A 71,927-nucleotide genomic window follows, 5' to 3' on the forward strand; every position below is an offset into this window, starting at 1 on the left:
TGGATTAAAGTCCTGTGCAGTCATGCCTGATTCATGTACTTCATTCTTTTATTTGAAGAATTAGTGGTTTATTTAAACCATTTACAAACTAATGGTGTTAAATATGAAAACTGCTTATTTTTTTCTTTGGTCCACCGTTGTCTCCATAAATTAATTCTAGTCTTATTCATGAAAATCTGTTTCTTGTTAACTTAAAAATGAATCTTTAGCTGGGTGTAGTGTCTCACACCTTATAATTCCAGCACTTGGGAAGCTATGGCAGGAAGATTGCCATGAGTCTGAGGATAGCCTAGGCTCCATGATGGGCCAATTTAAGATGAAAACAAACACATTTTAACATGCAGTTTCTGTTCTTTAAAAAGTGGAAAATAACATTCTATAACTATCTAGGTATAGGTTTTGTTCACTACGAGTAGAAATATTTGGATTATTTGCATTTAAAATGATGTTTCCAGTGATATGATGAATGAGGTCACTGGACTGACTGTCCTTAATTCTTTTTAGGGAGTGTGTGTGTGTGTGTGTGTGTGTGTGTGTGTGTGTGTGTGTGTGTGTGTTTGGGCTCAGGCATGTGTTACAGCACATATGGAGTAAAAGGACCAGACCCAAGAGTTGGTGCTGTCCTCCTAACTTTATGTAGAGTCCAGTGACTGAAAGTGGGTGACCAGGCTTGTTCAGCAAGGGTTTTAACTGCTCAGCCATATCTCACCAGGCCCCAGGGACTTTGGTGGAAGCTGGAAATGTCCCCTTTTAGACACTCTTCATGAGCAAAAGCTTACAATGTAACCTGTCTGTCTTAACATACTTGTTGAAGCATGTAGAATGTGATATGATGTCTAAGGCCAGCTGCTGGGACTTGAGAAGTGTACCTGCTGCTTACCCCCTCAAAGGCATGTGGAAGGGGACTGTGACAAAGAGTAGCAAGTGAGGCTTCTTGCTGGCGTTGGCATTATGGGCTGTGAAACTTTAGGCAAATCTCAGTACTCTCTCAGGGCTTCCAGTTCTTGGTCTGAAAATAAGGAAGACCAACCAGACACTTCCCAGGCTCTTGGTGCCACAGGGCTATTTTCATACACCAGGTACAGTGATAGAAAAGCTGCACAGGCTGCCTGACTTAGATGTTTTAGGCATACCAACAGCCTGTTGAGATCTCTACTATGTTAAAGCATCCCATAATTTCTTTTTATATAATCAATTTTTATTTTGTGTTCATTGGTATTTCGCCTACATGTATATCTGTGCAAAGGTGTCAGAAACCCTGGAACTAGAGTTACGGACAAGTGTGATATGCTGTGTGGTTGTAGGGAATTGAACCTGGGTCCTCTGGAAGAGCCAGTGCTCTTAAATCACTGAGCCATCTTTCCAGCCTTCTATAGTTTCTTTTGCTGCAATATACCCTTGCCCAAACCATCCCTTAGAAAGTAGAGTGTTGTAAGTCCCATTTCACTTGAAGGTAATCATTTTCATTATTCAGGTATTACACTCGGAAGAAGTTGAAATGAGTCCATTAAAATTAACAAATGATGTTTAGCAAAACACTTTGCTAAGTGACAATTCTATTGGGTCTTGTGAATCTTTCACAGAAGTCATTTAAAAGAATTTCAGTGCTATTTAGTAACCTGCAGAGGAACTAGAGAGTTGACCAGGGTGGGGTGGGGTGGGGGCCTGGATGGCAGAGGATCCAGTGTGATATGCAAACCTTGGAAGCTGTCACCATCTTCTAGTGGCATCCCAAGGCTTGGCCAGTTGCTTGCATTCTGTCAATTTTGGAACTCTGCAAAAGAGCCACTCAAAGATTATTTCCAGAGAGAATATTTATTCTATTCAAATATCTCAAAAAATTAATAAAATGTAAGTGTATTGTTTTTTAAACAATTTTTAAAAATATGTGTACGTGCTTTGTCTGAATGTGTATATATGTGCATTACACATTCATGCCTGGTGCCCTTGGAGGTCAGAAGAGGGCACCAGATGCCCTGGAATTGGAATTGTGGATGGTTGTAAGTCACCATGTAGACTCTAGGAACCCTCACCCCTTCCTCTGCAGAGCAACAAGTGCTGTCAATCACTCAGCCATCTCTCCAGCCCCAAGGCCTTCCTATTGAAGTGAACACATGTTTCCATTACCTACAAATTAAAGTTAGCTTTCATTGCAACCAGGTGTGACGGTGGTGCCCCTGCAGTCCCAGCTACTAGGGAGGCTGAGGTACAGGACTGCACCAGCACAGGAGTTCAAAGCCAGACTGAACAGCATAGTCAGACCTTGTCTCAAGAAGTCAAATGGAGGCTGGAGAGGCCATCCAGTCAAGCACTTGCCTTGCAAGCATGAGACTTAATACCTAGACCCTGTGTAAAAGTGCCAGGCAGGACCATAGAGCAGTAGCTCAGCCATGCAAGCATGAAGACCAGAGTTCAGTTACCCAACACCCACATCAAAAATAAAAGGCCAGGTATGGCCATAAGCATGCCATGTTCTGTCAGGGAAGGCTGTCCTGGGACACACACACACACACACACACAGTTACTTATAATAAAGTAAGATTGAAATCGTTCTCACTAGGCCTTTAAATTCCAATAGGTCAAAAAAGGAAACTGATTCACAGTTCCTGCTGAGAGATGAAGTGTCATCCCATGATTCCTGTACTTAGCTGGGCATCTACTCAAGACCATCAACTCCTCAGGCAACTGAGCAAGAGCCCCACATGGCAGGAATCTAAGAAGCAAGATGAGAACACAGATGGCGCATACTGTTCTAAGTACTTCCTCTGTGTTCTTATCTCACAAGCAGTGCACACAGACTAGAAGTGTGTCTTCAGGGCCAGGATAGAGCTCAGGGGTTGAGGACTTAGCTGGTGTACCACGAGGTGAGGGAGGCCAATGTTATTCTGGGGCTGGAGAGGTGGCTCAGCTGGAGAGATGGTTGCTTCAGTGATTAAGAGCACTGGCTGCTTGCTGTTCCAGAGGTCCTAAGTTCAATTCCCAGCAACCACATGGTGGCTCACAAGCATCTATGGTAGGATCTGATGCCCTCTTCTGACAGAAAGTCAAGCATGCAGCTAGAGCGCTCACACATAAAATAAATCTTTTTTTAAAGAGTGATATTCTGACAGTGCTTGGGAACTACCAATCGAGACATGGAGAGAGAGCTGTTTATAATTTTACTACATCATAAATTCTGGTAGAGAATGGCCTTTCCCTGGAGAGCATGGGAGCATTTAAAAGTTGAGTAAAAGCCCAGGAGGGGTAGCACTCAGGAGGCTGGAGAATTGACACAAGTTCAAGGCCTTCAAGGGCTACACAGTGAAGGGGCTGGGAAGATGGTTCATATGTGACAGTTTGTACTTCTGTAGAGGACCAAAGCTCAGTTCTCAGCACCCAGTCAGGCATGGCTGCCCAAAAATCCAGTTCCAGGGGATCCTAAGCCCTCATCTGGTGCCCACACACCTGCACTCACGCACAGATACACATAGACACAGACACATAATTTTTCTAAAGTCTTAAAAAGGAGTGTAAGTTTGATAAAGAACATGCATTTTTTTCACTTAAAATAATAGCTAGAGACAGCTGGAACTAATAATAAATACTTTACACTAACATAAAGGATGCCCTTTAGTAAACAAATATTCTACAGTAACACTGGTAAGTACTAAAATTGGCATCTACTCACTCCTCATTCTTTTTAAGGGTACCAAAGTTGGCTCTAAAGAAACAAAACAAAACCAAAATCAAAAATAAATAAAAAAATAAAACCCTTCAGAAAGACTTGTCATTTTAAAATATGAACCTCAGTACAAGTAACATTGAGTTTAGTTTTTTATTGTTGTTGATGTTGGCTGCTTTTGGTGGTTGATTTTTGTTTGTTTGTTTGGTTTGGTTTGGTTTGGTTGGTTTGGTTTATTGAGACAGGGTTTCTCAGTGTAAGCCTAGCTGTCCTGGAACTCACTCTGTAGAGCAGACTGGCCTCAAATTTACAGAGATCCTCCTGCCTCTGCCTCCCAAGGGCTGAGATTAAAGATGTGTACCACCACCACCCAGATTTTTGTTTGTTTGTTTTCTTGTTTTGTGTGTGGTTTTTTTTTGTTTTTTTGTTTTTGTTTTTTGTTTTTTGAGACAGAGTCTCACTACATAACCTTTGCTGGCCTGGAACCTGCTATGTAGACCAGGCTATGCTTGAACTCACAGAGATCCACCTGACTGTCTCCTGAGTGCCAGGATTAAAGGTGTGCTCCATCATGGCTGCCACCACTAAGTTTAGAAATTGTAAGCTAATGCTACAGGTAATTTGTTAATGAATTTAAAATGTACAGGAAGTGGATTTTTTCTGAAGGCAAAATTAATTTGAGAAACTTTAATGCCAGCACTCTGGATGATCTCTGTGTGTTTGAGGCCAGTCTGGTGTACAGAGAGAGCTCCAGGACAGCCAGACCTGTTACACAGAGAAACCCTGTCTCAGAAAACAAAAACAAAAAACCCCTACACATGTCAAGAGCTATTAATGGAGTGGGGTCTATTCAGATTTTCCTGCCATCTCCCTCAGGAAAAGACATTACTCCAAAACTCCTGAAAGAGACTTTCTTACATGAAAAAATTCAGAGAATTTAACCTCTCAGGCTTACTAACATATGCCAAAATATTGCAAACATTGGTCCATCTAAGATATGAATAAGTAAATCTAAAATAAAATAATAGGATATAGAGTTTTCTTGAATATTAAACGTAAGTCATCAAGAAGACACCTCCACAGGGATCACCAGCTAAAACTCAAACATATTCAGGGGAAAAAATGCTCTATTAAGTGTAGTGCTCAGTGATGGCATAGAAAACAAAGGGTAGCACAGGTCTGTGCCAGCCAAGACCAGAAGCTCCTTCACCTGGTAAAAATGGACATCTGGTGAAATTAAAGACAGGTGTGCACTGGCAATGCTAGTGCGCACCTGGGATCCCAGCACTCAGAGCGTAAAAAGCAGGATCAGAAGTTCAGAGCTAGCCTCAACTACATAGTGAGTTGAGACAAGTGACCACGTCTCAAAAAGGGAAAACACGATAACGCGTTCACAGCACTTGTGTTGAAGTCAGAAACTAGTAGCTGTAACCATGCCACCTTGTCTACTCGACAACAACAACGACGACAAAAGCATGAGAAAGAAGTAACAGGAAGCTGGATGTTGTGGTTCACGGCTGTGGTTCCAGCTCAACAGTTCAGAGCACCGGACGCCCTTCTGGCCTCCTTGGGCATTAGGCGTACTCAAACATACATACAGGTAAATCATACACACACACACACACACACACACACACACACAGAGAGAGAGAGAGAGAGAGAGAGAGAGAGAGAGAGAGAGAGAGAGAGAGAGAGCGCTTAAAAAATGAAGGGGAAAAGACTGAGGCAGGAGAATCACAAGCTCCAGGCAAATCTGAGCTCAAAGGCTGACATGGTATCAAGCAAATAGCAGGAAGACTTAGGAAGGAAACAATCTATGTTTAATAGCAGGTAAGTTGAGTGATGGCCACACAGCAAACCCAAAGTGATCGCCCGCTAGCTCTGCTCAGGAATCCCTAACAGACTGCTGGATACAAGATTAGTATACAATAAGAGCAGCTAGGCTGGGTGTGAAAGTGTTTGCCAGGCAATGTAAAGCCCTGGGTGGCCTCCGCAGCACTGCCCAAAACAAACCAACAGTACACACTCCACAATACTGATGGTAGCCAACCAGGAAAATTTAAAGCTATTTAGAAAAACAACAAATTGTAGACCACTTCTCAAGCATCTAGAAATAAAGCCAACAATAAAGTAAGTGCAATCCCTTCTAGGTCAAGGTCTAAAGTGCAAGGAGTGGTTATCAGAGAATTTCTGTGTCATCAGAGAACAATTGTGCTTGCTGTGGAGAGTGACACGGTGAGGAGCTGATTTCAGCTCAAATACAAATTTGATGTGTTTCCATTTGAAAGTGTAATTTGGATTTTTGTGGAACTGACATGCTGTGTTCAAATTTCATACTGAAGAAATAAAAGGTCAGAAATAATAAACAAATTTGGAGAACAAGGCTGGGAGTCCTATGCCAGATATCAGGTGTCGTCATCCCTGGGTATCCACTGGGGATGGGTTCCAGGACCCAGGCGCCTTACTGAAGTCCATGATACTCAATGTGTGCCATGTTGCCTTCACACACATTCTGTTCATGTGCCTTGAACCATCTCTGGATGACTTCTAGTACCCAACCTATATCAATGCTGTGTAAACAGTCATCACCATAATGTGTGATTTGGGAAATCATGACAAAGATGTCTGTGTATTATAGACATAGTTTATAAACTATTTCCTATCCATGAGTCTAGAAGGCCAACTATGCTGTCTCAAGAATGAAAACTTGGATACAAGAAGTTAGTGGGAAAATCTTTCCATTTTCCATGACTAAAGAGTTCACTAGATCAGCCCATTTATCACTAGATCATATTTGTGACAAGTTCAGCCCATCAGGTCCCTTGGAGTATGTCCCAAATCAAGAGCAGCAAAAATTACTTCTTGAACCACCCTTCCATCTTTCAAACCCAGGCAGACATTACTAATTGAACATGAAACGATATGTCTTATAGGACCCTTAAAGCTCCACTCAGTGACATTCCAGACCATCACATACACTTCATGCAAAATTGAATTTCCTAACCCCACCCCAGATTATATTACCTCTGACTAACAAAATCGGTTAAGATACTATTGTAAAAGGTAATAAGGAATGCTACACATTAAATCTTTTGGCACTGATACCACTCTGGGGTCTTAGCAGAGTTTGCATTTCCTAAGGCTTAATGGTTAAGAACACTGTTGCTCTTCCAGAGGACCAGGGTTCAACTCCCAGCACATGGTGGCTCACAACTATCTGTAACTCCAGTCCCAGGGGATCTGACACCTCTTCTGACCTTCAAGGGTACCAATCACACACTTGATGTGTATGCGTGCATACAGAATACTCAGACACATAATAAACAAACATTTTGAAAAACGTGAGGACTTGCAGTCAGCTGCCTTTCAGGTCCCCTGCTGTCACCCTGCAGATGTCAGTTTGCTCCAGACTCAGATGCCAGCCAGCCACCTTACTTCTCCTTCCCTGTGTGACCTCCATGAACTCTGAAATTTTCATTTATTTATTTACATTTACTGTGAATTTTTTTTTTTAAAGATAGGATCTCCCCATATATCCCAGGGTGATCTGGAACTTTTAATCTCCTTTAGTCTCTAGAGTGCTGGGTTACATGAGTGTGCTACCACACCCAGCTTGAGGGTTTTAAATACCTTCTGCTTGGTGGCAACTCCCAGATGGGACCTCAGACTTGGACACTCGCCCATCTCAGGCATTTCAAACTTCATGTGTCCCAAATAGAACCCACGATTTCCCTGGTCTCCCTTACTTGTCCCTCCGCCAATGGCCCACCTTGGTGGAGAGCATGTTTGTTTCTCTAGTTGGAGGTATGAACTCCATTCTCCTCCCTGGTCCTCTCCAGTTCCCAGCATGTCTCATGAGTGTGATCAGGCGAGCTCAGCTGTCCCACCACCTGTCCTGTAGGGAGTGGCCTCTATAGATGGCAGCAGGGGTCCTCATTAGAGGCCCTCTAAGGTTCTGTGCTCCCCTCTAGGACATTGAGGACAAGCTGGGGGGGGGGCTCACGGTAGTGTTCTAGGCAAATTGTCACTCTGTTCAACTCCTCAGAGGTGTTCATGTTTCCGTAAGTGAGAACCGGGTGCCTGTCCCCCTGCTACAGCCTGGCCCCTACTGGCTTGCTGTACCCTCTTGCTTAGGGCCTGGAAGTGTACTCTGTCACTGCTGGGGTGCTCTGCCCTGCAGCTGAGGCCCTCTGTCTGATTTCCACAATGTTCTTGCTTTACTGTCTTGCCCCTCTGGCTACATGGGCCCCTGTGCCCGCCCTCTGTTTCTGGCTGTTGCTTGTGGCTTCAGCCTCTGAGTATGAGAAGAAGGTAGAACTTTGTTTCCTCCCTCTGCCCTCATTGAAGACTCATCGTCTGGGGAACCGAGGCCTGCCCTGAGACGACCTCTTTGACCTCACTGACATGAGTCTTGTCAACACTTCAGGGAAGGCTTCTTCTCACACTTGCTCTCTCCACTGCTGTTGGGGCAGAGGCTCCTGGTACCCTCATTCTCCTTGTTCCTATTGACTTTATGCTCTGACTTCCTACATCCATGGCTTCCATAGCTTAGAAACCCCTCCAGTGGGGCCCAGACCTTGTCTGTGACTGAGCTGACTCCTCCTTTAATTGTGTGTTTATTAAGCAAGCCCTCTTTTCCCCATGTCCCACTTACCATGCCTGTGGCCTTTTAACCCCTTGATTAGACGCCCTGTCCCTACCTTCCTGCTAGACTGGTCATTTGAGGACTATGGGTAGCCTCCTTCTGCTGAGATCAAAGGCTCTTTGCTTCATCCATGCTGAGCTCTCTGAAAAATGTTGACATACCACTCATCAAAACCCTCTGCTCTGCTGGCCCCCAGCACTTTGCTGACTTCTGAATCAGCAGCGGTGTTCCCCAGTGTCCCTTTACCCTCAAGCCCCTCCCAGGTCCCTGTGCCACCTGCTAGCCCCATTTTGACACTAGACACTGCAGGAGATGCCTGACCACTTTTAAGCTACTACATTCTCAGCTACTCAGCAGGAGGAGAATTATGAGTCTGAGGTCAGCCTGAGCTGCAGAGTAGAGCCTTTAAAATCAAAACAAAATAAACTTTTTATTGATTCCTTGTGAATTTCACATTTTACATCCCGATCCCACTCAGCAACCTGTTCCCTTGCTTCTGCCCTTTGCCCTTGCAGCCTGCCCCCCACCAAAATTTAAGAGTAAAACCAAAACCAAGCAAACAAATCAAATGGAAAGACCTCGTCGTCATGGAAGCTGTAGTGTGGCCCAGCGAGTCACACATACCCTTTGGTTCACTCATCTCTACTTGTGTTCGTTGCAATGAGTCATTGGTCTGGTTCGAGGCTTCTGGCTTCTGCTACACTGTGTTGATGGTAGACTCTCACTGGGATTCCTCTTGGATGTCCTGCTGTCCGGTGTCATGGAGATCCTGAAGCTTTGGATCTGTAGGTTTGTCCCCTTCACATGCTCCAACAGTTCATAGATGGGTGAGTGTTGGGGTGGGCTACCTCATAGTCCTGGTTCTGGGCCTGGTGGTGGCTGTGTTGGTCAGCCTGCCATCTTTCCCTCATTGTCACCACCTGGGTGAGCTCTCCAGCCCTGCCTCAGCCAGCTCACCCAATGTAAGCAGAAAAGGAAGACACAAAGAAGAGAAAAGAGAGGAGAGGGGGAGAGAAGAAAAAGGAAAGAAGTTTGTGAAGTAACTTTTCTACAAGACTGAAGGGAAATAATGACAAGAAACAAAGTACAATGGAATGGAAAACAGTTTCTCAGAACACAGATTTCAAGGCCTTTCAAATCCACATGCAGTGACTTCTCTGGAGGCCCTCATCTGGCCTGCAACCCAGACAACACCCATCACTAGTCTGTCTTAGAACTTTGCCCCACCCATCCATCTCAAGTGCTACTGCCCCACCAGGTCTCAGGCCCTTCAATCAGCAACATTCTTTGCATGTCCTTGGTTGGCTCTGACACTGCCGTGTAGACACTGCAGTGGTTCTGGAGTGCCATAGTCTTCAGTCCATGTTGCTAGGAATGTTATGCAGCACAGGGCCACCCCTGGAAAACACTCAGTAATGCGGGTAGAGTACCTTCTCGTTAGAGCATATGGCTTTACAGAGTTAGGTGTCACTTAGCTTTCTCTTGCCTGTGGCCTCATTGCCTCCCAAATGTGACCTTTAACCCAGGCCACCACGGAGCCAAAGCCTTCATTTTCCTTCCAGACTCTATTCAGCATCCCAGCGAAACGGTTTTTCTTCTCTGAAGGCCCTGTGATCTCTGCAGGCCGGCCAAGCTTTGAGATTCACCCTTAATGCCTTCCCTGACTTGACTCAGACACACATCTTGTTCTGTGTGTCCTCAGAAGATAGTCCCTTTTGATTCCTTTCCTGTCTGTTTTGTCCCTTTGTCCTTTTGTGGGAGCCCCCTCGGATTGCCACTCTGCGTCCTTGCCAGCTGTCTGGGGCTCTTTCTTTCTTGAACACCACTTCTCACCTATTTTTCATCTCAGAGTAGCCCAGTTGCTCCTTCATTTGTACCCACTCTGGACGAAAGTCTGCAGCGGGCAGAGTGGGTCCACAGTCAGGCTCTCGACACAAACAGCTATGAAAGTTAACGGTTTCCTAACCACAGATCTGGTGCCATTGTACCAGATCACACTCATTTCTCCTTTGACTTTGCTCTCTTCTATCCAGAGGCAATATTCCAAACCCTGGAGTTAGGGTTTCTATTGCTGTGATGAAATACAATGACCAAAAGCAACTTGGTGAAGAAAGAGTAAGTCAGGACAGGAATCTGGAGGCAGGAGCGCTGATGCAGAGGCCATGGAGAGGTACTGCATGCTGGCTTGCTCCTCATGGCTTGCTAAGCCTGCTTTCTTATAGAACCTAGGACCACTAGCCCCGGGATGACACCATCCACAATGGGCTGGGCCCTCCCCCATTGATCACTAATTAAGAAAATGCCCCTGGACTTGACTATAACCCAATCTTATGGGGTGCATTTTCTCAATTAAGGCTCCCTCCTTTTAGTGATATAGCTTGTGTCAAGTTGACATAAAACTAGCCAGGATGCAAACAATACTCATATACATAAAATAAAAATTTTAAAAGATACCTTTTTAAATTCTCTTTCTTCTTTCTCTTGTTTCCCTTCCTGTGTTTCTTTTTGTCTTTCTCTACTTTGTTTCTAAACGTCAGACCCACCCCCTAGTCATCATCCTGGATGCAACAATTACAGGACATTGCAGGTGTGTACCGCCTCACCTCCATCAGACAGATCTTAAAAGATGTGCTGTGTCTTACACTGTGACCATGTCCAACAAACCCATGTTCAGGAGTGAGCCCCAGGCTGCCCCTACTGTAGTAAATAGCCACCATTTGATCTGACAGGAAAACCAACACATCCCAGAGGTCCCAGGGAAAACCATGTAACAGTTGGAAAGAGCTGCCAAGCAGCATGGGAGCGTCAGAAGACCTGGAAACCTAAAACCTGTTTGGTGCTCAATGGTATAAGGAAGGATAAGGGGCTGCTGTCGTTTGCAGCACATCGTAGCAGTAAACAATTTAGCGGTCATGGGGTCATGGCCCACACCTTTAATCCTGGTATTCAGGAGGCAGGCAGATCTCTGTGAGTTCAAGGCCACCCTGGTCTACAGAGCCAGTTCCAGGAAAGTCTTGAAAAAAAATTAGGTCACAGAATTTAAAAATTGATTCACTATGTTCATTCTTTTGTGGGTGTTGGTGGTGCATGCCTTTAATTCCAGCACTTTGGAGGCCTGACCGATTGCTATGAGTTCGAGGCTAGCCAGGTCTACAAGTGGAGTTCCAGGGCAGGCTCCAAAGCTACACAGAGAAACCCTGTCTCGAAAAACCATCCCACCCTAAAAAAATTGAGGTTCCTCAGGCTAGCCTCAGACTCTCCAAGTAGCCCAGGTTGGTATTCAACTCCTGAGATTTCTGCCTCCAGTACTTAGTTTTTCAATTAAGATGTACTGAGTAGATCAGGTGTCATTTCACAGATATAAATATCACATCCAAGCAATATGTAGCCCCACTGCCTACCATGTTGTAGATAAGTTCCACCTGTGTCCCACCTGTGCAAGAGCCTACTCTGAGAACTGCCACAGGCTGATTTTTGTCATAGTATGACTGCAGAGTTTATATACAAACTAAAGCAATGGTCTCATCACCAGGCAATGCAATCTTATAGGACCCTGTGTTTTGGCATTCTGTCAGTCACCACAATGTTGCTAAGCAGCATGTGACTGTTTGAACTGCTATTACAATGCCGGGTACAGTTTCCTGTCATTAAACTGTAAGCGCCTCCCAGAATCAAGCAGTTCCCATTATAAAGAGAATAAGCTTGGGCTTCCTTTGGAGTCCCACAGTTCCTTCGAGGGACCTGCCTGAGTTATTGTGAGAACCATCCAGCAAGTCCCCTCATACCGTCTCCCGCAACCTCCCAACACCCCATGAACACCTAGCACCCTTTTCCAGCAGGGTTCATTTGCCCCAGTGAACCTTGCCCTGCTGCAAGCTGCTCTGTGACCCCAGCTGTCTTGTCAAGTCAGCCCCACCCATCCCTTCAGAGGCTGCTGTCTAACTGATGTTAAAAAGTGCTGTGAATGTGACTGGAAAGATGGCTCAACAGTTAAGAGCACCAGCTGCTCTTCCAGAGGTCCAGAGTTCAATTCCCAGCACCCACATGGCAGCTCACAACCAGTTCTGGACCTGACACTCTCATGTAGACAAAACAGGCAAAAACACCAATGCTCATAAAATAAAACAATAATAATTTTTAAGTGGTATGAATAAGATGTCTCCAGAACCCCTTTGTGCCATCTGGAACCACCCGAAGGAGGTGGTGCAGGAGATGAAGGCCACTCCTGCTCTAGGGGCATCTATTTGGTTCTAGCCTAGATCTAGACAATTAGTCTTCCAAATAGATGGTCAGCCCTGTGGTTAAGTTTTGCATCACACATGCATTTTGCCAAACAAAACCAACTCCTCACAAGGAGTGCAGTATGGAGAGGTCAGCAGGGGTTGTCTGGGACATGCCTTGCCCTTGAGGATTGAAGTAGCTTGGAAATTGCTCTCTCTCTAGTACTGTCCCCTGTGGGAGACTGGCATAGGGACAACAGGTCTCATCTCGACCTTTGTTCATCCACACCTCTGAGGATGGTGGGCCTCCGTGACCTCAGCTCCCACAGTGGGTGTGCAGAGTGCATGGTTTGTCTTTTGTCTGCTCATCACAGATACAGTTAAAGTGCCAGAGGGAACAGACACTAGAGGAGACAGCTGGTTGTTTGGAAACTAGAACTTGAGAAAACAAACATGGTCATAAGCCATTTGCTTGTTTGTGCATCTTGATGTCATTTTGTTGTTTTGGTTTTTTTTTTGTTTGTTTTTCTTTTTCTTTTTTTGGATGGAGGCTTAGTTTGGGTTTTTCAACACAGAGTTTCTCTGTAGCTTTGGAAGCTGTCCTGGAACTTGCTCAGGAGACCAGGCTGGCCTCAAAATCACAGAGATTCACCTGTCTGTGCCTCCCGAGTACCAAGATCAAAGGTGTGTGCCACCGCCACCTGGCTATATCTTGATGTTTTAACACAAGGTCTCACTTTGGTCGTGGCTAGCCCAGACCTTACTATGTAGCCCAGGATGACCTCAAACTCATAGCAATCCTCCTATACCAACCTCCCAAGTGCTAGAATTAGAGGCAAGAGCCACTCTGCCCAGGTTGGTTTGTTTTTTTACTTTTGTTATTATAGTTGAGTTGTGTGCATGTTCATGTGTGTACAGTTGTGCTCGTGTGTATGTGGCCACACATACTTGTGTGTGTATGTGGCCCAATTTGATCTCTCGTGTGTGGAAGCCAAAAGGGTAACCTTGGTGTCATCCTTAGGAATGCTATCAATTAGCCAGGTGGTGATGGCACATGCCTTTAATGCCAGCATTTGGGAGGCAGAGGCTGATGGATTCCGGTAGTTCCAGGCCAGCCTGGTCTACACAGTGAGTTCTAGGACAGCCAGGGCTACACACAGAGAAACCCTGTATTGGGGGAAAAAAAGGAATGCTATCTACTTCCTTCGAGGCAAGGTTTCTCATTAGCTTGCAGCTCACCAGGTAGACTTGACTGGCTGGCTGGCCAATGAGCTCCAAGCATTCTCCTGTCTCTGCCTCTGCAGGACTGGGATTTTAAGCATGGGTGCCATTACACCTGCCATTTCCATGGGCTCTGGGGATTGAACTCAGGTCCTTGTGTTTGCAAGACAAGCCCTTTACTCTGAGCAGGAGCTTTCACCCCAGATCTTCTTTGTTTTGTGAGACAAAGTCTCACTGTGTAGATCGCCATTTAGAAATGCTGAATTGTGTGGTAATAAATGTGACTTATTGTATGGAAAATTCACAAGTGTCTGAAAAGTAAAAAAAAAAAAAAAAAAAAAAAAAAAGAAAAAGAAAAGAAAAACTACTCTATTATCAGAACTGTAAGTCCTTCAGTATTGGCCCTTCCCTTCTTGGTGAGCATATTTGAGTGTGTGTGGAGCAGCCGTATCAGACTGTTGTGCTATGTGAGACTTTTGTCATCTATTATTACAGACAGCATCAGTGTTTCTTTGTGTCATTAATACACTTAAAAATTATGTTTAATTAATAGTAGTATGCATTTCAGTAGTTAGAGATCATGTGAATTTTTTTCAGTAATTATGAATAAACCATAATTCTCCATTTATGCCGCCTTACTCTGTTAGGAATTGAAGATAATATGTCAGATAGGATTGGTTTTTTTCTAAAAATAAGAAAAAAGATATAACTTGAAGAAATAGTGGTTTTCCTCTGATTATAAAAACCCTGGAAGCAGCTTCACAATGTCACAGCATATGACACTATGATAGCAGATGGCCTTTGTACTTCCTTGACTCTCCTTCAGGCTCACTGACTCATGCTTGCAAGGTGGCTGCCCAGTTCCAAGCATCATATCTGTGCTCAACTTGGAACCTTCAGTATGTGGAATATTCTTTTCTTAGAAAGCCAGCCCTGGTTGGAGTGACACTCAACAGTTAAAACACATGCTGATCTTGGTAGGGTCAGAGTTCCCAGCACCCTCATTGAGCCAGTGGCTCATAACAGCCTATAGCTACACCTCTAGGGAATATGAATACCTTTGTCTGAACTCTCTAGACAACCATACATAACCACACAACACACACACACACACACACACACCCCACATACACACTTAAAACTAAAATAAATTGTTATTTTTTTTTAAAAAAGAAAAGAGAGCCCAATTTAAAGAAGTTCCCAGAATTCTCCATCTTCACACACAGATTTTAGTTCCCTCTGGCTTGTTGGGAGGGCAAAGAACAAGGGTGTAGGGTGTACCTCTCCAGCCTGTCAGAAGCAGACCAGAGACATGAGAGTAGACACTGGGTTGACCAGATCACCGTGTCAGCTGCAGCAGCCACCAAGCTCCTTTCATTCGTTTACCTGCCGTCTATTAGTAGGCATATGTTTCCAGCTGTCCCTCTCATCAGCACCATACAGCATTCATCCTGAGGATCCCAGAGGACTTCTCTGGCAGTCAAAGGTGTGCCATGGTGTCTGATACGTTACTGAATTCCTTCCCATCAGGAGTCACTTCTGCATACACAGTGCTTGAGATCTGGCCTCTCTCCACGACTTGGTGAACTGTGGCCACTGCCAGCACACACTACACTTGGTGACACACCATTATTCTCCCATAGTGTGTTGCACAGGATCATGTACTCATCTGTTGGGAGTACCTGGAGCTGTTGGCTCTTCTGGAGAGGACCCAGCCAGCACAGAGTGACAGACAGTGCAGCCAGCTCCCCCACTCCACCCTGCCAATAAGCCTTTCCTCCACTGACTTCCCAGTGGAAAATAGTTATTGGGCTATTCATGTTCCTCAACAGGTGCATATGACAAGCATCTGGGGTGGAGCAGTTCCTTACTATGAGGTCATCTCACACACAGGGGCCATGGCCTACAGGGAAAGGCCAGCAGCAGTATCCAGTCTATTCAAAGCAGAGAAATCCCTTCCTTCCCTCTGTGCCATTAGCTTGTGTAAGGAGACCCAAGGCCTATGGTGCTAACACATCTTGTCAATGTTTGCTAGCAAACAGAGGGTGATTCTGGGATATGAGCATCTGGAAGAGTTGTTAAACATGTATACTGGCCTCTCCTTAGCTATTTCTAGAACTGTTTGCCCCCAGTTCTACTGTAGATGTCTTAAGGGAGAGTGTGTGAGCCTGCTACACTCTCAGGAATGGGACTAAAGGGGACAGAGTCTTTAGTAGTCTGGTAGACTTGAGACTGGAAGCTGTGGTATCCTAGGACAGCAAGGAGCAAGGTGTGGGCCTGCCCAGGAGGGTAGGAGGCCAGGACAGGTCCACAGGCTGGGCCCTGGAGAAACTACACATAGAGGCCAGTCTGCAGTTGTAGGGGTTACAGGAATTTAGTGGGCCCTGGACTATGGCCAGGGAGCCCCACCACATACTACCATGGCTTTGTACAGTGCTACCTACATTCTTACTTGTATGTCACAATCTCAGGGAACCCCAGGAAGAGTGGCAGAAGGGTTGAGGCACAAGTCAGAACTGTGACACAGTTCCTCTTGTGACACAGACCTGACTCAAAGTGCTAATAAAGAGCTGGCATTGTTAAAGGCTCAGTGACAAACACTGGCATGAGTTCAGCTCTGTGGGCCCCCACTTTCTTTTCCCTGCCCTGTCCCTCTCTCCCTGCAATAGTTATGGTAGAGAACCTGTGTGTGTGTGGCGTGGGTGGGTGGGTGGGTGTGTGTGTGTTGCACCTATGCCAACAGTAAATAAGACTAAGGGAGAGACAGAGTAGCCCCACACTGTCTTTGATGACCATGCCTTCAGTGAACTAAGCACTTGAATTAGGCTCCACCCTTAAAGGTCCCATGGCTTTTTGGGAACCACACCTCTAACGCTTGAATCTTATTGAAACCATGGCAAAGCACATTCCTGATAACCTTGGGCAACTGATAGCCTCTCCTATCAGCTGAGGGATGAGTAGATTTAGGTCTAACTGGAAGAGAAGTAAATGGAGGCTAGAAAGGTGCCCTGATGTCTATCAGGAAGGAAAGTGGCTGCTTCATATATAGTCATTTAAGTCTTCCAAGTATAATGTTGTAACTTCTAAGAGCATGCAGAGCAAATGCATGCCACAACAAGGACCAGGAGAGTGGAGAATTTATAGAGTAAGACTTTATCCTTGGTCTTAGCCCAGTAAGCAAACGTTACAATCAGGTGTGGAGTTAACAATTAGCTGCTTCTTTGGACTGTTGTTAGTAAGTGGAATTTTATTTAATTCCAAGCTGATTCAGAAGGATTAGAACTGAGGCTGTAAGACGGTTTGGCTACTAGGAGCACTTGTTCTTGCAGAGGACCTAGATTCTGTTCCCAGCATCCACATGATGGCTCACAACCATCTGTAACTCCAGTTCCAGAGCATTTGCTGTCCTTTCCTGATCTCTGAAGGCACCATGTATGCATGTGGTGCACAGACATGCAGGCAAAACTTTGATACATATATAATAAAATTAACCTTAGAAAATATTTTTTAAAAGATGGTTCTGAGGGTAAAGAGACTTGCTGCCAAGCTGGACTACCTGAGTTTGATCCTGCAGCCTAGAGGCTGGAAAGAGAAAACAGATTCCTGTGAATTCTTTTCTGACTTCCATGCAAATAAATAAATTTTTAAAGTTTTAGATTTATTCATTTTATTTTTTTTTATGTGCATGAGTGTTTTGTCTGCATGCATGTCTGTGTACAAAGGGACTGTAGTTACAGATGGGTTTGTGTTGCCGAGTACATGCTTGGAATCAAACTTGCATCCTTAACCACTGGGCAAACTCCCCAATCCAAATATATTTTTAATTGAATAAATTAGTATTTTATATGCATATACATGTACATGGGAGGGAGGCTAAAGTCCTTAGATGTCTTCCACTGTTACTGTCCACATGTTTTCAAACTGGGTCTCTTACTGAACCCCAGCTTACCAACACAGCACTGGAAACATGCTGTGTGTTCACTAATGCTATTGAGTGATTAGTTGCTACAGACCTTACTCTGTTGGATGGAGCCTTGGTCTTAACGAGGAACCCACGGACAGCCATCTCTGGGTACTTCTTGAGCAACCAGCAGTGCTCTGACCCCGGTGAGCCCCTGGCCATGGCTGTCCAGTGTTGCCTAAGTATCCAGTTTGGTCTTCTGAGAGGACCACATAGATTTTATACATGATAGGTGAGGTGATTTTAGATTGTCTGTTAATTATTGAAATGGTGAGAAAATTTATCCTTTCTCAGTTGTTTCTTCTTCATGGTGGCCTTGGACGTCCCAGTTTAATACTGCAGTCAGTCCCAACTCCTAACTGACTGAGGCAACCAGAGGGATTTTTCCTTGTTTTTTTTCCCCCTAAACAATGCAGTGACAATAGGATGATAACTAGTATTTATCTCCTGGTTTCAGAAGGTCCAGTCCATCATGATAGGGGGGGCATGAAAGAGCAAAGTGGCTCACACTAAAACCCGTGTTCCAGTGCCTTCTCACTTACACTTTTTTCGCTCTCTCCAGACCCCAACCCATTGGATGTTGTTGTCCACACCCAGTGGGTCTTACCCACACAGTTCATCTTCTCTGGAATACCCTCAGATATACCCAGAAATGGGTCTCACCCAACTCCTAGGTGATTCTATATCTGGACAAGTTGACAGTGAAGATTAACCACCACAGCCACTATTTGTGTAGCATTATATGGTATCAAGTGTGATTTGCTGGCCAGAGATGCCTTGGAGTGTACGGAGGGTGTCATGGGTTCTATGCAAAGCCCACACTGTTGAGCATCCAGTGATTTTTAACACTGGTGAAGAAGCTGGGAGCCATCACCTTTGCTGAGAATGTATCTTTTCCTGTGCTTATTTGTATTTATTTTATGTTTTTAAAAAAGGCCCCACATATCTCAAGCTGACCACAAATGTTGTATGTAGCCAAGGATGATCTGGAACTTCTGACCCTCTCTCTGCATCTATCAAGTGCTAAGGTTAAGGTGTTTGCCAACACATCCCACCCCATTCTAAGCCTCTTGGTTTTCTTTTGAACAAAGAATGTTTAGTGAGAGCTTTTGGCCAACAATGTCATTAGGTAGAATGATAATCAGTATTTTTGTTTGTTTGTTTGTTTGTTTGTTTGTTTTGAGACAGGTGTTGACATGAGCCTTAGCTGGCTGGAACTGGTTAGGTAGACCAGGTGATTCTGAACTTCCTTAGCCTTCTGAGTAGTGTCACTGTACTTTTTCTTAAAGCTACCATCTATCTGGTATGAGAAAGTCTTCTATTTAAGATTCAGCATTACAAAGAACGTTGGTAAGGAGAATGATAATGTGATCCACAAGGCAGAAGTTTGGATGGCTGCCATGGCTACAGAAAGGCAGAGGTCCCCCACTTGGAGTTGAGCTAGGTCCCCCAGTTCGATGCAGAGGCATTCTTGAGAGAAGGGGACACAGAATTAGAGGCAGAGGACTCATTTCTCTTTCCGTTTGCCCCGACTTCCACATCCCTGAAATGAGGGATCAGGAGGTCTTTAAGTTACTTATGCCAGCCATTGCCTACTGTGAAGCCTGCTGAGTAGTAGCCATAATTGTTACTCGGTGTCCATGGGGATTGGCTCCCAGACTCCATAGAGTCCAAAATTCACCAATGTTCAGTTCCCTTCTATAAAATGAATCCCTCTGCATACTGTAATCATCTCTGGATGATTGATGATAACTAACACAATGTAAACACTATGGAAATTGTTGCCATACTGTGTTGTTTAGGGGATAATGACAACAAAATGCAAATATAGAAAAATTACAACCACCAAATACGTTCAAATTATTTATTACTATTATTGTGTGTGCATATGTATGATGTGTGTGAATGCAGGTGCACATGTACCATGGCCAGTGGGTAGGGGTCAGAGGACAACTTTCAGAAGTTGTTTCTTCTAAGTGAATTGCCAGGATCCAACTCAAATTATTAGCATGGTTTTACCACTGAGCAATAACAACAACAGCAATAATAATACAAGGTCTTTCTGTGTAGCTCAGGCTCCCTGGTTCTGGGATTACAGGCATGTGGCTTCACCCGAGGTTCCCACTTGCTTCGTTAGTGGGACCTACAGCTACTGAGGGCGGACAGCAACGCTGCCCTGATGCTGCTGCGCTGTCTTGCTCTCCCCAGTAATAACAGCCATATTCCCCTTGCAGGTTAGCTGTTGGGAGCGATGGGCGACTGGAGCTTCCTGGGGCGGCTGCTGGAGAATGCACAGGAGCATTCCACAGTCATTGGCAAGGTGTGGCTGACAGTGCTGTTCATCTTCCGCATCCTAGTGCTGGGGGCGGCAGCTGAGGAGGTGTGGGGCGACGAGCAGTCGGACTTCACCTGCAACACACAGCAGCCTGGCTGCGAGAACGTTTGCTACGACCGTGCCTTCCCCATCTCACACATCCGCTTCTGGGCGCTGCAGATCATCTTCGTATCCACGCCCACCCTCATCTATCTGGGCCACGTGCTGCACATCGTGCGCATGGAGGAGAAGAAGAGAGAGCGGGAGGAGGAGCTGCTGAGAAGAGACAACCCTCAGCATGGCCATGGTCGCGAGCCAATGCGTACAGCGAGTCCAAGGGACCCGCCACTCCGTGATGACCGTGGTAAGGTGCGCATTGCAGGTGCGCTGCTGCGGACCTATGTCTTCAACATCATCTTCAAGACGCTCTTTGAGGTGGGCTTCATAGCAGGCCAGTACTTTCTGTATGGCTTCCAGCTGCAGCCACTTTACCGCTGTGACCGCTGGCCCTGCCCCAACACAGTAGACTGCTTCATCTCTAGGCCAACAGAGAAGACCATCTTCGTCATCTTCATGCTGGCTGTGGCCTGTGCGTCACTGGTGCTCAACATGCTGGAGATTTACCACCTGGGCTGGAAGAAGCTCAAGCAGGGGGTTACCAACCATTTCAGCCCAGATGCCTCAGAAACCAGACACAAGCCCTTGGACCCCCTCCCCCAGGCCTCCAGCTCTTGCCCGCCCAGCGCCTCCATTGGGTTCCCATCTTTCTACATGCACCCTGCCTGTCCCCCAGCACAGGTAAGGGCCACAGGGTTCCCTGAGGCCCCACCACCAGCAGCAGACTTCACAGTGGTAACCCTGAGCGATGCACAAGACAGAGGCCACCCTGTCAAGCACTGCAATGGCCACCATCTAATCACAGAGCAGAACTGGGCCAGCAGAATAGCTGAGCAGCAGACTCCAGCCAGCAAGGCCTCTTCAGCAGCATCCAGCCCTGAGGGTCGCAAGGGGCTCACAGACAGCAGTGGCAGCAGCTTGGAGGAGAGTGCCTTGGTGGTGACCCCAGAGGAGGGAGAGCAGGCCTTGCCCACCACAGTGGAGATGCACTCCCCACCTTTAGTCCTCCTGGACCCAGGAAGGTCCAGCAAGGCCAGCAGCGGGCGGGCCAGACCTGGTGACTTGGCTATCTAGCCACTGTCTCCCCAGATAGCTTTGTAAACCTTCCCTTTCCCCCTTAGTAACCAAAACCAAAATGCATTTCAAATCAACAGGGAGGGAGAGAGAGAGAGAGAGAGAGAGAGAGAGAGAGAGAGAGAGAGAGAGAGAGAGAGATGGACAGCTCTGGAGACTGGCAAATATGGAGCAAGCTTAGTCAGGTGTCTGCTTTAATGCTTGCTGGTCTTACCGCTGTGGGATATAGTGGGGATGACTCCAGCATATGTGAGATTGAGAGCGGGCAGGGTTGTTCGTTTTTTCAAGATGCTCTCAGACTCCTCCATCCGCAGTTACTATTCTCCCATGATAAAGCAACAGGTATTTGCAGCCTTCCAGTGGGAGACAATTGGGTTCCCATCCCTAAGGTCTCTCCAAACAACCCGGAGTCACAGAGGCACTTAGCTCTATCTCGGTTTGATACTTTTAACTTAGAGTTGAATTTCATTTGGGATATTTGCCAAACTGTACTAAAAAAAGATTTAGAGGGACTCTATCTGGTGTCATTTGAGTTTCTGGAATTGCATTCAAAGTTCAGGCTATCCAACTACAGGCTGCACGACAAAGAGACAAATAGCAACTGCCCTCCAGAGGGTGATTATATGGGACAGGGCCACAAACGTTACTGGTAGAGGCAGGTAGAGGAGATGCAGAAACCCTGGAGAGCCCTTTAGCAGATGAGGAAAATAACGACAGTGTGGCAGGTATGCCGTAGGTATTTATTCTTTGATGACATTTTGTGCTTAATCTGAATGGTTAAAAAATATTTGCACCACACACACACACACACACACACACACACACACACACACACACACAATCTTTCATTAAAAACCAGCACTGTTAAAATGACTACTGACCAGGAAGATGTTTCATTAGTTGAGATTTTGAACTTTCCTTTAAAACAAATTCACCTTCCATGTCAGCTGACTAATCACTGTGAGGGTGTCTAGATAATAAGCTAATCACTGTGAGAATGTACGCTAGATAAAACTCGGGGGATTTGCGTGCATTTTAAATACTTGAAGTTTTAAAGTTTCTGAATGGGAGGTTCACTACTATAACCAGGAAAAAAATATTTAATATTTATACAGGTGAGTCACTGATGACCTACACTTAAAAGTACAAAATAAAACGCTTCAAGTTCCCTAACCATTTTTATTTTGTGCCTGTTTGCTTTCTAAAGTGTAAATAAAATTGTCTTGATTTTACTGCCTGTGTAAGAGCATGTGTCTGATTGTGGGGTGTCCACACCTCTGTTTTCCACCCACTTAAGTGCTGTTCTACAGGGAGGCTATTTATGTACATGGGCTGGGCAGGGAAAGGGCAGAATTCTCTGTACAGTACTGACTGCATTAGACCCTCTGTCACTATCATCATTTACCATAAGCTAGTGAATAATGGTCAGGCTGAGCCTGCTGCCGCCCCAACCCCACCCCCACCCCAGTGGCTTCCACTCTTGAGTTCATCCTTATTTAGCAAATATTATCTATTTTCCCATTTTATTTATTTTTACAAGTTAATATAATGATTAATTTAGGACCACACCCCACGTGCTTTCTATCTCCTGTGTTAAAGGGGTGGAGACTAGCCTTCTGTGTACATACATATATAGTTCATTAATGCATTCTTCTTGCTGTAGAATGTGATGGGCAATCATTGACATTTAAAATACACTGACTTTCCATGCAGAGCCTGGACCAGAGTTAAGGCCTTTGGAAAATTCTAAATACATAAGTACTAACACAGCACATTCTGTCTGTGGCTTAGGGAACAGGACTTAACTCTTTAGAGAAAGGTGCTGTGAGAATCCTGATGCTAGAAAATTCTGGTAAAACAAACAAGTGAGTTGGCTCTCTTAGAAAACACACTAGCAGTCACCAAAGAGTTACCATTCAGACACAGATGGATGCACATGCTTCCTGAGTTCTGCAAGTTGGACTGAAATAAATGTTATCATATGTGAGTCCTGGGCTTACCCATAGTTGATTTTTGATGGAGTATTTAGTTTTCACATTTGAAGACTGGGATTGGCAAGACAACTTTAGGACCTGAGCTGGTGCCCAGGACCTATGTTTTTTAAAAGATGGAGTTTCAGGACAGCAAGGACTATTTTACCACAGAGAATTTTGTCTTGGAAAAAAAAAAAAGAAAGAAAGAAAGAAAGAAAAGAAAAACAGACAAAAACATTGGGTTTTGTTGTTGTTTTGTTGGGTTTTTTGTTTTGTTTTGTTTTGTTGTTCTTTTGAGACAGGGTTTCTCTATGTAGTCCTGGCCATTTTGGAACTTGCTATGTAGACCAGGAGCTTCAAACTCACAGAGATCTATAGCCTCCTGGGTTCTGGGATTAAAAGCATGTGCCACCAGGATGTAAAATGGAGTTCTTAGTTGGTCTAAATAGTAAAAACCTGGAATCAGATAGAGAGGAAACTGCTGAGAGATCAGAGAGAGGAACAAGCCGAAGCCACCTTTACCTCATTAGCATCTCAGTGGCAAAGAGAGTTGAATTCCTGTTTCTTCCCACTTATATCCTCTCTCAGCCATATCCCTTCCTGTCTGTCTGTTCAGACCTCCTGACCTCTATGGTTAGCTAGTGGCAAGCTCTATCCTCTGATCTTCAGAAAAGCTTTATTTGTACAAGCAAGGTATCACTACACCAGGACCAGTCTTTAAAGATTGTTTTTTTTTTTTTTTTTGTTTGTTTGTTTTTTTTTCCTTGAGAGAGAGTTTTATGGAGTCTAGACTGGTTTTGAACTCCCTATGTATACAAGCATAACCTTGAACTTCTGACTTTCTGAGAACTATGGATATTGTAACTATAAGTATGAGCCAGAAAGTCTTGAAATACACTTATTCATTCTCTTTCTTATTTATTTTGGTTCTGGTTTCTTGAAACAGGATTTCTCTGTGTCTTAGCTGTCCCAGAATTTGCTCTGTAGACCAAGTAGGCCTCAAACTCACCAAGATCTACCTGTCTCTGCCTCCTGAGTGCTGGCATTAAAAGCATATGCCACCACTGCCCAGCTACTTATATCTCTTTATTTAGAATCCCAGACATCATTTGACCCTGAACCTAAGCTAAGGGGTGATAAAATGTGAATAGTAACAGCCACAGAACAAAACCCATTCTTAAATTCTAGACATTCCTTATATTACTACCTGATACACTTTATTTTACTGAGCTGAATCCAAAAAAAGAAAAGAAGGAGGTCATGTAGGAATGCATCTCTGACATATTGTGGCTCTGTATAAGTATGTGGATGGAACATGTTGAAGGGAGGTATGTGCACATGTATTCTCACATGTGGTTTTGGGACAAGATCTCAATTTGCAGCTCAGGCTGGTCTGAATATCGTGGAAATTCTCCTGTCTCAATCCGCCAGTGCTAGGATTACAGGCATGACCTACCACACCTGGCTCAAAGTATTGGTTCTTGGGGTCTGTTGTTTTAGATAGTCTCTAGCCCAGGCTAAACTCCCTATGACAGCAATTCTAACCTGTGGGTCAAAACCCTGTTGGGGGTTGAATGACCCTTTAATAGCGATTACATATGCTATATCCTGCACATCAGATTTATACTTATGATTCATAACAGTAGCAAAATTACAGTTATAAAGTACAATGAAAATAATTTTATGAGTGGGGGGGGTCACCACTACAAGAGGAATTTTTTATAGGGTCACAGCATTAGGGAGGGTAAGAACCACTGTTCTACATCGCTAAACATGACCATGACCTTCTGATCCTGCTGATTCTACCTCCCAAACGCTGGGATTATGGGTGTGACCATCCTGATTGAGCAGTGTAGTGAATCAAATCCAGAGCCTCCTTGCATGCTATGAAAGCACACTACAAACTGAGATACGTCCCCAACCCTTAGAGAATAGAATTTTTATGTAAAGGTACCTAGAGCCAAGCATGCTAACACATACACATAATTCCAGCTATTGGGAGGCTGCTGGGTCAGGAGGATGACTATGAGTTCTGGGGCAGTCTGAACTATAGTGTGAGACATTGTCTCAGAAGAACACAATGGGAGCCAGGCATGGTGGCACACATGGCTTTAGTGGCTTTAGTCCCAGCACTCAGGAGGCAGAGACTGGAGGATGTCTGAGTCCAAGGTCTATAATAAGTTCCAGCACAGCCAGGGCTATGTAGAGAGATACATCTCTCTCTCTCTCTCTCTCTCTCTCTCTCTCTCTCTCTCTCTCTCTCTCTCTCTCTCTCTCTCTAGCCTGGGCTGCCCTAGAACTCACTCTATAGAGCAGGATGGCCTTGAGTTCATAGAGATCCTACTGCCTCTGCCTCCCAAGTGCTGGGATAAAAGGCATGTGCCACCACTGCTTGGCTTGAGAGCCTATCTCAAAAAAACAAACAAATAAAACCAAAATGAAGCTGGGTGATGATGGCACACTCGGGAGGCAGAGGCAGACAAATCTCTGTGAGTTCAAAGCCAGCTTGGTCTGTCTACACAGTAAGTTCCAGGACAAGCTCCAAAGCTACACAAAGAAATCCTGACTTGAAAAACCAAAAATAAAACAAAACAAAACAACAACAACAAAAAACAATAACAACAACAACAAAAAGTGGAGAGAAGCTAGCAAGAGAAAACAGAAAGTACCTAGAATTAGAAGATGATAGCCCAAACATTGCCTTATTAAAAGCTGACCTAATTGGACTGAGGTATTTTTTGAAGTTAAGCTCATGGGTATCAGTATTAACTTTTTGTTGTTTTGTTTTGTGTGGGTTTTGGGTTGTTTTGTTTTTTGTTCTTTTGTTTTTTTTTGTTTTTTGTTTTTTGTTTTTTGTTTTTTTGAGACAGGGTTTCTCTGTGGCTTTGGAGCCTGTCCTGGAACTGGCTCTTGTGGACCAGGCTAGTCTCGAATTCACAGAGATCTGCCTGCCTCTGTTTCCGAGTGCTGGGATTAAAGGTGTGTGCCACCACGCCTGGCCTAACATTTTTTTTTTAATACCTAGAGAATTCCTGAATAAAATCCTTGAAATTTTGTCTTTCTTCTATCTTTGTCATTTATACATGGATCTCCACCATGAAAAATACTGGTAGTTTATGGCATGACTTAAGAGTGCAGATGTATTGTTAAAGAACAATAAGTTAGCCAAGCAATGATGGCACATGCCTTTAATCCAAGCACTTGGGAGGCTGAGGCAGGCAGATCTGAGTTAAAGGCCAGGCTAGTCTACAGAGCCAGTTCCAGGACAGTCATGGCTACACAGAGAACCCCTGCCCCCCCAAAAAAAACCCACAAAAAGGAGAACAAGTTTCTGCCACAAGTCTAACATCCTCTCAATATCATGTGCAGGGATCATGCATTTCCAGTCAGGTAGGAGGGGTGGGAGTGTGGCTTGGTGGTTAACTCTGGCCTGGCATGCACAAGCCCAAATACTCCCCCTGGCACCAAAGGAAAAGGCGTGGGTGACATCTCTCTTCCTGTGTCCCCAGGTCCATTCAGACTTCTTACTACCTAAAAGGCTTTTTTTTCCCCTCTCTCCCTTACAACATAGTATTAATACTCTTGGGACAGTTAAGAATTTCATGACACTAAAAAGATTGAATTGCTTTTAGAAAGTACCATTAAGCAAATATTAGACAATGTTCATATGTAAATCTCAACTTTGCTGCTATCAACTCTTAATTTTTTAATTTTTTTTACATATCTATGTCAAACCACATCTTACCTGGATTACACTGTAACTGAAAACTAAGCATTTTCTAAAAATTAGTAATAACAAGTGACCTTATGTTTAAATTGCTAGTGGGTAAAGTGTTTGAATGGATTCCCTGAGCAGGTTTCCTGGACAGCAGCTTCTTCCTGTAGAAGCTCCAGGTTGTTGCTGTGACCTCTTCTGCCATTTCTCAGGCTCTTCTCACCTGGACACTAGAGTGTTCCCAGGACTCTGGATGCCACTCACTTTTGAGTGACTCAGCCTATGCCCAGCAACTTGTATTTTAAAATAAGTATTTGAACTGTGCCTGGTGGTACAGGACTCTAACTAGCTTCCTGGGAGGCCGAGACTATAAATACGGTACACAAACACATGCCCACATGCACATACACACATCTGTACATGCAAAACATTCCTGTAATATAAGCACATCTTTTTAAAAAGAAAGAAATTTTACCCATAAAATTCTAGCTAGATTCTAGCTAGAAGTCTTGCTACTGACAGCTTTTATACTTCATTCAAATCCTTGAGTTTCAGAGTGACTTGCTGAGTGAGGAGATGGAGCAGACAAAATAACAGCACTGGATTGTGTCCATATCCTCTTTCCTGGGACCCATGAATGCTACCTACGCCCAAAGAGACTTCCTAGATATGCCTAAATTAAGGCTCCTGAATGGGCATGTGACTTGGGTTATAAAGGTGAAAGACATATGATCTCAAGGGCCCTCATAAGGGAAGAGAAGGCCATGTGACTGGAGAAACAGAATTAGAGTGCTAAATGTGTGTGTGTGTGTGTGTGTCTGTGTGTGTGTGGGCACACACACACACAGACACACACACACACACAAAGAAGAAAGAAATTGAAATGATGTACTTGGATGATGGAGGACAGGCTGAGAGCCAAGGAGGGCAAGTAGCCACTGGGACACAGCTAAAAGAATGATCTGATACTTAGGATTTTTTTTAAAGCTTTGTATTCTATGACACATCCTGGAGGACCACAAAACAAGGGAATCAATAAATAGTAATATTCTGTGTTTGCTGTTAATTTTGTCAGGTGTTAACACAATCTGAGTGTTGAGTTTCTGTTTGAGCCAAAGTGCGTTTACTTGTTAAGCCCGGCTGTCACCAGTGTGCATCGGGTAATGTCTACTTCTAACCACTGATAAGTGTAAACTGTAAGCAAGCAAAATTGTAGCAGGTCTGAACACTTTGAAGATCCGGATTCTGCTAAAAAGTAAACACTCAGGGCTGTTCTGGTTCCACTGTGTGTCTAGGATTTGCTTAGTACTCCTCTTAAAAAGTCCTGTAGCTGGCCCCCATGGTGGCGAACACCTTTGATCCCAGCACTCTGGAGGAGGAGGCAGATAGATGGATCTCAGTGAGTTCCAGCCAGCTTGGTCTACAGAGTGAGTTCTAAGACAGCCAAGACTGTTAAACAGAGAAGCCCTGTCAAAAAAAAAAAAAAAAAAAAAAAAAAAAAAAAAAAAAAAAAGAAAGAAAGAAAGAAAAAGAAAGAAAAGAAAAGAAAAAGGAAAACCATACAGCAGTGTATGTTGATAGTCTGCTACAAAAAGGCATGCCACGTCCTGAGGACGGCCACAGCACTCTTCAGCAGTCCTGATCTTAATGTTCTTTCTGCCCCCATTCCACAAGTACCCTGAGCCTCGGAGACTGGGAATTCAACAAACACTAGTGTTCTTCAACATTTCATAAGACTTTAGGTAAACCCAGCCTAAAAGCCTCTCCTTCTAGAACTCCTAGTCTCTTAAATTTGGCCAAGAAAAAAAAAAAAGATTTTAACATTCTCTCCTTGGATGTCTACACACACACACAATGTCTACACACGCACAACACACACACACACACACACACACACACACACACACACACACACACCCCATGGGATGGATCAAACACTAAGGGCCTCCCTCCTTGTTGGATGACCAGACCAGACCAAACCACAAGATGGGTTAATCAGTGATGTCTTCACAGAAAATTGTTCTGAGACATGGAAGGAAAGAATGATCAAAATGGAGTGGTTTATGGCTCCTGAGAATAATTCCTCACACAGAACCCTGTAAATAACACACACACACACACACACACACACACACACACACACACACACACACTCACTATGTCACTGTATCATTAAAAATAAAGCTAGGTGTAGTGACTCATGCCTTTAATCTCAGCACTCAGGAAGCTGAGGCAAACAGATCTCTGTGAGTTCCAGGCCTTCCATGGCTGCAAGACTCTGACTCAATCATGATAATGATAATAATGAGGAGAAAAGAAACCTTCCCGTGATGAACATGGGCTTTAGAAATGCATGACTGCTGAGCCAGCTCTATAGAAGACACCTGAAGAGATTCTTTGGAATGAAGAGAAAAGTAAACCATCCACCTGGCCACAGGGAAGAATAAACCACTCTTGAATAAATTAAACAAGAGCCAGGCAGTGGTGGCACACACCTTTAGTCCCAGCACTTGGAAGACAGAGGCAGGCAGATCTCTAACTTTGAGTTCGAGGTCAACCTGGTCTACAGAGTGAATTCCAGACAGCCAGGACTACAGACAGAGAAACTTTGTCTTGAAAAACAAAACCAAAAGTTAAGCAAGAGAGGAATAGCAAAGCACCAAATACTATAAAATCAATAAAATGATAGGAAATAATACTCACTTCTTAATAACTCTAAATACTGATAGTCTTGATTTCTGTTCAAAGACACAGACTAGCAGAATGGATTAGGGGACAGGAACTATCCATTTGATGTCCCTACGAAATACCTCACCATGAAAGATAGATGATGCCTTAGATTGGAAGGATGAAAAAAAATGTATCCAAGCAAATGGAACTAGGACACAAGGAATCCTCACTGTTCAAGACCTGACAAAGCAGACAGCAGAGGAAAAACAGGCTCTTCATACTAATTAGTGAGCCACACATCAATAGTACATTGTAATACTAAACATAAACATGCCAAACATGAGTGTACTTAATTCCACAAATATTATTACTTTAGCATAGTAAGGGTGGGTGAATTGAACACCCTACTCACTTAATTGATGTTACATCATTCTACACAGCTACATCTCCACTCCAAAAACTTTTCATTGCACTCTGGAGAATTGAAGGCTCTGAAACACAAATGGTGAGTTCTACAACAGGAGGGCCAGGGAATGGGAACAGTGTTGAAATATTGTCCATCGAAGTAGATGTTCTTCTTGTGCTGTAGGAGACTCAATGCCAGGAATCTGATTCAAAGGCAGGTAGAGGGCCAGTCCCAAGTCACCCAGGAATGAACCCCAACAAGAATCACATCCCCTGTCCCTCTATCCTTATGGCCCCCAGTGAGGTGACAAGGATAAGGCAGGAGTTTCTTTGTAGATTTTTATTTCATTTCACATATCTCTTATTCCGTAGAGAAAAATGTATACACCCCTAACACTGCAAGATTCAAAAGTTTAGAGAAAACACAAGACTCTCCATTTGTCTTCACTGAGAGCATTGGTTATTATCAGAAGCTGACCACGGCTGATGAAGGATTGTGTCTCCCAGGGAAAAAGGCAAGAAATAGGTGTGCAATTGCCAATGGATACCTGGGGTTCCAAGGAACCCAAATGGGAACCAGGGAATCCTCCCTGAACATCATCAGTGATGGATACCCTTGAGGCTCTCCCCAAGGTAAAGACGTGCCATAATCCCAAGCCTAATACACAGGAGAAAGCAGTGCCATTGGCAATTGACGGTATATTGACATCAGGGGTTTACCAACCCAATCATAGAAAGGATCTGCAAGGAAAAGAAACAGAGAGATCAAAAGCTTGGCACACACACATTCACTAAATAACATTAATTGCCTATCCTGTGTGTCCTAGTCGACTATAAACATGTTCAAATTCCATTCCCGGGAGGTGACAGGGGAAGAGTGGCAGACATAGAGGACCGAATTTCCAACCAGAAAGGGGCTTCCATACAGTGTGTGATGTGCTCTATGCTCAACAATGACAGGCCACCTGATGTCACAACCAAGAGGGCTTCAGAAGACAAACTAGAAAGGACTAACCTGGGAAGTGGCTTTCCTGGGGCCTGGGGCCCAGGATAAGGAGAAAACAAGGGTTCTGTCCTGGGTCTCTCGCTACATAGTTTCCTGTGCAGATACTGCAGACTGACCAGCAGGTCGAAACAGCTTTGCCATGACTTCTTCAGGCCCCTGTGAAAGAGTCGCTGGCAAAGAGCCCTGGTCTTCTTGTGAATTTTTCTGCCTGGGTGGCCTATTTCCACTTCTACTACTTCCCACTCCTGCAGGAAGATCCTGATGTCAGGGTCAGTCCATCTGCTCCGAGAAGGCCCTGCAAGGACCTAATTCAACAATGGCTGTCAATGAACAGAAGTTCCGAGAATCCAGTAGTCGTTGTTCCCCGAGGAGGAATGTCTCAACTGCTCTTTAGTATTTGTCACATCTAAAAGAAGTAGACTCTAAGACAGTGTTTCTCGCCTGTCAAATCTGAAAATCTTTCATACGGTTCCTCCTGTTGTGTTGATTCTTAATCCTACACTTTTTCATTGCTGCTTCATAACTGTGTATTTACTACCATTGTGAAATATAAAGTATATAAGTGTATTTTGCCATATTTTAGAACATAATTGTCTTTTCACCTCATGAGGGGTTCCCAAACACTGGGTGTCAAACATCTCTCTAATGCCACCCAAGGGATGGATTTGCCATCCCGGGCCATACCTCGTAGGCAAAAGAGAGAAACTTTGGAGCAGTCACCTTGAGCAGCTGGAGTGCCTGAGCCGAGCAGTGGCTGCAGGGGAGTGGGGGTGCAGATTGGAAAATGCAGACCACCAAGGCACTGCTCTTTACTCCAGGTCGGATCCACTCCTGTACCAGGGGTCTAATCAGACCTGTGTCTGCCTCCCTCCTGAGTAGGACAGAGGCCCTGTCTAAACAGCCTTCCAGTAGCAGCTCCCCTACTCCAGGGGGCCAGACGGGAATTGCAGACCAGTGTTGTGTCCCTGGACATTGACACAGCTGCCAAGGCTATTGGTGCTGGGGCTGCCACAGTTGGTATGGCTGGCTCAGGGACGGGCATTTGAACAGTGTTTGCTAGCTTGATTACTGGCTATGCCAGGAAGCCATCTCTCAGGCAACAGCTCTTCTCCTATGCCGTTCTGAGCTTAGCCCTGTGAGGCCATGGGGCTCTTCTGTTTGATGGTAGCCTTCCTCATCCTCTTCGCCATGTGAGTTGAGGCTCCATGGGGTCAGCCAGCCATCCATGCTGCTTGGACTCCAGGCCAGGCCTGGTGCTGGAGTGTGCTAACTTTTACCATTAAACAATTTTTGTCAAAAAAAAAAAAAAAAAAAAAAAAAAAAAACAGAGGAAAGAGAGAGAGAGAGAGAGAGAGAGAGAGAGAGAGAGAGAGAGAGAGAGAGAGACTTTGTCCTTCAGGTCCATTCACACATTTCCATTATGAAATCTGGCCCAAGGTAGAGGTGTGACATATCCCCTCAATACACCTGGACTAAATGAGTGTCTCATACCTTGTTGTAGAAATGGCTTCTGTAGCAGGGAAGACACACCATGAGCAAGGCAACCCTTATGAGCAAGGAAATCCCTTAGTGGGGTGTCTCACTTAGTGGTCAATGGGTTTAGTCCATTGTCACCATGGTGACATACAAACCTGCATGTTGCTGGCTACAACTTGGTCAAAGACAACAGAGAACGAACTGTGACGTTCAGCTAAGCATAAGCACAACAGACTCCAAAGCCTGCCCCCACAGTGACACACTTCCTTCAACAAGACCACACCTCTCAATGGAGGCAGAGGCTAAGAGATTATGGGGAAAATTACATTCAACCTACCACAAACCTCAATCATCCTCATAAGAAGTGAAACTTCCCCCATCCAGAGGACAGACCCCCATCGAGGAGATGCCCAGCCATTTGGGGATTTTAACTACTGGTAGATGTAGTCAAGTACACCATAATTCCACCCCTTTTCAATTTGATACACAATTAGGTCACCTTATGACATGCTGAAGTCCAAAACATTAACCAGCTCATACCTACATGAAAAGAGTCATTGTATGAAATAACTCTAATGTGTTTATGTATAATGGCCATAGAACTATACGGCCAAGAATGACAACAACATTATATACTTAAGGAGATCATAGTTGGCCCTGACGTATTACAAATGTGACCCCTAAGATGCAAAAGCATTATTTGAGACCTAGATCAAAGGATCAGCAGCCTATAATTCACACCACCAGAGGAGATTCACATAAAGTCCCTCACAGAACGGGGGAAGGGACAAGTCCCCCAGAGCACAGGGGAAGTGGGGGGGGCAGCAAATGGAGAAAGAATTAGGAGAAAACAAGGGGTAGGAAAGGAAAACATGTGCGTCCAGGAAGATTGAACCCGGTTAGGAATAGAAGACAGGAGACAGAGAGAGAGAGAGAGAGAGAGAGAGAGAGAGAGAGAGAGAGAGAGAGAGAGAGAGAGATCATAAAAGAGGGAGCCAATAATGGTTGAAGATAAAATTGAACCCAAAGAAAAGTCTAGAGAAATACAAGACTGCTGCCAACTAACAATCTGAGTTTCCGTGGATAGGCTACCATAAATGCCCTTCCCGGAGAGTGAGATCAACAACTAACTTCTCCATGGAGCCCTCAACTATTGCCTGATGGAAACACGACCAAACACCCATACATAAACCCTGAGTGGAAGTAGAACCCAGATGCAGATGGAGAGGACAAGACCAGCTGGCAGAAACACAAAGAGACAGCTTACCTGAACAAGGAGGAGCTAACGGGCCACCAGACTGATAGCTGGGAAGCCAGCAGGGGACTGACTCAGGCCCCCCCTGAATATGGGTCTCAGCCAGAAGGACTGAACAGTCTAAGGGACCTCAGACAGTGGAGCCAGGAAGTATCCCTGGTGCACAAAAGGACCTTGAGAACACATCCCCCAAGGAGGGATAACTGCCTTAATCTAGAGTCAGGACAGAAGCCCTAGTCCCTACTTCACATGACCTGTCAGATCTACATGACCCCAACTGGATGGCATTCCCCTACATATGGAATTGGGGTGAGGGGATGGGAGGGGAGGGTGGTTAGAGTGCATGTGAGAGGGCAGAGAGGGTAATGGGGAGGGAGGAAGGGAGGGAGGGCCGGTGGGAGAGAGGGAGAGGGAACTGGGATCGACATGTAAAATAATAAATTAAATTAAAAAAATGCTTTGACTCCAAAATTTAAGTTCAAGGACAAGTTACTGGGGATAAGGACTTCTATTTTTGTTTCCACAGAAAATGAAAAGATGTGGATTCCTTCCAGACTAATGTGGTTTGATCAAGCCACACCACCTGAAACAGAGTACCTACCAGGTGATCCTACATTCAAAACAGCTGGACAACGCAGCCTTACAGACTACAGCCAGGATTTCTGGGTCTTCTTCAAATCCCCTTGACAGCGCCCCTTACCAGCAAGAAGTAGTTTGGAAAGAACGACGCCCAAATTCCCAAATATTGTCTATAAATGTTTGCTTTCATTTAAATCAACTTGGTTATATAAAAGAAATAAAAAAAAATGCAAAAGCATTTTCAATTCACACTGGATGACAATGTCGCTGGTGGACATTATTTTATATCTGATTCTTAACTGTGATAGCTTCCCCTTCATCTGAGTAAAACCACTTCTATACCCATATCCGTATCATCTCAGTCTGGTTTCCCTTGCACACTGGGCAACGGGAGGCTTGGAAACAAAGACTTTGAGTTCTACAGCTGAAGGGCTACAGAATGGAAACTCTGATGAGGTACTGTCCATCAGAGAGACATGCAGATGTGGTACAGGAGTCTGAGTACAAGAGTCCCATGCAGAAAGAGAGTACTAGAATCAACCTCCTCCAAGCCCCCATCCCCTGCTGCTCTATCCTCATGGCCCACACTGAAATGACAAGGATGAGGCGGGAGTGATTTTATTGACCTTTATTTGATTCCACCTTTGTCTGCATATAGGAGGCAGACAAAGATGCGTACACATACAACACATAGGGTCCTCGTGTTTCTAGAGAAAACACAGCAATCTCCACTGAATTCCCTGAGGGCCTTGGGTGTCATCAGGAGTCAAGCACTGTTGGTTGACACTGGAGTCTCTAGGACGGGAGCAGGAAGGGGTTGTGCAGCCGAAAAGAAGGCTGGATGGCCGGAATGCCCACAAGACATCATAGACCATTGGTAGCCTTGAAGCCTTGGAGAAGGTGCAGGTAAGCCATAATGGCAAGGCTGGTACGGGGCAGATGGTATCACCATTGGAAGTTGAGGGTCCATCGGATACAGGGGGTAACCAGCTCCATATTTGGGAGGCCCTGCCAAGAGAAGAAACTCAGTGAGATCATGAGCATGGCACCACAGTTGGCCCTATTCACCCTCAGCAACTGCCTGGCTCCCGTCTCTCGGTCTGCTATGAACAAGTCCCAATTCCATTGCCTGGGGTGAAAGACAAGGTCAGACACACAGGGCACAGACTTTCCCACCATGGGCCACGGAAGCTGTAGGAATGGGGCTTGCCTGCATCCTGTGCTATCCCCAGTGGGTGCCCACCACAGAGAGGCCAGCTGATTCCACACTCAAGGGCATTCCCTGGACCGTCCCCAAGAAACTTACCTGGGAAATAGCTTCCCTGGGGTCTATGGCCCAGGATCCTATACAGGGCCTCGGCATACGGAGAAAACAAGGGTTCTGTCCTGGGTCTCTCGCTACATAGTTTCCTGTGCAGATACTGCAGACTGACCAGCAGGTCGAAACAGCTTTGCCATGACTTCTTCAGGCCCCTGTGAAAGAGTCGCTGGCAAAGAGCCCTGGTCTTCTTGTGAATTTTTCTGCCTGGGTGGCCTATTTCCGCTTCTACCACTTCCCACTCCTGCAGGAAGATCCTGATGTCAGGGTCAGTCCATCTGCTCCGGGAAGGCCCTGCAAGGACAGGAAGGGGGTCACTATTGTGAACACAGCATGCAGGTGTACCGCTGAACTCTTCCTGGGAAATCTTCCTGCTCACTCACTAGCCACGAGTCCCCTAACTCACTCCAGGACTTGGCATCCACCCTGACCGCAGTGCCAAGCAATGTCCTCCCTCGGGATGAGTAGGTACCCTCGCCTTTGGAGATTAAACATCAGAACAGGAGGGGCAGTCGCGGGCCTAGCTGACTGGGGACGCTGTCCCTGTATACACTGACAGCCACCGTTCCACCTATCATTTTGGAGACTCTGTGCAGCTGGGGAGATGGCCAGCTACCTGGCACCACTGGCTGTCCCTCTCTGTCCATCACAGCTGTCCCCATCTTGACTCATGCATAGACCAGTAAGTCACTGAAAAAACACACCGTCTAGAAGGATTTGGATTTAGCACAGGTTTGCATACAAGTACCTGAGAGTGTTGGCCCTTGCTGCTGCACACTCTGCTCCATCCTAGCTTCTCCTCTGCTGTTTCTCAAACTTGTCAATTGGGGTTCTTTTCTCTGTTCACAAATGAATAAATAAATTATTAATCATTTTCATGCAACTTTCTAAGCTGTCCCTGCATCAAGGAACCAACCCCTCGCAACAGCATCCAATCAAAAGACTCCACATTCCTCACCTACAGGTGCTGGTACATACATTCTCACCTAATGGGAAGCTTGGTCATCAAATTGGACCAAGCAATGCCTCCAGTGAAGCCTGAGGTGCCCCCTGTGGAAGGGACAGATAAGAAACAGAAGGGCCTGTCCTTTGACAGGACCTCACCCATTCTCTCCTGCTCACATTCTACCCCCCAAATCTTCTGCATTATCCTGCTGCTAAAATACCTCTAGAGTCTCCTGATGAACCCCAGCTGGTTGTCCGGACATATACAGGTTATCAGAGGAAAGATGTCAACCCACAATTTTTCATCTGCTATCGCATGGCATGGGTGTTTGGCCGGTAGCTATAATCCTGGCTCTTTCACAAGAGGACAGGGAGATTCTACACTTCAGGGTAATCCTTGACTACACAGTAGGTTGTGGGCAAGCCTCGGACAAAGAAGAATCTGCCTTGAGGCAGAGGTGCTGCCCGCCTTTAATCCCAGCACTCGGGAGTCAGACCCTGGTTGACCTCTGTGAACTCAAGCACATCCATGTCCACAGAGCAAGTTCCAGGACAGCCAAGGCTGCGCCACAGAGAAAACATCCCACAAACCCCCTAACAAGAAAACACACACACACACACACATACACAATAAGTGGGATTGGAGATAGTTTAGCAGTTAAGTGCATTGGCAGTTATTTCACAGGGCCTGATTTCACTTCTCAGTAACCACATGGAGGCTTGCAGCCATTTATAATGGGATCTGATGCCCTCTTCTGGGAAGCAAAAAGTCTAAAAAACAAAACAAAACAAAAAAGAAAAACAAAAAACAACAACAACACAAAAAGGCCTGTCGGTGTCACATGCCTTTAATCCCAGCACTCAGGAGGCAGAGACTGGCAGATCTCTGTGAGTATGAGGACAGCATTGTCTACAGGACTAGTTCCAAGACAGCCTCCAAAGCTACAGAGAATCCCTGTCTTTTAAAAACGGAACAAAACAAACAAACAAACAAAAAAACAATCTGCCAAGACAAACATAAAAAAACAAATAATCCCAAGAAAACAAGGATCACTGGCTTTTGTAATTGCAGAAATGTGTTCCCGTTTAAGGCAGTTACCCACGTTTCCTTGCCTGTACAATGAACAGAGAACCAACACCTCCAATGGGGCATACTACTACTCCTGGTTCATTTCACCTCACTCCATGTGGAGTGGAGAAGCATGCCAGAGACACAGTTTAAGGCTATAAACCTCCTGGGATGGATTGAAAAACAAACATTCCAGCCATCCTCCAGAAAACACCAGACTGGATGACCTGGACCTTACGTACATTTTCCCTTCTGAGCTCTCTTGTGGTCCACAGAATCAGGAAACCAGTGTTCTGTAGGTGCTGCTGGGTGCCACAGAGTCTGGAGTGTGCAGTGTGGAGGGAGGGTTCTGTTCACTGCCCGAGCTCCAAGAGGTCTGGGAACCCGATGGAGATCTGACCCTTTATAAAGCTCTTGGTAGGCTCGAATCTGGCCACGCCTGACTAGATTCCAGGGTGTGTCAACAGAGTATAACAGCAGCTTTGCATCCCATCTCAGGAGGCTGAGACAGGAGGGATGCCCAAGTTTCTAGCATTCTTAGGTTAGACCTCCTTGAGAACCACACAGTCTCCATTAAAAGCTATCAAACAAGCGCAGGAAACATAGGCAAATAGTTTCAATGTCTTCTTTGAAGCAGCTTTTTGGTTTTTCATAGCACATTTATTAAATATCTTCACTTCATGTAAACTGTGATTGAAACCTGAGATGTACAGAAAGTTTGGAACTTCTCTATCAAAGGGCCAAAAAGAGAAATAGTGAAGGAGGCTAAGAGATCATCAGGAAGCATGGCCCGAGGAAGAGACAGGAATGGTGAACACTGGGGCCTTCTATATGGAGGCGACACTGGATGGGCCCAGTTTGTGCAAAACTGTCACAACTCAACACGTGTGTCAAGGACGCTTCTCTCGCCTACAGAAGCATGAGAGTTGCCTCAGCTAGCTCAGTGTTTGTCACCTAGTCGGACAAGAGCCCTCTCCAGAAAGAATGGCCCTGACACAGGCATGGCCTGTTATTTACTTTATGGATTATAAGATGATTTAACACAGTGGCAAAATACACCTAGAAAGGAGCAACTTATGTGAATTTAGGTTTGGGCTGGGAGGTCACCACACCCTGAAGAACTGTATTTATGGGTAGAGTCATCGGCGAGGGTGAGGACAACTGGTCTACCCCTTGAGATGTGCTCTTTCCACGCTGTGTTCACTTTAATGCAAGGGATCTCACAGGACCACGTGGACAATGCCATAACCAGTGAAAGGAAGCATCATTCTCAAGTCTAGGGAAAAGAGTCATTATTTTACTTGGTGGGTTTTCTTGTTGTGAGTGAGGATCTTGAGACAGTAACTCTCATATCCCAAGATACAGTGAAACCCTCTTTGTAGACAAGAATGAGCATGAATCCCTGCTCAATTTCCCTTGGTTTGCCTGTTGCTAGGATGATCTACTCACTCCTGTCATATCATAGTACAGGGCTCATGGAAAGAACAAAGTTGGCAAGAGACTTTAAGGTGGATTTTAATCACCAGGACAAGAGTAATTCACCAGGCCAGGCCTAGAATGAAGAGCTCCTACCTATGGAATTGCGATTCCCTGGATCCCTGAGCCTACAATTCCTCCAGTAGTACCCGATGACCTTGTACCCCTCTTATCCCTTTCCCCGGTGATCTGATCTCTGCCCACCCACAGACACAGCATCTGTGCAAAGTACCATGAAAAACAGTTATGATGTGAGCCCCCTATAAGAAGATCCTTGATAGGTAGCCAATATCCCAAGAAATCTCTCTTTTGGTTTTTGTTTTGTTTTGTTTTCAGATGTTGATTTCCGGAGGTTTCTAGCATGACTCACTGACAATGGCTATGTGTGGTGTGCTAGAGTTCCCTACAATAACTGAAATTTAGCATTATTCTTTCCCTATACGTGTGTGTGTATGTCTTTTAGTCAGGGTTTTCTACATTCACCAACATTAGGGGACATATACACATATGTGAGTGAGTGAGTGAGTGAGTGTGTGTCTTTCTGCGTGTCATTTTTTAGACAGGCTGCTGTCAAAATCATGTGATCCCTAGATGTGAATGGAAAGTAGGAGAATGTAGAGTTTACTTGGCCATTTGGGCCGGGTTGTCTCAGCTATTCATCTGTATATGCTGAAACTGGATAAGTAGGTCCAATATCACTGAAGGAATAGATGTACTGCCAGGTTCAGGCCAAACAGACATGAAAATAGGAATCGATCCTCATTTGATTGAGTTTATATTGGTTTCCAGCTGAAGCTGAGAGCCTGATTAAAGGTGTGCCTTTCCTTTTCAGGATTTGGATTAAAGGCGTGTCTTGTCCCACTTACAGGCCTTGATCTAAAGCCTGTGTCTTCCCAGCTCAGTATAGGGATCAAAGGGGAGTCCTTCAATTCTGAATTTGTAATTCATTTGGAATAAAGTCAAATTTACAACTACGAGGAGTCAACAGTGTGTGTGTGTGTGCGGGGGTGGGGGAGGGTTCGTATTCCTGTGTTTATGTGTGTTTGTCTATGTGCCTGTCTCTTGGTATAATGTGTATGTTTATGGATGTAGATATGTGTAAGTGTGTGTATGTGTATGTGTATATATCCGGTATGAAAAGAACCACATAAAGGCAGCTAATCCAACAATGGCTGCCTATGGACAGAAGGTCTGAGAATCCAGTAGTCGTTGTTCCCCGAGGAGGAATGTCTCAACTGCTCTTTAGTATTTGTCACATCTGAAAGAAGTAGACTCTAAGACAGTGTTTCTCACCTTTCAAATGTGAAAATCTTTCATGCGGCTCCTCATGTTATGTTGATTCTTAATCCTACACCTTTTCATTGCTGCTTCATAACTGTGTATTTGCTACCATTGTGAAATATAAAGTATATAAGTGTATTTTGCCATATTTTAGAACATAATTGTCTTTTCACCTCATGAGGGGTTCCCAAACACTGGGTGTCAAACATCTCTCTAATGCCACCCAAGGGATGGATTTGCCATCCCGGGCCATACCTCGTAGGCAAAAGAGAGAAACTTTGGGTCAGTCACCTTGAGCAGCTGGAGTGCCTGAGCCGAGCAAGGGCTGCAGGGGAGTGGGGGTGCAGATTGGAAAATGCAGACCACCAAGGCACTGCTCTTTACTCCAGGTCGGATCCACTCCTGTACCAGGGGTCGAATCAGACCTGTGTCTGTCTCCCTCCTGAGTAGGACAGAGGCCCTGTCTAAACAGCCTTCCAGTAGCAGCTCCCCTACTCCAGGGGGCCAGACGGGAATTGCAGACCAGTGTTGTGTCCCTGGACATTGACACAGCTGCCAAGGCTATTGGTGCTGGGGCTGCCACAGTTGGTATGACTGGCTCAGGGACGGGCATTTGAACAGTGTTTGCTAGCTTGATTACTGGCTATGCCAGGAAGCCATCTCTCAGGCAACAGCTCTTCTCCTATGCCGTTCTGAGCTTAGCCCTGTGAGGCCATGGGGCTCTTCTGTTTGATGGTAGCCTTCCTCATCCTCTTCGCCATGTGAGTTGAGGCTCCATGGGGTCAGCCAGCCATCCATGCTGCTTGGACTCCAGGCCAGGCCTGGTGCTGGAGTGTGCTAACTTTTACCATTAAACATTTTTTGTCAAAAAAACAAAACAGAGGTAAGAGTGAAGGGGGAGAGAGAGAGAGAGAGAGAGAGAGAGAGAGAGAGAGAGAGAGAGAGAGAGAGACATTGTCCTTCAGGTCCATTCACACATTTCCATTATGAAATCTGGCCCATGTGAGAGGTGTGACATTTCCCTTCAATACACCTGGACTAAATGAGTGTCTCATACCTTGTTGTAGAAATGGCTTCTGTAGCAGGGAAGACACACCATGAGCAAGGCAACCCTTATGAGCAAGGAAATCCCTTAGTGGGGTGTCTCACTTAGTGGTCAATGGGTTTAGTCCATTGTCACCATGGTGACATACAAACCTGCATGTTGCTGGCTACAACTTGGTCAAAGACAACAGAGAACGAACTGTGACGTTCAGCTAAGCATAAGCACAACAGACTCCAAAGCCTGCCCCCACAGTGACACACTTCCTTCAACAAGACCACACCTCTCAATGGAGGCAGAGGCTAAGAGATTATGGGGAAAATTACATTCAACCTACCACAAACCTCAATCATCCTCATAAGAAGTGAAACTTCCCCCATCCAGAGGACAGACCCCCATCGAGGAGATGCCCAGCCATTTGGGGATTTTAACTACTGGTAGATGTAGTCAAGTACACCATAATTCCACCCCTTTTCAATTTGATACACAATTAGGTCACCTTATGACATGCTGAAGTCCAAAACATTAACCAGCTCATACCTACATGAAAAGAGTCATTGTATGAAATAACTCTAATGTGTTTATGTATAATGGCCATAGAACTATACGGCCAAGAATGACAACAACATTATATACTTAAGGAGATCATAGTTGGCCCTGACGTATTACAAATGTGACCCCTAAGATGCAAAAGCATTATTTGAGACCTAGATCAAAGGATCAGCAGCCCATAATTCACACCACCAGAGGAGATTCACATAAAGTCCCTCACAGAACGGGGAAGGGACAAGTCCCCCAGAGCACAGGGGAAGTGGGGGGGGCAGCAAATGGAGAAAGAATTAGGAGAAAACAAGGGGTAGGAAAGGAAAACATGTGTGTCCAGGAAGATTGAACCCGGTTAGGAATAGAAGACAGGAGACAGAGAGAGAGAGAGAGAGAGAGAGAGAGAGAGAGATCATAAAAGAGGGAGCCAATAATGGTTGAAGATAAAATTGAACCCAAAGAAAGGTCTAGAGAAATACAAGACTGCTGCCAACTAACAATCTGAGTTTCTGTGGATAGGCTACCATAAATGCCCTTCCCGGAGAGTGAGATCAACAACTAACTTCTCCATGGAGCCCTCAACTAATGCCTGATGGAAACAGGAGCAAACACCCATACATAAACCCTGAGTGGAAGTAGAACCCAGATGCAGATGGAGAGGACAAGACCAGCTGGCAGAAACACAAAGAGACAGATTACCTGAACAAGGAGGAGCTAAAGGGCCACCAGACTGATAGCTGGGAAGCCAGCAGGGGACTGACTCAGGCCCCCCCTGAATATGGGTCTCAGCCAGAAGGACTGAACAGTCTAAGGGACCTCAGACAGTGGAGCCAGGAAGTATCCCTGGTGCACAAAAGGACCTTGAGAACACATCCCCCAAGGAGGGATAACTGCCTTAATCTAGAGGCAGGACAGAAGCCCTAGTCCCTACTTCACATGACCTGTCAGATCTACATGACCCCAACTGGATGGCATTCCCCTACATATGGAATTGGGGTGAGGGGATGGGAGGGGAGGGTGGTTAGAGTGCATGTGAGAGGGCAGAGAGGGTAATGGGGAGGGAGGAAGGGAGGGAGGGCCGGAGGGAGAGAGGGAGAGAGGGAGAGGGAACTGGGATCGACATGTAAAATAATAAATTAAATTTAAAAAATGCTTTGACTCCAAAATTTAAGTTCAAGGACAAGTTACTGGGGATAAGGACTTCTATTTTTGTTTCCACAGAAAATGAAAAGATGTGGATTCCTTCCAGACTAATGTGGTTTGATCAAGCCACACCACCTGAAACAGAGTACCTACCAGGTGATCCTACATTCAAAACAGCTGGACAACGCAGCCTTACAGACTACAGCCAGGATTTCTGGGTCTTCTTCAAATCCCCTTGACAGCGCCCCTTACCAGCAAGAAGTAGTTTGGAAAGAACGACGCCCAAATTCCCAAATATTGTCTATAAATGTTTGTTTTCATTTAAATCAACTTGGTTATATAAAAGAAATAAAAAAAAATGCAAAAGCATTTTCAATTCACACTGGATGACAATGTCGCTGGTGGACATTATTTTATATCTGATTCTTAACTGTGATAGCTTCCCCTTCATCTGAGTAAAACCACTTCTATACCCATATCCGTATCATCTCAGTCTGGTTTCCCTTGCACACTGGGCAACGGGAGGCTTGGAAACAAAGACTTTGAGTTCTACAGCTGAAGGGCTACAGAATGGAAACTCTGATGAGGTACTGTCCATCAGAGAGACATGCAGATGTGGTACAGGAGTCTGAGTACAAGAGTCCCATGCAGAAAGAGAGTACTAGAATCAACCTCCTCCAAGCCCCCATCCCCTGCTGCTCTATCCTCATGGCCCACACTGAAATGACAAGGATGAGGCGGGAGTGATTTTATTGACCTTTATTTGATTCCACCTTTGTCTGCATATAGGAGGCAGACAAAGATGCGTACACATACAACACATAGGGTCCTCGTGTTTCTAGAGAAAACACAGCAATCTCCACTGAATTCCCTGAGGGCCTTGGGTGTCATCAGGAGTCAAGCACTGTTGGTTGACACTGGAGTCTCTAGGACGGGAGCAGGAAGGGGTTGTGCAGCCGAAAAGAAGGCTGGATGGCCGGAATGCCCACAAGACATCATAGACCATTGGTAGCCTTGAAGCCTTGGAGAAGGTGCAGGTAAGCCATAATGGCAAGGCTGGTACGGGGCAGATGGTATCACCATTGGAAGTTGAGGGTCCATCGGATACAGGGGGTAACCAGCTCCATATTTGGGAGGCCCTGCCAAGAGAAGAAACTCAGTGAGATCATGAGCATGGCACCACAGTTGGCCCTATTCACCCTCAGCAACTGCCTGGCTCCCGTCTCTCGGTCTGCTATGAACAAGTCCCAATTCCATTGCCTGGGGTGAAAGACAAGGTCAGACACACAGGGCACAGACTTTCCCACCATGGGCCACGGAAGCTGTAGGAATGGGGCTTGCCTGCATCCTGTGCTATCCCCAGTGGGTGCCCACCACAGAGAGGCCAGCTGATTCCACACTCAAGGGCATTCCCTGGACCGTCCCCAAGAAACTTACCTGGGAAATAGCTTCCCTGGGGTCTATGGCCCAGGATCCTATACAGGGCCTCGGCATACGGAGAAAACAAGGGTTCTGTCCTGGGTCTCTCGCTACATAGTTTCCTGTGCAGATACTGCAGACTGACCAGCAGGTCGAAACAGCTTTGCCATGACTTCTTCAGGCCCCTGTGAAAGAGTCGCTGGCAAAGAGCCCTGGTCTTCTTGTGAATTTTTCTGCCTGGGTGGCCTATTTCCGCTTCTACCACTTCCCACTCCTGCAGGAAGATCCTGATGTCAGGGTCAGTCCATCTGCTCCGGGAAGGCCCTGCAAGGACAGGAAGGGGGTCACTATTGTGAACACAGCATGCAGGTGTACCGCTGAACTCTTCCTGGGAAATCTTCCTGCTCACTCACTAGCCACGAGTCCCCTAACTCACTCCAGGACTTGGCATCCACCCTGACCGCAGTGCCAAGCAATGTCCTCCCTCGGGATGAGTAGGTACCCTCGCCTTTGGAGATTAAACATCAGAACAGGAGGGGCAGTCGCGGGCCTAGCTGACTGGGGACGCTGTCCCTGTATACACTGACAGCCACCGTTCCACCTATCATTTTGGAGACTCTGTGCAGCTGGGGAGATGGCCAGCTACCTGGCACCACTGGCTGTCCCTCTCTGTCCATCACAGCTGTCCCCATCTTGACTCATGCATAGACCAGTAAGTCACTGAAAAAACACACCGTCTAGAAGGATTTGGATTTAGCACAGGTTTGCATACAAGTACCTGAGAGTGTTGGCCCTTGCTGCTGCACACTCTGCTCCATCCTAGCTTCTCCTCTGCTGTTTCTCAAACTTGTCAATTGGGGTTCTTTTCTCTGTTCACAAATGAATAAATAAATTATTAATCATTTTCATGCAACTTTCTAAGCTGTCCCTGCATCAAGGAACCAACCCCTCGCAACAGCATCCAATCAAAAGACTCCACATTCCTCACCTACAGGTGCTGGTACATACATTCTCACCTAATGGGAAGCTTGGTCATCAAATTGGACCAAGCAATGCCTCCAGTGAAGCCTGAGGTGCCCCCTGTGGAAGGGACAGATAAGAAACAGAAGGGCCTGTCCTTTGACAGGACCTCACCCATTCTCTCCTGCTCACATTCTACCCCCAAATCTTCTGCATTATCCTGCTGCTAAAATACCTCTAGAGTCTCCTGATGAACCCCAGCTGGTTGTCCGGACATATACAGGTTATCAGAGGAAAGATGTCAACCCACAATTTTTCATCTGCTATCGCATGGCATGGGTGTTTGGCCGGTAGCTATAATCCTGGCTCTTTCACAAGAGGACAGGGAGATTCTACACTTCAGGGTAATCCTTGACTACACAGTAGGTTGTGGGCAAGCCTCGGACAAAGAAGAATCTGCCTTGAGGCAGAGGTGCTGCCCGCCTTTAATCCCAGCACTCGGGAGTCAGACCCTGGTTGACCTCTGTGAACTCAAGCACATCCATGTCCACAGAGCAAGTTCCAGGACAGCCAAGGCTGCGCCACAGAGAAAACATCCCACAAACCCCCTAACAAGAAAACACACACACACACACACATACACAATAAGTGGGATTGGAGATAGTTTAGCAGTTAAGTGCATTGGCAGTTATTTCACAGGGCCTGATTTCACTTCTCAGTAACCACATGGAGGCTTGCAGCCATTTATAATGGGATCTGATGCCCTCTTCTGGGAAGCAAAAAGTCTAAAAAACAAAACAAAACAAAAAAGAAAAACAAAAAACAACAACAACACAAAAAGGCCTGTCGGTGTCACATGCCTTTAATCCCAGCACTCAGGAGGCAGAGACTGGCAGATCTCTGTGAGTATGAGGACAGCATTGTCTACAGGACTAGTTCCAAGACAGCCTCCAAAGCTACAGAGAATCCCTGTCTTTTAAAAACGGAACAAAACAAACAAACAAACAAAAAAACAATCTGCCAAGACAAACATAAAAAAACAAATAATCCCAAGAAAACAAGGATCACTGGCTTTTGTAATTGCAGAAATGTGTTCCCGTTTAAGGCAGTTACCCACGTTTCCTTGCCTGTACAATGAACAGAGAACCAACACCTCCAATGGGGCATACTACTACTCCTGGTTCATTTCACCTCACTCCATGTGGAGTGGAGAAGCATGCCAGAGACACAGTTTAAGGCTATAAACCTCCTGGGATGGATTGAAAAACAAACATTCCAGCCATCCTCCAGAAAACACCAGACTGGATGACCTGGACCTTACGTACATTTTCCCTTCTGAGCTCTCTTGTGGTCCACAGAATCAGGAAACCAGTGTTCTGTAGGTGCTGCTGGGTGCCACAGAGTCTGGAGTGTGCAGTGTGGAGGGAGGGTTCTGTTCACTGCCCGAGCTCCAAGAGGTCTGGGAACCCGATGGAGATCTGACCCTTTATAAAGCTCTTGGTAGGCTCGAATCTGGCCACGCCTGACTAGATTCCAGGGTGTGTCAACAGAGTATAACAGCAGCTTTGCATCCCATCTCAGGAGGCTGAGACAGGAGGGATGCCCAAGTTTCTAGCATTCTTAGGTTAGACCTCCTTGAGAACCACACAGTCTCCATTAAAAGCTATCAAACAAGCGCAGGAAACATAGGCAAATAGTTTCAATGTCTTCTTTGAAGCAGCTTTTTGGTTTTTCATAGCACATTTATTAAATATCTTCACTTCATGTAAACTGTGATTGAAACCTGAGATGTACAGAAAGTTTGGAACTTCTCTATCAAAGGGCCAAAAAGAGAAATAGTGAAGGAGGCTAAGAGATCATCAGGAAGCATGGCCCGAGGAAGAGACAGGAATGGTGAACACTGGGGCCTTCTATATGGAGGCGACACTGGATGGGCCCAGTTTGTGCAAAACTGTCACAACTCAACACGTGTGTCAAGGACGCTTCTCTCGCCTACAGAAGCATGAGAGTTGCCTCAGCTAGCTCAGTGTTTGTCACCTAGTCGGACAAGAGCCCTCTCCAGAAAGAATGGCCCTGACACAGGCATGGCCTGTTATTTACTTTATGGATTATAAGATGATTTAACACAGTGGCAAAATACACCTAGAAAGGAGCAACTTATGTGAATTTAGGTTTGGGCTGGGAGGTCACCACACCCTGAAGAACTGTATTTATGGGTAGAGTCATCGGCGAGGGTGAGGACAACTGGTCTACCCCTTGAGATGTGCTCTTTCCACGCTGTGTTCACTTTAATGCAAGGGATCTCACAGGACCACGTGGACAATGCCATAACCAGTGAAAGGAAGCATCATTCTCAAGTCTAGGGAAAAGAGTCATTATTTTACTTGGTGGGTTTTCTTGTTGTGAGTGAGGATCTTGAGACAGTAACTCTCATATCCCAAGATACAGTGAAACCCTCTTTGTAGACAAGAATGAGCATGAATCCCTGCTCAATTTCCCTTGGTTTGCCTGTTGCTAGGATGATCTACTCACTCCTGTCATATCATAGTACAGGGCTCATGGAAAGAACAAAGTTGGCAAGAGACTTTAAGGTGGATTTTAATCACCAGGACAAGAGTAATTCACCAGGCCAGGCCTAGAATGAAGAGCTCCTACCTATGGAATTGCGATTCCCTGGATCCCTGAGCCTACAATTCCTCCAGTAGTACCCGATGACCTTGTACCCCTCTTATCCCTTTCCCCGGTGATCTGATCTCTGCCCACCCACAGACACAGCATCTGTGCAAAGTACCATGAAAAACAGTTATGATGTGAGCCCCCTATAAGAAGATCCTTGATAGGTAGCCAATATCCCAAGAAATCTCTCTTTTGGTTTTTGTTTTGTTTTGTTTTCAGATGTTGATTTCCGGAGGTTTCTAGCATGACTTAATACACTTATCATCACTGACAATGGCTATGTGTGGTGTGCTAGAGTTCCCTACAATAACTGAAATTTAGCATTATTCTTTCCCTATACGTGTGTGTGTATGTCTTTTAGTCAGGGTTTTCTACATTCACCAACATTAGGGGACATATACACATATGTGAGTGAGTGAGTGAGTGAGTGTGTGTCTTTCTGCGTGTCATTTTTTAGACAGGCTGCTGTCAAAATCATGTGATCCCTAGATGTGAATGGAAAGTAGGAGAATGTAGAGTTTACTTGGCCATTTGGGCCGGGTTGTCTCAGCTATTCATCTGTATATGCTGAAACTGGATAAGTAGGTCCAATATCACTGAAGGAATAGATGTACTGCCAGGTTCAGGCCAAACAGACATGAAAATAGGAATCGATCCTCATTTGATTGAGTTTATATTGGTTTCCAGCTGAAGCTGAGAGCCTGATTAAAGGTGTGCCTTTCCTTTTCAGGATTTGGATTAAAGGCGTGTCTTGTCCCACTTACAGGCCTTGATCTAAAGCCTGTGTCTTCCCAGCTCAGTATAGGGATCAAAGGGGAGTCCTTCAATTCTGAATTTGTAATTCATTTGGAATAAAGTCAAATTTACAACTACGAGGAGTCAACAGTGTGTGTGTGTGTGCGGGGGTGGGGGAGGGTTCGTATTCCTGTGTTTATGTGTGTTTGTCTATGTGCCTGTCTCTTGGTATAATGTGTATGTTTATGGATGTAGATATGTGTAAGTGTGTGTATGTGTATATATCCGGTTTGACAAGAACCACATAAAGGCAGCTAATCCAACAATGGCTGCCTATGGACAGAAGGTCCGAGGATCCAGTAGTCGTTGTTCCCCGAGGAGGAATGTCTCAACTGCTCTTTAGTATTTGTCACATCTCAAAGAAGTAGACTCTAAGACAGTGTTTCTCACCTTTCAAATGTGAAAATCTTTCATGCGGCTCCTCATGTTATGTTGATTCTTAATCCTACACCTTTTCATTGCTGCTTCATAACTGTGTATTTGCTACCATTGTGAAATATAAAGTATATAAGTGTATTTTGCCATATTTTAGAACATAATTGTCTTTTCACCTCATGAGGGGTTCCCAAACACTGGGTGTCAAACATCTCTCTAATGCCACCCAAGGGATGGATTTGCCATCCCGGGCCATACCTCGTAGGCAAAAGAGAGAAACTTTGTGTCAGTCACCTTGAGCAGCTGGAGTGCCTGAGCCGAGCAGGGGCTGCAGGGGAGTGGGGGTGCAGATTGGAAAATGCAGACCACCAAGGCACTGCTCTTTACTCCAGGTCGGATCCGCTCCTGTACCAGGGGTCTAATCAGACCTGTGTCTGCCTCCCTCCTGAGTAGGACAGAGGCCCTGTCTAAACAGCCTTCCAGTAGCAGCTCCCCTACTCCAGGGGGCCAGACGGGAATTGCAGACCAGTGTTGTGTCCCTGGACATTGACACAGCTGCCAAGGCTATTGGTGCTGGGGCTGCCACAGTTGGTATGGCTGGCTCAGGGACGGGCATTTGAACAGTGTTTGCTAGCTTGATTACTGGCTATGCCAGGAAGCCATCTCTCAGGCAACAGCTCTTCTCCTATGCCGTTCTGAGCTTAGCCCTGTGAGGCCATGGGGCTCTTCTGTTTGATGGTAGCCTTCCTCATCCTCTTCGCCATGTGAGTTGAGGCTCCATGGGGTCAGCCAGCCATCCATGCTGCTTGGACTCCAGGCCAGGCCTGGTGCTGGAGTGTGCTAACTTTTACCATTAAACAATTTTTGTCAAAAAAACAAAACAGAGGTAAGAGTGAAGGGGAGAGAGAGAGAGAGAGAGAGAGAGAGAGAGAGAGAGAGAGAGAGAGACATTGTCCTTCAGGTCCATTCACACATTTCCATTATGAAATCTGGCCCATGTGAGAGGTGTGACATTTCCCTTCAATACACCTGGACTAAATGAGTGTCTCATACCTTGTTGTAGAAATGGCTTCTGTAGCAGGGAAGACACACCATGAGCAAGGCAACCCTTATGAGCAAGGAAATCCCTTAGTGGGGTGTCTCACTTAGTGGTCAATGGGTTTAGTCCATTGTCACCATGGTGACATACAAACCTGCATGTTGCTGGCTACAACTTGGTCAAAGACAACAGAGAACGAACTGTGACGTTCAGCTAAGCATAAGCACAACAGACTCCAAAGCCTGCCCCCACAGTGACACACTTCCTTCAACAAGACCACACCTCTCAATGGAGGCAGAGGCTAAGAGATTATGGGGAAAATTACATTCAACCTACCACAAACCTCAATCATCCTCATAAGAAGTGAAACTTCCCCCATCCAGAGGACAGACCCCCATCGAGGAGATGCCCAGCCATTTGGGGATTTTAACTACTGGTAGATGTAGTCAAGTACACCATAATTCCACACCTTTTCAATTTGATACACAATTAGGTCACCTTATGACATGCTGAAGTCCAAAACATTAACCAGCTCATACCTACATGAAAAGAGTCATTGTATGAAATAACTCTAATGTGTTTATGTATAATGGCCATAGAACTATACGGCCAAGAATGACAACAACATTATATACTTAAGGAGATCATAGTTGGCCCTGACGTATTACAAATGTGACCCCTAAGATGCAAAAGCATTATTTGAGACCTAGATCAAAGGATCAGCAGCCCATAATTCACACCACCAGAGGAGATTCACATAAAGTCCCTCACAGAACGGGGAAGGGACAAGTCCCCCAGAGCACAGGGGAAGTGGGGGGGGGGCAGCAAATGGAGAAAGAATTAGGAGAAAACAAGGGGTAGGAAAGGAAAACATGTGTGTCCAGGAAGATTGAACCCGGTTAGGAATAGAAGACAGGAGACAGACAGGAGAGAGAGAGAGAGAGAGAGAGAGAGAGAGAGAGAGAGAGAGAGAGATCATAAAAGAGGGAGCCAATAATGGTTGAAGATAAAATTGAACCCAAAGAAAGGTCTAGAGAAATACAAGACTGCTGCCAACTAACAATCTGAGTTTCTGTGGATAGGCTACCATAAATGCCCTTCCCGGAGAGTGAGATCAACAACTAACTTCTCCATGGAGCCCTCAACTAATGCCTGATGGAAACAGGAGCAAACACCCATACATAAACCCTGAGTGGAAGTAGAACCCAGATGCAGATGGAGAGGACAAGACCAGCTGGCAGAAACACAAAGAGACAGATTACCTGAACAAGGAGGAGCTAAAGGGCCACCAGACTGATAGCTGGGAAGCCAGCAGGGGACTGACTCAGGCCCCCCTGAATATGGGTCTCAGCCAGAAGGACTGAACAGTCTAAGGGACCTCAGACAGTGGAGCCAGGAAGTATCCCTGGTGCACAAAAGGACCTTGAGAACACATCCCCCAAGGAGGGATAACTGCCTTAATCTAGAGTCAGGACAGAAGCCCTAGTCCCTACTTCACATGACCTGTCAGATCTACATGACCCCAACTGGATGGCATTCCCCTACATATGGAATTGGGGTGAGGGGATGGGAGGGGAGGGTGAGGGCAGAGAGGGTAATGGGGAGGGAGGAAGGGAGGGAGGGCCGGAGGGAGAGAGGGAGAGAGGGAGAGGGAACTGGGATCGACATGTAAAATAATAAATTAAATTTAAAAAATGCTTTGACTCCAAAATTTAAGTTCAAGGACAAGTTACTGGGGATAAGGACTTCTATTTTTGTTTCCACAGAAAATGAAAAGATGTGGATTCCTTCCAGACTAATGTGGTTTGATCAAGCCACACCACCTGAAACAGAGTACCTACCAGGTGATCCTACATTCAAAACAGCTGGACAACGCAGCCTTACAGACTACAGCCAGGATTTCTGGGTCTTCTTCAAATCCCCTTGACAGCGCCCCTTACCAGCAAGAAGTAGTTTGGAAAGAACGACGCCCAAATTCCCAAATATTGTCTATAAATGTTTGCTTTCATTTAAATCAACTTGGTTATATAAAAGAAATAAAAAAAAAATGCAAAAGCATTTTCAATTCACACTGGATGACAATGTCGCTGGTGGACATTATTTTATATCTGATTCTTAACTGTGATAGCTTCCCCTTCATCTGAGTAAAACCACTTCTATACCCATATCCGTATCATCTCAGTCTGGTTTCCCTTGCACACTGGGCAACGGGAGGCTTGGAAACAAAGACTTTGAGTTCTACAGCTGAAGGGCTACAGAATGGAAACTCTGATGAGGTACTGTCCATCAGAGAGACATGCAGATGTGGTACAGGAGTCTGAGTACAAGAGTCCCATGCAGAAAGAGAGTACTAGAATCAACCTCCTCCAAGCCCCCATCCCCTGCTGCTCTATCCTCATGGCCCACACTGAAATGACAAGGATGAGGCGGGAGTGATTTTATTGACCTTTATTTGATTCCACCTTTGTCTGCATATAGGAGGCAGACAAAGATGCGTACACATACAACACATAGGGTCCTCGTGTTTCTAGAGAAAACACAGCAATCTCCACTGAATTCCCTGAGGGCCTTGGGTGTCATCAGGAGTCAAGCACTGTTGGTTGACACTGGAGTCTCTAGGACGGGAGCAGGAAGGGGTTGTGCAGCCGAAAAGAAGGCTGGATGGCCGGAATGCCCACAAGACATCATAGACCATTGGTAGCCTTGAAGCCTTGGAGAAGGTGCAGGTAAGCCATAATGGCAAGGCTGGTACGGGGCAGATGGTATCACCATTGGAAGTTGAGGGTCCATCGGATACAGGGGGTAACCAGCTCCATATTTGGGAGGCCCTGCCAAGAGAAGAAACTCAGTGAGATCATGAGCATGGCACCACAGTTGGCCCTATTCACCCTCAGCAACTGCCTGGCTCCCGTCTCTCGGTCTGCTATGAACAAGTCCCAATTCCATTGCCTGGGGTGAAAGACAAGGTCAGACACACAGGGCACAGACTTTCCCACCATGGGCCACGGAAGCTGTAGGAATGGGGCTTGCCTGCATCCTGTGCTATCCCCAGTGGGTGCCCACCACAGAGAGGCCAGCTGATTCCACACTCAAGGGCATTCCCTGGACCGTCCCCAAGAAACTTACCTGGGAAATAGCTTCCCTGGGGTCTATGGCCCAGGATCCTATACAGGGCCTCGGCATACGGAGAAAACAAGGGTTCTGTCCTGGGTCTCTCGCTACATAGTTTCCTGTGCAGATACTGCAGACTGACCAGCAGGTCGAAACAGCTTTGCCATGACTTCTTCAGGCCCCTGTGAAAGAGTCGCTGGCAAAGAGCCCTGGTCTTCTTGTGAATTTTTCTGCCTGGGTGGCCTATTTCCGCTTCTACTACTTCCCACTCCTGCAGGAAGATCCTGATGTCAGGGTCAGTCCATCTGCTCCGGGAAGGCCCTGCAAGGACAGGAAGGGGGTCACTATTGTGAACACAGCATGCAGGTGTACCGCTGAACTCTTCCTGGGAAATCTTCCTGCTCACTCACTAGCCACGAGTCCCCTAACTCACTCCAGGACTTGGCATCCACCCTGACCGCAGTGCCAAGCAATGTCCTCCCTCGGGATGAGTAGGTACCCTCGCCTTTGGAGATTAAACATCAGAACAGGAGGGGCAGTCGCGGGCCTAGCTGACTGGGGACGCTGTCCCTGTATACACTGACAGCCACCGTTCCACCTATCATTTTGGAGACTCTGTGCAGCTGGGGAGATGGCCAGCTACCTGGCACCACTGGCTGTCCCTCTCTGTCCATCACAGCTGTCCCCATCTTGACTCATGCATAGACCAGTAAGTCACTGAAAAAACACACCGTCTAGAAGGATTTGGATTTAGCACAGGTTTGCATACAAGTACCTGAGAGTGTTGGCCCTTGCTGCTGCACACTCTGCTCCATCCTAGCTTCTCCTCTGCTGTTTCTCAAACTTGTCAATTGGGGTTCTTTTCTCTGTTCACAAATGAATAAATAAATTATTAATCATTTTCATGCAACTTTCTAAGCTGTCCCTGCATCAAGGAACCAACCCCTCGCAACAGCATCCAATCAAAAGACTCCACATTCCTCACCTACAGGTGCTGGTACATACATTCTCACCTAATGGGAAGCTTGGTCATCAAATTGGACCAAGCAATGCCTCCAGTGAAGCCTGAGGTGCCCCCTGTGGAAGGGACAGATAAGAAACAGAAGGGCCTGTCCTTTGACAGGACCTCACCCATTCTCTCCTGCTCACATTCTACCCCCAAATCTTCTGCATTATCCTGCTGCTAAAATACCTCTAGAGTCTCCTGATGAACCCCAGCTGGTTGTCCGGACATATACAGGTTATCAGAGGAAAGATGTCAACCCACAATTTTTCATCTGCTATCGCATGGCATGGGTGTTTGGCCGGTAGCTATAATCCTGGCTCTTTCACAAGAGGACAGGGAGATTCTACACTTCAGGGTAATCCTTGACTACACAGTAGGTTGTGGGCAAGCCTCGGACAAAGAAGAATCTGCCTTGAGGCAGAGGTGCTGCCCGCCTTTAATCCCAGCACTCGGGAGTCAGACCCTGGTTGACCTCTGTGAACTCAAGCACATCCATGTCCACAGAGCAAGTTCCAGGACAGCCAAGGCTGCGCCACAGAGAAAACATCCCACAAACCCCCTAACAAGAAAACACACACACACACACACATACACAATAAGTGGGATTGGAGATAGTTTAGCAGTTAAGTGCATTGGCAGTTATTTCACAGGGCCTGATTTCACTTCTCAGTAACCACATGGAGGCTTGCAGCCATTTATAATGGGATCTGATGCCCTCTTCTGGGAAGCAAAAAGTCTAAAAAACAAAACAAAACAAAAAAGAAAAACAAAAAACAACAACAACACAAAAAGGCCTGTCGGTGTCACATGCCTTTAATCCCAGCACTCAGGAGGCAGAGACTGGCAGATCTCTGTGAGTATGAGGACAGCATTGTCTACAGGACTAGTTCCAAGACAGCCTCCAAAGCTACAGAGAATCCCTGTCTTTTAAAAACGGAACAAAACAAACAAACAAACAAAAAAACAATCTGCCAAGACAAACATAAAAAAACAAATAATCCCAAGAAAACAAGGATCACTGGCTTTTGTAATTGCAGAAATGTGTTCCCGTTTAAGGCAGTTACCCACGTTTCCTTGCCTGTACAATGAACAGAGAACCAACACCTCCAATGGGGCATACTACTACTCCTGGTTCATTTCACCTCACTCCATGTGGAGTGGAGAAGCATGCCAGAGACACAGTTTAAGGCTATAAACCTCCTGGGATGGATTGAAAAACAAACATTCCAGCCATCCTCCAGAAAACACCAGACTGGATGACCTGGACCTTACGTACATTTTCCCTTCTGAGCTCTCTTGTGGTCCACAGAATCAGGAAACCAGTGTTCTGTAGGTGCTGCTGGGTGCCACAGAGTCTGGAGTGTGCAGTGTGGAGGGAGGGTTCTGTTCACTGCCCGAGCTCCAAGAGGTCTGGGAACCCGATGGAGATCTGACCCTTTATAAAGCTCTTGGTAGGCTCGAATCTGGCCACGCCTGACTAGATTCCAGGGTGTGTCAACAGAGTATAACAGCAGCTTTGCATCCCATCTCAGGAGGCTGAGACAGGAGGGATGCCCAAGTTTCTAGCATTCTTAGGTTAGACCTCCTTGAGAACCACACAGTCTCCATTAAAAGCTATCAAACAAGCGCAGGAAACATAGGCAAATAGTTTCAATGTCTTCTTTGAAGCAGCTTTTTGGTTTTTCATAGCACATTTATTAAATATCTTCACTTCATGTAAACTGTGATTGAAACCTGAGATGTACAGAAAGTTTGGAACTTCTCTATCAAAGGGCCAAAAAGAGAAATAGTGAAGGAGGCTAAGAGATCATCAGGAAGCATGGCCCGAGGAAGAGACAGGAATGGTGAACACTGGGGCCTTCTATATGGAGGCGACACTGGATGGGCCCAGTTTGTGCAAAACTGTCACAACTCAACACGTGTGTCAAGGACGCTTCTCTCGCCTACAGAAGCATGAGAGTTGCCTCAGCTAGCTCAGTGTTTGTCACCTAGTCGGACAAGAGCCCTCTCCAGAAAGAATGGCCCTGACACAGGCATGGCCTGTTATTTACTTTATGGATTATAAGATGATTTAACACAGTGGCAAAATACACCTAGAAAGGAGCAACTTATGTGAATTTAGGTTTGGGCTGGGAGGTCACCACACCCTGAAGAACTGTATTTATGGGTAGAGTCATCGGCGAGGGTGAGGACAACTGGTCTACCCCTTGAGATGTGCTCTTTCCACGCTGTGTTCACTTTAATGCAAGGGATCTCACAGGACCACGTGGACAATGCCATAACCAGTGAAAGGAAGCATCATTCTCAAGTCTAGGGAAAAGAGTCATTATTTTACTTGGTGGGTTTTCTTGTTGTGAGTGAGGATCTTGAGACAGTAACTCTCATATCCCAAGATACAGTGAAACCCTCTTTGTAGACAAGAATGAGCATGAATCCCTGCTCAATTTCCCTTGGTTTGCCTGTTGCTAGGATGATCTACTCACTCCTGTCATATCATAGTACAGGGCTCATGGAAAGAACAAAGTTGGCAAGAGACTTTAAGGTGGATTTTAATCACCAGGACAAGAGTAATTCACCAGGCCAGGCCTAGAATGAAGAGCTCCTACCTATGGAATTGCGATTCCCTGGATCCCTGAGCCTACAATTCCTCCAGTAGTACCCGATGACCTTGTACCCCTCTTATCCCTTTCCCCGGTGATCTGATCTCTGCCCACCCACAGACACAGCATCTGTGCAAAGTACCATGAAAAACAGTTATGATGTGAGCCCCCTATAAGAAGATCCTTGATAGGTAGCCAATATCCCAAGAAATCTCTCTTTTGGTTTTTGTTTTGTTTTGTTTTCAGATGTTGATTTCCGGAGGTTTCTAGCATGACTCACTGACAATGGCTATGTGTGGTGTGCTAGAGTTCCCTACAATAACTGAAATTTAGCATTATTCTTTCCCTATACGTGTGTGTGTATGTCTTTTAGTCAGGGTTTTCTACATTCACCAACATTAGGGGACATATACACATATGTGAGTGAGTGAGTGAGTGAGTGTGTGTCTTTCTGCGTGTCATTTTTTAGACAGGCTGCTGTCAAAATCATGTGATCCCTAGATGTGAATGGAAAGTAGGAGAATGTAGAGTTTACTTGGCCATTTGGGCCGGGTTGTCTCAGCTATTCATCTGTATATGCTGAAACTGGATAAGTAGGTCCAATATCACTGAAGGAATAGATGTACTGCCAGGTTCAGGCCAAACAGACATGAAAATAGGAATCGATCCTCATTTGATTGAGTTTATATTGGTTTCCAGCTGAAGCTGAGAGCCTGATTAAAGGTGTGCCTTTCCTTTTCAGGATTTGGATTAAAGGCGTGTCTTGTCCCACTTACAGGCCTTGATCTAAAGCCTGTGTCTTCCCAGCTCAGTATAGGGATCAAAGGGGAGTCCTTCAATTCTGAATTTGTAATTCATTTGGAATAAAGTCAAATTTACAACTACGAGGAGTCAACATGTGTGTGTGTGTGTGCGGGGGGTGGGGGGAGGGTTCGTATTCCTGTGTTTATGTGTGTTTGTCTATGTGCCTGTCTCTTGGTATAATGTGTATGTTTATGGATGTAGATATGTGTAAGTGTGTGTATGTGTATATATCCGGTTTGACAAGAACCACATAAAGGCAGCTAATCCAACAATGGCTGCCTATGGACAGAAGGTCCGAGGATCCAGTAGTCGTTGTTCCCCGAGGAGGAATGTCTCAACTGCTCTTTAGTATTTGTCACATCTCAAAGAAGTAGACTCTAAGACAGTGTTTCTCACCTTTCAAATGTGAAAATCTTTCATGCGGCTCCTCATGTTATGTTGATTCTTAATCCTACACCTTTTCATTGCTGCTTCATAACTGTGTATTTGCTACCATTGTGAAATATAAAGTATATAAGTGTATTTTGCCATATTTTAGAACATAATTGTCTTTTCACCTCATGAGGGGTTCCCAAACACTGGGTGTCAAACATCTCTCTAATGCCACCCAAGGGATGGATTTGCCATCCCGGGCCATACCTCGTAGGCAAAAGAGAGAAACTTTGTGTCAGTCACCTTGAGCAGCTGGAGTGCCTGAGCCGAGCAGGGGCTGCAGGGGAGTGGGGGTGCAGATTGGAAAATGCAGACCACCAAGGCACTGCTCTTTACTCCAGGTCGGATCCGCTCCTGTACCAGGGGTCTAATCAGACCTGTGTCTGCCTCCCTCCTGAGTAGGACAGAGGCCCTGTCTAAACAGCCTTCCAGTAGCAGCTCCCCTACTCCAGGGGGCCAGACGGGAATTGCAGACCAGTGTTGTGTCCCTGGACATTGACACAGCTGCCAAGGCTATTGGTGCTGGGGCTGCCACAGTTGGTATGGCTGGCTCAGGGACGGGCATTTGAACAGTGTTTGCTAGCTTGATTACTGGCTATGCCAGGAAGCCATCTCTCAGGCAACAGCTCTTCTCCTATGCCGTTCTGAGCTTAGCCCTGTGAGGCCATGGGGCTCTTCTGTTTGATGGTAGCCTTCCTCATCCTCTTCGCCATGTGAGTTGAGGCTCCATGGGGTCAGCCAGCCATCCATGCTGCTTGGACTCCAGGCCAGGCCTGGTGCTGGAGTGTGCTAACTTTTACCATTAAACAATTTTTGTCAAAAAAACAAAACAGAGGTAAGAGTGAAGGGGAGAGAGAGAGAGAGAGAGAGAGAGAGAGAGAGAGAGAGAGAGAGACATTGTCCTTCAGGTCCATTCACACATTTCCATTATGAAATCTGGCCCATGTGAGAGGTGTGACATTTCCCTTCAATACACCTGGACTAAATGAGTGTCTCATACCTTGTTGTAGAAATGGCTTCTGTAGCAGGGAAGACACACCATGAGCAAGGCAACCCTTATGAGCAAGGAAATCCCTTAGTGGGGTGTCTCACTTAGTGGTCAATGGGTTTAGTCCATTGTCACCATGGTGACATACAAACCTGCATGTTGCTGGCTACAACTTGGTCAAAGACAACAGAGAACGAACTGTGACGTTCAGCTAAGCATAAGCACAACAGACTCCAAAGCCTGCCCCCACAGTGACACACTTCCTTCAACAAGACCACACCTCTCAATGGAGGCAGAGGCTAAGAGATTATGGGGAAAATTACATTCAACCTACCACAAACCTCAATCATCCTCATAAGAAGTGAAACTTCCCCCATCCAGAGGACAGACCCCCATCGAGGAGATGCCCAGCCATTTGGGGATTTTAACTACTGGTAGATGTAGTCAAGTACACCATAATTCCACCCCTTTTCAATTTGATACACAATTAGGTCACCTTATGACATGCTGAAGTCCAAAACATTAACCAGCTCATACCTACATGAAAAGAGTCATTGTATGAAATAACTCTAATGTGTTTATGTATAATGGCCATAGAACTATACGGCCAAGAATGACAACAACATTATATACTTAAGGAGATCATAGTTGGCCCTGACGTATTACAAATGTGACCCCTAAGATGCAAAAGCATTATTTGAGACCTAGATCAAAGGATCAGCAGCCCATAATTCACACCACCAGAGGAGATTCACATAAAGTCCCTCACAGAACGGGGAAGGGACAAGTCCCCCAGAGCACAGGGGAAGTGGGGGGGGGGCAGCAAATGGAGAAAGAATTAGGAGAAAACAAGGGGTAGGAAAGGAAAACATGTGTGTCCAGGAAGATTGAACCCGGTTAGGAATAGAAGACAGGAGACAGACAGAGAGAGAGAGAGAGAGAGAGAGAGAGAGAGAGAGAGAGAGAGAGAGAGATCATAAAAGAGGGAGCCAATAATGGTTGAAGATAAAATTGAACCCAAAGAAAGGTCTAGAGAAATACAAGACTGCTGCCAACTAACAATCTGAGTTTCTGTGGATAGGCTACCATAAATGCCCTTCCCGGAGAGTGAGATCAACAACTAACTTCTCCATGGAGCCCTCAACTAATGCCTGATGGAAACAGGAGCAAACACCCATACATAAACCCTGAGTGGAAGTAGAACCCAGATGCAGATGGAGAGGACAAGACCAGCTGGCAGAAACACAAAGAGACAGATTACCTGAACAAGGAGGAGCTAAAGGGCCACCAGACTGATAGCTGGGAAGCCAGCAGGGGACTGACTCAGGCCCCCCTGAATATGGGTCTCAGCCAGAAGGACTGAACAGTCTAAGGGACCTCAGACAGTGGAGCCAGGAAGTATCCCTGGTGCACAAAAGGACCTTGAGAACACATCCCCCAAGGAGGGATAACTGCCTTAATCTAGAGTCAGGACAGAAGCCCTAGTCCCTACTTCACATGACCTGTCAGATCTACATGACCCCAACTGGATGGCATTCCCCTACATATGGAATTGGGGTGAGGGGATGGGAGGGGAGGGTGGTTAGAGTGCATGTGAGAGGGCAGAGAGGGTAATGGGGAGGGAGGAAGGGAGGGAGGGCCGGAGGGAGAGAGGGAGAGAGGGAGAGGGAACTGGGATCGACATGTAAAATAATAAATTAAATTTAAAAAATGCTTTGACTCCAAAATTTAAGTTCAAGGACAAGTTACTGGGGATAAGGACTTCTATTTTTGTTTCCACAGAAAATGAAAAGATGTGGATTCCTTCCAGACTAATGTGGTTTGATCAAGCCACACCACCTGAAACAGAGTACCTACCAGGTGATCCTACATTCAAAACAGCTGGACAACGCAGCCTTACAGACTACAGCCAGGATTTCTGGGTCTTCTTCAAATCCCCTTGACAGCGCCCCTTACCAGCAAGAAGTAGTTTGGAAAGAACGACGCCCAAATTCCCAAATATTGTCTATAAATGTTTGCTTTCATTTAAATCAACTTGGTTATATAAAAGAAATAAAAAAAAAATGCAAAAGCATTTTCAATTCACACTGGATGACAATGTCGCTGGTGGACATTATTTTATATCTGATTCTTAACTGTGATAGCTTCCCCTTCATCTGAGTAAAACCACTTCTATACCCATATCCGTATCATCTCAGTCTGGTTTCCCTTGCACACTGGGCAACGGGAGGCTTGGAAACAAAGACTTTGAGTTCTACAGCTGAAGGGCTACAGAATGGAAACTCTGATGAGGTACTGTCCATCAGAGAGACATGCAGATGTGGTACAGGAGTCTGAGTACAAGAGTCCCATGCAGAAAGAGAGTACTAGAATCAACCTCCTCCAAGCCCCCATCCCCTGCTGCTCTATCCTCATGGCCCACACTGAAATGACAAGGATGAGGCGGGAGTGATTTTATTGACCTTTATTTGATTCCACCTTTGTCTGCATATAGGAGGCAGACAAAGATGCGTACACATACAACACATAGGGTCCTCGTGTTTCTAGAGAAAACACAGCAATCTCCACTGAATTCCCTGAGGGCCTTGGGTGTCATCAGGAGTCAAGCACTGTTGGTTGACACTGGAGTCTCTAGGACGGGAGCAGGAAGGGGTTGTGCAGCCGAAAAGAAGGCTGGATGGCCGGAATGCCCACAAGACATCATAGACCATTGGTAGCCTTGAAGCCTTGGAGAAGGTGCAGGTAAGCCATAATGGCAAGGCTGGTACGGGGCAGATGGTATCACCATTGGAAGTTGAGGGTCCATCGGATACAGGGGGTAACCAGCTCCATATTTGGGAGGCCCTGCCAAGAGAAGAAACTCAGTGAGATCATGAGCATGGCACCACAGTTGGCCCTATTCACCCTCAGCAACTGCCTGGCTCCCGTCTCTCGGTCTGCTATGAACAAGTCCCAATTCCATTGCCTGGGGTGAAAGACAAGGTCAGACACACAGGGCACAGACTTTCCCACCATGGGCCACGGAAGCTGTAGGAATGGGGCTTGCCTGCATCCTGTGCTATCCCCAGTGGGTGCCCACCACAGAGAGGCCAGCTGATTCCACACTCAAGGGCATTCCCTGGACCGTCCCCAAGAAACTTACCTGGGAAATAGCTTCCCTGGGGTCTATGGCCCAGGATCCTATACAGGGCCTCGGCATACGGAGAAAACAAGGGTTCTGTCCTGGGTCTCTCGCTACATAGTTTCCTGTGCAGATACTGCAGACTGACCAGCAGGTCGAAACAGCTTTGCCATGACTTCTTCAGGCCCCTGTGAAAGAGTCGCTGGCAAAGAGCCCTGGTCTTCTTGTGAATTTTTCTGCCTGGGTGGCCTATTTCCGCTTCTACTACTTCCCACTCCTGCAGGAAGATCCTGATGTCAGGGTCAGTCCATCTGCTCCGGGGAAGGCCCTGCAAGGACAGGAAGGGGGTCACTATTGTGAACACAGCATGCAGGTGTACCGCTGAACTCTTCCTGGGAAATCTTCCTGCTCACTCACTAGCCACGAGTCCCCTAACTCACTCCAGGACTTGGCATCCACCCTGACCGCAGTGCCAAGCAATGTCCTCCCTCGGGATGAGTAGGTACCCTCGCCTTTGGAGATTAAACATCAGAACAGGAGGGGCAGTCGCGGGCCTAGCTGACTGGGGACGCTGTCCCTGTATACACTGACAGCCACCGTTCCACCTATCATTTTGGAGACTCTGTGCAGCTGGGGAGATGGCCAGCTACCTGGCACCACTGGCTGTCCCTCTCTGTCCATCACAGCTGTCCCCATCTTGACTCATGCATAGACCAGTAAGTCACTGAAAAAACACACCGTCTAGAAGGATTTGGATTTAGCACAGGTTTGCATACAAGTACCTGAGAGTGTTGGCCCTTGCTGCTGCACACTCTGCTCCATCCTAGCTTCTCCTCTGCTGTTTCTCAAACTTGTCAATTGGGGTTCTTTTCTCTGTTCACAAATGAATAAATAAATTATTAATCATTTTCATGCAACTTTCTAAGCTGTCCCTGCATCAAGGAACCAACCCCTCGCAACAGCATCCAATCAAAAGACTCCACATTCCTCACCTACAGGTGCTGGTACATACATTCTCACCTAATGGGAAGCTTGGTCATCAAATTGGACCAAGCAATGCCTCCAGTGAAGCCTGAGGTGCCCCCTGTGGAAGGGACAGATAAGAAACAGAAGGGCCTGTCCTTTGACAGGACCTCACCCATTCTCTCCTGCTCACATTCTACCCCCAAATCTTCTGCATTATCCTGCTGCTAAAATACCTCTAGAGTCTCCTGATGAACCCCAGCTGGTTGTCCGGACATATACAGGTTATCAGAGGAAAGATGTCAACCCACAATTTTTCATCTGCTATCGCATGGCATGGGTGTTTGGCCGGTAGCTATAATCCTGGCTCTTTCACAAGAGGACAGGGAGATTCTACACTTCAGGGTAATCCTTGACTACACAGTAGGTTGTGGGCAAGCCTCGGACAAAGAAGAATCTGCCTTGAGGCAGAGGTGCTGCCCGCCTTTAATCCCAGCACTCGGGAGTCAGACCCTGGTTGACCTCTGTGAACTCAAGCACATCCATGTCCACAGAGCAAGTTCCAGGACAGCCAAGGCTGCGCCACAGAGAAAACATCCCACAAACCCCCTAACAAGAAAACACACACACACACACACATACACAATAAGTGGGATTGGAGATAGTTTAGCAGTTAAGTGCATTGGCAGTTATTTCACAGGGCCTGATTTCACTTCTCAGTAACCACATGGAGGCTTGCAGCCATTTATAATGGGATCTGATGCCCTCTTCTGGGAAGCAAAAAGTCTAAAAAACAAAACAAAACAAAAAAGAAAAACAAAAAACAACAACAACACAAAAAGGCCTGTCGGTGTCACATGCCTTTAATCCCAGCACTCAGGAGGCAGAGACTGGCAGATCTCTGTGAGTATGAGGACAGCATTGTCTACAGGACTAGTTCCAAGACAGCCTCCAAAGCTACAGAGAATCCCTGTCTTTTAAAAACGGAACAAAACAAACAAACAAACAAAAAAACAATCTGCCAAGACAAACATAAAAAAACAAATAATCCCAAGAAAACAAGGATCACTGGCTTTTGTAATTGCAGAAATGTGTTCCCGTTTAAGGCAGTTACCCACGTTTCCTTGCCTGTACAATGAACAGAGAACCAACACCTCCAATGGGGCATACTACTACTCCTGGTTCATTTCACCTCACTCCATGTGGAGTGGAGAAGCATGCCAGAGACACAGTTTAAGGCTATAAACCTCCTGGGATGGATTGAAAAACAAACATTCCAGCCATCCTCCAGAAAACACCAGACTGGATGACCTGGACCTTACGTACATTTTCCCTTCTGAGCTCTCTTGTGGTCCACAGAATCAGGAAACCAGTGTTCTGTAGGTGCTGCTGGGTGCCACAGAGTCTGGAGTGTGCAGTGTGGAGGGAGGGTTCTGTTCACTGCCCGAGCTCCAAGAGGTCTGGGAACCCGATGGAGATCTGACCCTTTATAAAGCTCTTGGTAGGCTCGAATCTGGCCACGCCTGACTAGATTCCAGGGTGTGTCAACAGAGTATAACAGCAGCTTTGCATCCCATCTCAGGAGGCTGAGACAGGAGGGATGCCCAAGTTTCTAGCATTCTTAGGTTAGACCTCCTTGAGAACCACACAGTCTCCATTAAAAGCTATCAAACAAGCGCAGGAAACATAGGCAAATAGTTTCAATGTCTTCTTTGAAGCAGCTTTTTGGTTTTTCATAGCACATTTATTAAATATCTTCACTTCATGTAAACTGTGATTGAAACCTGAGATGTACAGAAAGTTTGGAACTTCTCTATCAAAGGGCCAAAAAGAGAAATAGTGAAGGAGGCTAAGAGATCATCAGGAAGCATGGCCCGAGGAAGAGACAGGAATGGTGAACACTGGGGCCTTCTATATGGAGGCGACACTGGATGGGCCCAGTTTGTGCAAAACTGTCACAACTCAACACGTGTGTCAAGGACGCTTCTCTCGCCTACAGAAGCATGAGAGTTGCCTCAGCTAGCTCAGTGTTTGTCACCTAGTCGGACAAGAGCCCTCTCCAGAAAGAATGGCCCTGACACAGGCATGGCCTGTTATTTACTTTATGGATTATAAGATGATTTAACACAGTGGCAAAATACACCTAGAAAGGAGCAACTTATGTGAATTTAGGTTTGGGCTGGGAGGTCACCACACCCTGAAGAACTGTATTTATGGGTAGAGTCATCGGCGAGGGTGAGGACAACTGGTCTACCCCTTGAGATGTGCTCTTTCCACGCTGTGTTCACTTTAATGCAAGGGATCTCACAGGACCACGTGGACAATGCCATAACCAGTGAAAGGAAGCATCATTCTCAAGTCTAGGGAAAAGAGTCATTATTTTACTTGGTGGGTTTTCTTGTTGTGAGTGAGGATCTTGAGACAGTAACTCTCATATCCCAAGATACAGTGAAACCCTCTTTGTAGACAAGAATGAGCATGAATCCCTGCTCAATTTCCCTTGGTTTGCCTGTTGCTAGGATGATCTACTCACTCCTGTCATATCATAGTACAGGGCTCATGGAAAGAACAAAGTTGGCAAGAGACTTTAAGGTGGATTTTAATCACCAGGACAAGAGTAATTCACCAGGCCAGGCCTAGAATGAAGAGCTCCTACCTATGGAATTGCGATTCCCTGGATCCCTGAGCCTACAATTCCTCCAGTAGTACCCGATGACCTTGTACCCCTCTTATCCCTTTCCCCGGTGATCTGATCTCTGCCCACCCACAGACACAGCATCTGTGCAAAGTACCATGAAAAACAGTTATGATGTGAGCCCCCTATAAGAAGATCCTTGATAGGTAGCCAATATCCCAAGAAATCTCTCTTTTGGTTTTTGTTTTGTTTTGTTTTCAGATGTTGATTTCCGGAGGTTTCTAGCATGACTCACTGACAATGGCTATGTGTGGTGTGCTAGAGTTCCCTACAATAACTGAAATTTAGCATTATTCTTTCCCTATACGTGTGTGTGTATGTCTTTTAGTCAGGGTTTTCTACATTCACCAACATTAGGGGACATATACACATATGTGAGTGAGTGAGTGAGTGAGTGTGTGTCTTTCTGCGTGTCATTTTTTAGACAGGCTGCTGTCAAAATCATGTGATCCCTAGATGTGAATGGAAAGTAGGAGAATGTAGAGTTTACTTGGCCATTTGGGCCGGGTTGTCTCAGCTATTCATCTGTATATGCTGAAACTGGATAAGTAGGTCCAATATCACTGAAGGAATAGATGTACTGCCAGGTTCAGGCCAAACAGACATGAAAATAGGAATCGATCCTCATTTGATTGAGTTTATATTGGTTTCCAGCTGAAGCTGAGAGCCTGATTAAAGGTGTGCCTTTCCTTTTCAGGATTTGGATTAAAGGCGTGTCTTGTCCCACTTACAGGCCTTGATCTAAAGCCTGTGTCTTCCCAGCTCAGTATAGGGATCAAAGGGGAGTCCTTCAATTCTGAATTTGTAATTCATTTGGAATAAAGTCAAATTTACAACTACGAGGAGTCAACAGTGTGTGTGTGTGTGCGGGGGTGGGGGAGGGTTCGTATTCCTGTGTTTATGTGTGTTTGTCTATGTGCCTGTCTCTTGGTATAATGTGTATGTTTATGGATGTAGATATGTGTAAGTGTGTGTATGTGTATGTGTATATATCCGGTATGAAAAGAACCACATAAAGGCAGCTAATCCAACAATGGCTGCCTATGGACAGAAGGTCCGAGGATCCAGTAGTCGTTGTTCCCCGAGGAGGAATGTCTCAACTGCTCTTTAGTATTTGTCACATCTGAAAGAAGTAGACTCTAAGACAGTGTTTCTCACCTTTCAAATGTGAAAATCTTTCATGCGGCTCCTCATGTTATGTTGATTCTTAATCCTACACCTTTTCATTGCTGCTTCATAACTGTGTATTTGCTACCATTGTGAAATATAAAGTATATAAGTGTATTTTGCCATATTTTAGAACATAATTGTCTTTTCACCTCATGAGGGGTTCCCAAACACTGGGTGTCAAACATCTCTCTAATGCCACCCAAGGGATGGATTTGCCATCCCGGGCCATACCTCGTAGGCAAAAGAGAGAAACTTTGGGTCAGTCACCTTGAGCAGCTGGAGTGCCTGAGCCGAGCAGGGGCTGCAGGGGAGTGGGGGTGCAGATTGGAAAATGCAGACCACCAAGGCACTGCTCTTTACTCCAGGTCGGATCCGCTCCTGTACCAGGGGTCGAATCAGACCTGTGTCTGTCTCCCTCCTGAGTAGGACAGAGGCCCTGTCTAAACAGCCTTCCAGTAGCAGCTCCCCTACTCCAGGGGGCCAGACGGGGAATTGCAGACCAGTGTTGTGTCCCTGGACATTGACACAGCTGCCAAGGCTATTGGTGCTGGGGCTGCCACAGTTGGTATGACTGGCTCAGGGACGGGCATTTGAACAGTGTTTGCTAGCTTGATTACTGGCTATGCCAGGAAGCCATCTCTCAGGCAACAGCTCTTCTCCTATGCCGTTCTGAGCTTAGCCCTGTGAGGCCATGGGGCTCTTCTGTTTGATGGTAGCCTTCCTCATCCTCTTCGCCATGTGAGTTGAGGCTCCATGGGGTCAGCCAGCCATCCATGCTGCTTGGACTCCAGGCCAGGCCTGGTGCTGGAGTGTGCTAACTTTTACCATTAAACATTTTTTGTCAAAAAAACAAAACAGAGGTAAGAGTGAAGGGGAGAGAGAGAGAGAGAGAGAGAGAGAGAGAGAGAGAGAGAGAGAGAGAGACATTGTCCTTCAGGTCCATTCACACATTTCCATTATGAAATCTGGCCCATGTGAGAGGTGTGACATTTCCCTTCAATACACCTGGACTAAATGAGTGTCTCATACCTTGTTGTAGAAATGGCTTCTGTAGCAGGGAAGACACACCATGAGCAAGGCAACCCTTATGAGCAAGGAAATCCCTTAGTGGGGTGTCTCACTTAGTGGTCAATGGGTTTAGTCCATTGTCACCATGGTGACATACAAACCTGCATGTTGCTGGCTACAACTTGGTCAAAGACAACAGAGAACGAACTGTGACGTTCAGCTAAGCATAAGCACAACAGACTCCAAAGCCTGCCCCCACAGTGACACACTTCCTTCAACAAGACCACACCTCTCAATGGAGGCAGAGGCTAAGAGATTATGGGGAAAATTACATTCAACCTACCACAAACCTCAATCATCCTCATAAGAAGTGAAACTTCCCCCATCCAGAGGACAGACCCCCATCGAGGAGATGCCCAGCCATTTGGGGATTTTAACTACTGGTAGATGTAGTCAAGTACACCATAATTCCACCCCTTTTCAATTTGATACACAATTAGGTCACCTTATGACATGCTGAAGTCCAAAACATTAACCAGCTCATACCTACATGAAAAGAGTCATTGTATGAAATAACTCTAATGTGTTTATGTATAATGGCCATAGAACTATACGGCCAAGAATGACAACAACATTATATACTTAAGGAGATCATAGTTGGCCCTGACGTATTACAAATGTGACCCCTAAGATGCAAAAGCATTATTTGAGACCTAGATCAAAGGATCAGCAGCCCATAATTCACACCACCAGAGGAGATTCACATAAAGTCCCTCACAGAACGGGGAAGGGACAAGTCCCCCAGAGCACAGGGGAAGTGGGGGGGGGGCAGCAAATGGAGAAAGAATTAGGAGAAAACAAGGGGTAGGAAAGGAAAACATGTGTGTCCAGGAAGATTGAACCCGGTTAGGAATAGAAGACAGGAGACAGACAGAGAGAGAGAGAGAGAGAGAGAGAGAGAGAGAGAGAGAGATCATAAAAGAGGGAGCCAATAATGGTTGAAGATAAAATTGAACCCAAAGAAAGGTCTAGAGAAATACAAGACTGCTGCCAACTAACAATCTGAGTTTCTGTGGATAGGCTACCATAAATGCCCTTCCCGGAGAGTGAGATCAACAACTAACTTCTCCATGGAGCCCTCAACTAATGCCTGATGGAAACAGGAGCAAACACCCATACATAAACCCTGAGTGGAAGTAGAACCCAGATGCAGATGGAGAGGACAAGACCAGCTGGCAGAAACACAAAGAGACAGATTACCTGAACAAGGAGGAGCTAAAGGGCCACCAGACTGATAGCTGGGAAGCCAGCAGGGGACTGACTCAGGCCCCCCTGAATATGGGTCTCAGCCAGAAGGACTGAACAGTCTAAGGGACCTCAGACAGTGGAGCCAGGAAGTATCCCTGGTGCACAAAAGGACCTTGAGAACACATCCCCCAAGGAGGGATAACTGCCTTAATCTAGAGTCAGGACAGAAGCCCTAGTCCCTACTTCACATGACCTGTCAGATCTACATGACCCCAACTGGATGGCATTCCCCTACATATGGAATTGGGGTGAGGGGATGGGAGGGGAGGGTGGTTAGAGTGCATGTGAGAGGGCAGAGAGGGTAATGGGGAGGGAGGAAGGGAGGGAGGGCCGGAGGGAGAGAGGGAGAGAGGGAGAGGGAACTGGGATCGACATGTAAAATAATAAATTAAATTTAAAAAATGCTTTGACTCCAAAATTTAAGTTCAAGGACAAGTTACTGGGGATAAGGACTTCTATTTTTGTTTCCACAGAAAATGAAAAGATGTGGATTCCTTCCAGACTAATGTGGTTTGATCAAGCCACACCACCTGAAACAGAGTACCTACCAGGTGATCCTACATTCAAAACAGCTGGACAACGCAGCCTTACAGACTACAGCCAGGATTTCTGGGTCTTCTTCAAATCCCCTTGACAGCGCCCCTTACCAGCAAGAAGTAGTTTGGAAAGAACGACGCCCAAATTCCCAAATATTGTCTATAAATGTTTGCTTTCATTTAAATCAACTTGGTTATATAAAAGAAATAAAAAAAAATGCAAAAGCATTTTCAATTCACACTGGATGACAATGTCGCTGGTGGACATTATTTTATATCTGATTCTTAACTGTGATAGCTTCCCCTTCATCTGAGTAAAACCACTTCTATACCCATATCCGTATCATCTCAGTCTGGTTTCCCTTGCACACTGGGCAACGGGAGGCTTGGAAACAAAGACTTTGAGTTCTACAGCTGAAGGGCTACAGAATGGAAACTCTGATGAGGTACTGTCCATCAGAGAGACATGCAGATGTGGTACAGGAGTCTGAGTACAAGAGTCCCATGCAGAAAGAGAGTACTAGAATCAACCTCCTCCAAGCCCCCATCCCCTGCTGCTCTATCCTCATGGCCCACACTGAAATGACAAGGATGAGGCGGGAGTGATTTTATTGACCTTTATTTGATTCCACCTTTGTCTGCATATAGGAGGCAGACAAAGATGCGTACACATACAACACATAGGGTCCTCGTGTTTCTAGAGAAAACACAGCAATCTCCACTGAATTCCCTGAGGGCCTTGGGTGTCATCAGGAGTCAAGCACTGTTGGTTGACACTGGAGTCTCTAGGACGGGAGCAGGAAGGGGTTGTGCAGCCGAAAAGAAGGCTGGATGGCCGGAATGCCCACAAGACATCATAGACCATTGGTAGCCTTGAAGCCTTGGAGAAGGTGCAGGTAAGCCATAATGGCAAGGCTGGTACGGGGCAGATGGTATCACCATTGGAAGTTGAGGGTCCATCGGATACAGGGGGTAACCAGCTCCATATTTGGGAGGCCCTGCCAAGAGAAGAAACTCAGTGAGATCATGAGCATGGCACCACAGTTGGCCCTATTCACCCTCAGCAACTGCCTGGCTCCCGTCTCTCGGTCTGCTATGAACAAGTCCCAATTCCATTGCCTGGGGTGAAAGACAAGGTCAGACACACAGGGCACAGACTTTCCCACCATGGGCCACGGAAGCTGTAGGAATGGGGCTTGCCTGCATCCTGTGCTATCCCCAGTGGGTGCCCACCACAGAGAGGCCAGCTGATTCCACACTCAAGGGCATTCCCTGGACCGTCCCCAAGAAACTTACCTGGGAAATAGCTTCCCTGGGGTCTATGGCCCAGGATCCTATACAGGGCCTCGGCATACGGAGAAAACAAGGGTTCTGTCCTGGGTCTCTCGCTACATAGTTTCCTGTGCAGATACTGCAGACTGACCAGCAGGTCGAAACAGCTTTGCCATGACTTCTTCAGGCCCCTGTGAAAGAGTCGCTGGCAAAGAGCCCTGGTCTTCTTGTGAATTTTTCTGCCTGGGTGGCCTATTTCCGCTTCTACCACTTCCCACTCCTGCAGGAAGATCCTGATGTCAGGGTCAGTCCATCTGCTCCGGGAAGGCCCTGCAAGGACAGGAAGGGGGTCACTATTGTGAACACAGCATGCAGGTGTACCGCTGAACTCTTCCTGGGAAATCTTCCTGCTCACTCACTAGCCACGAGTCCCCTAACTCACTCCAGGACTTGGCATCCACCCTGACCGCAGTGCCAAGCAATGTCCTCCCTCGGGATGAGTAGGTACCCTCGCCTTTGGAGATTAAACATCAGAACAGG

The 71,927-nt window shown here is 45.9% G+C and overlaps 2 protein-coding genes and 4 pseudogenes across 2 annotated transcripts in view; 5 read left to right on the forward strand and 1 right to left on the reverse strand.

Annotated features, from left to right (window-relative positions):
- Gja3 (gap junction protein alpha 3) overlaps positions 1-21,247 on the forward strand; it is a 23,486-nt gene extending 2,239 nt beyond the window's left edge. The window contains exon 2 of the mRNA XM_051195784.1: positions 19,943-21,247. Within this exon, the coding sequence (XP_051051741.1) occupies positions 19,960-21,213 (1,254 nt within the window). The 5' untranslated portion in view covers positions 19,943-19,959 and the 3' untranslated portion in view covers positions 21,214-21,247. The remainder of the gene's footprint in view (positions 1-19,942) is intronic.
- Positions 21,248-30,366: 9,119 nt separating this feature from the next.
- Positions 30,367-45,346, reverse strand: LOC127230057 (uncharacterized). Its single transcript, XM_051195174.1, has 9 exons — positions 45,307-45,346; positions 44,965-45,036; positions 44,547-44,852; positions 36,017-36,088; positions 35,599-35,904; positions 35,225-35,300; positions 31,667-31,736; positions 31,099-31,287; positions 30,367-30,372 (listed from the first exon to the last, which is right to left on the reverse strand). The coding sequence occupies exons 1-9, from the start codon at positions 45,344-45,346 to the stop codon at positions 30,367-30,369; spliced, it is 1,137 nt and encodes a 378-aa protein (XP_051051131.1).
- On the forward strand, positions 40,719-41,146 carry LOC127230500 (ATP synthase F(0) complex subunit C1, mitochondrial-like; annotated as a pseudogene).
- Positions 45,347-49,674: 4,328 nt separating the features above from the next.
- On the forward strand, positions 49,675-50,102 carry LOC127230501 (ATP synthase F(0) complex subunit C1, mitochondrial-like; annotated as a pseudogene).
- Positions 50,103-58,615: 8,513 nt separating this feature from the next.
- On the forward strand, positions 58,616-59,043 carry LOC127230502 (ATP synthase F(0) complex subunit C1, mitochondrial-like; annotated as a pseudogene).
- An 8,533-nt stretch (positions 59,044-67,576) lies between these two features.
- On the forward strand, positions 67,577-68,005 carry LOC127230503 (ATP synthase F(0) complex subunit C1, mitochondrial-like; annotated as a pseudogene).
- The last annotated feature ends 3,922 nt before the right edge of the window (positions 68,006-71,927 follow it).

Source organism: Phodopus roborovskii, unplaced genomic scaffold (assembly GCF_943737965.1).
Source record: "Phodopus roborovskii unplaced genomic scaffold, PHOROB, whole genome shotgun sequence".
Classification (NCBI taxonomy): domain Eukaryota; kingdom Metazoa; phylum Chordata; class Mammalia; order Rodentia; family Cricetidae; genus Phodopus; species Phodopus roborovskii.

Coding starts and splice junctions, on each gene's coding strand:
- LOC127230057 (XM_051195174.1), bottom strand. CDS start 45,346: ATGGAGCAGAGTGTGCAGCAGCAAGGGCCAACACTCTCAG. Junction 35,905..36,016: donor GGTGGATGCCAAGTCCTGGA/GTGAGTTAGGGG, acceptor CTGTCCTTGCAG/GGCCTTCCCGGAGCAGATGG. Junction 35,301..35,598: donor CCAGGGAAGCTATTTCCCAG/GTAAGTTTCTTG, acceptor TTCTCTTGGCAG/GGCCTCCCAAATATGGAGCT.